Source organism: Protopterus annectens, chromosome 9.part0 (assembly GCF_019279795.1).
Source record: "Protopterus annectens isolate FY-2018-M chromosome 9.part0, PAN1.0, whole genome shotgun sequence".
Classification (NCBI taxonomy): Eukaryota; Metazoa; Chordata; order Ceratodontiformes; family Protopteridae; genus Protopterus; species Protopterus annectens.
The window spans coordinates 1,973,652,719-1,973,724,807 of NC_056743.1; positions in this window are offsets into that span (position 1 = coordinate 1,973,652,719).

Sequence of the window (72,089 nt, forward strand, 5' to 3'; positions counted from 1 at the left end):
AGAGCATTAAACAGTAGCCCTCATACAATACTAAAAGAAAGAGACAAAGCATATCATTTTCTTGAATCTGTCCTTATTTAAATTAGACCAGACAACACTTCATCTGTAATAATCTAGATAAAATATTAGAATACAAAGCCCTTATCACTTTCAGCAAAAGTTATGAAAATCTAAGTGTCTTCCAGGCTTCAAACATAAAAGATATGCTGACTGTATTGATATATTAACATTATTTAGTACAATAACAACAGCCTGACTCTTCTTTTTGGGAAATTGTTTGGTTACTTACTCTGGTCTCAGTGTCTTAGCTTGAACTTTCCTTGACAGGATAACACATGACTGAAAGCACAGAATAAGATCCAAAGTTTTATTCGGACATAAAATCACCCTCATCTGACCATGATCAAAAACTAATTGCTAAACTTCCCTCATTCCTCCAACCATATTTAAATTGCAATTGTTTACTTACTGCTACCATATTCTTTCCCAAAATGTATTTTATTTGTATTTTTATTTGTTTTCTATGGTAGAGCACTGATCTCCATGGACTTTTTTCACACTCAGACCAGGAGCGATGTCTGATTAACTGACTTGCTCAGTGTCACACAGTTAGGCAACGGAAGCCGAGAGAATCAAACCTTGCACCACTGGAGCATGTGAAACGGCACATTAACAGCTCACCTTAATCTTCTAAGTCATCTGCCAGGCAATCTTCAGTGTCTAATACTAAATATACCAGCTCACATCCCACACAGTCAAATTCTCATCACAGGTGATGTGAACTTAAACCTATTTGGACCGTCCACCCATATCACTGATTTCCTTGCTAACCTTAAATTAACTCCATGTGGTCAAGGAACCTACCAGTCCCAATACAGTCTATAAACAACACCTTTCACTAAACCTTATAATTTCCACCCACCCATCAAACATTTGACATATAACTATTCATCCACCATCTTACAGTGAACGCTGCCCGGTAACCTTTTACCTTCAAGCTATTAATTGTAAACTTCCCCTAGGTGAGTCTCCCTCAGGCCTAAATCAGCAAATAACATCTCCAGACTCCAGTCCCATTTCTGAAAATAAACTGGTCATCCATCATATCCTTTAACTCAGCTGCTAATCTCATCAGCAGGTCTTCTCCATCCAAAATACTTTCTTGTCTATTAAAGCTAAAGTCTTCAAACAAAACAAACCAGTCTGGCCCAGTAAAGAACTTAAAGCCTTAATGCAACAAAATGTTGAGGCAGGGAAAGCCTGCAAAACTTAATTCAACTCCTGACAAAAGGAATTAATACAACTTACTATATATAACATCACTAAACAAGCAATTCATAGACACAAAATCAAGTACCTTACTTCCAAACAGACCACCTTTTTGAACTCGTCAAAAGAATTTTGGCATGAAATTAAGTGTCTATTAGACAGAGATTCAACTACTTCAACTCAAAATCAAGGCTCCACCCACAGCTTATTTGGGAACCTCTCACCAGCTGATTTCTTCAATGAATTGACCAATCTCCCTTCCCCAACAGCAACCACACATTTTAACGTCCAGAATGATAGTAATCCTCCAGGTGGTAACCCCTTGCTAGACAAAGTCCATAAATATGGAGAGTGAATGTCTGAAAGAACAGACTTACATATACTAAATCCAAGATGCTGTTTCTTGAAATATTCCCTTTTCTCTGAGTTATACCAATCTCAGAGTTGGTATATATAAGTTCCGGAGGTGTGTTGGGATTCCATCTACCCCCAATTACAACCTCAGGAGCTAGTCTACCTCTGTTGCAACTCTTCTGACCCCACCACAACACAAAGCTGTATTACCCTGACAAAACCGTCTCTGTTTTGACCCCAGAACTTTGGCAATACCCCCTTACAAGTATCACAGAACTTCCCACCTACAGTGTAGGACTGTGACCTACGTGAGCTTCTATTCACTCTTACCCTCTACCCTTCATTTTTCAATTTTTAGATCACACTCCTCTCTGAGATACGTCACTAAAGATTTATACAATCCCACCAATAAAACTCAGCACAGCATGCACTCCTATCTGTTTTCTCCCATTTAACGTTATACCACTTCTTTGACTTTGTTGCATAACAATTCAGTCTCTTTTTCAATGATGTATACTGATTTGTAATGCCAAATGTTATTTCATATTATTATTTTTTCTCATGCAATGTTATCTACTATCCTGCATACTTTGTTTTGCTTTTGTTGTATTATGCAGGCTGGAAGAGCCTGCTTTTTACTTTCCTCATCAGTGCCCTACCCCAGTAAACAAAATTAAATAAATAAATTAATGAAATGAAATAAATAGGTTCATAGGATGATACTAGGCTATTGGCCCAGAGGCCCTTATAATCCTAGTCAAGAATTTCGCCCATGTTCCCTCAAAGTCAGCACATGTTTCCCCTATCCAGCAGGGACATAGGTGGGATCCCAGGGGTATATTTTCTGTTTCCCATACAGTCATCCAGGTTCCTTTTAAAGAGGGCTAGAGTGGTACTCTGCTTGATATGCAGAGAGAGTCTATTCCACAGCCAGGGGAGCCTTTGGGACACAAATCTATCCCGTCAACAAATTCTATTATAACATAAAAAAAGTCCAAAAAATACACTGTAAAGCACAGCAGGAAACACTTTCAGTCAGCCAAACTCTTCAGTCCAAGCTGTTTTTATTCTTCCAACATACAAAGACACAGATTGAGCACTTTCATCCCCTAAACTGGGGACTTCATCAGAATCTAACTGCACTCCTAGTACAGCCTTTAAATACTGTTAACAAAACTACCTTAGTGCTCAAATGAAATGCACTGCAAACACCTTTTAACACAAGAACATTTTAACAAACGTCATTTATAAAAAAGAACTTTTTCAAATTCCAAGACAGTTGAACCCCCCCCCGCCACACACACACACAGACTAAGATACACAGTACTTATGAGATAGCTTTCCTCACTAATATTGGTTTTAAGGATGCCATTTCATAAAGACCTGGTGCATGGGTTGCAGCTAGTTTTATTTGTCAATTTCCTTTTCCTCTATATAATTCCTGTAATCTCCCCCTCTAGGATTTGGTCTTACTCGTTCCACAATACCAAATAAAAACTGAACAGAATTTGCACATATTGAATGTTTATATAGAGCATTATGTATCTTTCTTATAGCAATATGGTACTGGTGCTTGTATATTCTGTCCCTAAGACACCTTTCTGTCTTGTCTATGTAGTAAGCTGGACAGGTTTTACAAGCTGCCAGATATATCACCTCTGATGTTTGACAATTTCCTTTTTCAAAGAAAACCTTAGACTTCAAAATGTTTTGCAGGGTTACCATGTTCTTAGCTTGTATGAACTTGCATTGTGCACAAGCACCACATCTTGTTGCACCTCTATTACCCACTACCTGACTTTTGTTGGAATGAATTTATATAAGTCCACTATATCCACCATAAGAAAGAAAATGTTTTCTTCCCAGAGATTATTTTTTAGCCTACCCAGGAATGCCCAAGAATCTTTCAAAAGGTGGCTGACCTTGTTGTAAACATGTTTAAGCCACTTGTCTATTACCACCCGAAGGGGGTAGGTTTTAGAACCTTGTCCTGCCACTATGAGCCTAAACTTAAGATGTTCCAAACATTTATGAGTTTTGGGAATCCCAAAAATAGTGGCTGTCACTGGATGTCTAACTTTCAAAAAATTATAAATCTCTGGTGAAATTCTTTCATCTATCAAATATTCTTCCAAATAATAGTCAATGCGGTGGTGTGCTATATTTATTATAATGTCATATATATAATTTCACAGACCAGGTTAAGGCCTTGTGTGCAGGTTGCTTGAATGGAGTTTGTCTTATGGATATGCAGCAACTCCATCAAGGCTGGGTCTGAAATGGTCAGACACAGGTCACCTCTGAACAGTCTGTATGAGACTGCATAGAGGAACAGGGCTTCTAGTCTATCTGTATAGGATAGGTGTTTGAGACCCTGGATTTTCCTGGTCAGGAACCTCTGTGGTCTCTCCAGCTGATGCATGTGCTTGACAAGGTACATGCCGAAGGGGGAATTGTACTCAGTAATGGGTCTGATAAGGGAGGAGTACAAAGATATTATGACCTCCTTGTTCCTGAATGAAATACTCTTATTTATGAGATGGGCCATGTAGAAAGCCTTCTGTACAACGGAAGCAATGTGGTGGTCAAAAGTCAGGTTACTATCAACTAGGGTACCCAAGTCCCTCACAACTGATTGCATGCTTAGTACATTGTTATTAATGTGATAATTAGTGGGGATGACATTTTCCCCAAAGGGGATAATGATGCATTTCTTAGCATTCAGTTTGAGGCCATGCTTCTGGCATCAGTCATTAGTTTGGGTAAGGCCCTCTTGGAGGATGTTCACATCACTAGGACAATTTAAGACAGCATCCAGCTTCCAGTCATCTGCAAACTTGGTCAGCCACAGACCACTGGTTTTTGGCTTGCACTTCAGAAAAGTATATCCCAAACAGCAGAGGCCCCAAGACCAATCCTTGGGGTGCACTGCTTGTTACAGGTCTACTACTAGAGTTGGCTTCCCCTACTTTTAATGGGTTCTATCAGCAAACCAGTTAGCTACCCATTTGGTAACATACGGGTTGATGCCTAGCTAGGAGAGTCTGTCTATTATGCCTGAGTGGGGAATAGTGTCAAAGGCTTTAGCTAGGTCAAAGTAGGCAGTGTGCACTGTCTTCCCATTGTCCATGGCTTTGATGACTGTTTCAAAGAAGTCAACCAAGTTAAACAGGCACGCACTCCCTTTCACAAAACTAAACTGTGTGGGCTCAAGCATTTGGAGGTTGCCAATGTCCTTGCTTATAAGGTCCATGATAATGCATTCCATGGCCTTGCAGATCAGGCTAGTTAGGCTGATGGGCCTATTATTGCATGAGTCAGTTGACACTCCAGAGGGATGACAGTGGCTGTCTTCCATTCAGCTGGGATGAAGCCGGTGCTCAGGCTTTCGTTGAATAGGGTGTCTAGTAGAGCTGACAGCTCATGCCTGAGTTCATGTAGGACACAGCCAGGGATTTTATCAGGTCCCATGGAGACTGTATTTTTTGCTTTTGAGAGGGCATTAAGGACCTGCTCCCTGGTGATGAAGGGAGGGGGGCAGGTGCTGGGGATGTCCCGGTTTACTGATGGGGGCGATGAGGGGGTGAAGTTTTCACTGAACCTGTCTGCCAGCAGGTTGGCTGTATCTGTGGCATTTGTGTATGTGATGCTATTCACCACCAGTTCAGAGAGGATTTGGGTGTTGCCTTTGAGATTGAGGACATATGTGAAAGAAGGCCTTGTGATTGTCCTGGGTGAATGTGACCAATTTGGACTCAAAGTTAGCCTTAGAGGATTTCACCAGTGACCTTATTTGCTAGTTCAGACAAAGGAGAGATTGTTTCCAACTTGGCACCTGCTCCTTCTTGATCCTGGATATCAATTTTTTCCTTTTATTATAGAGTTTGTTTATTGCTGCTGTCCACCAGACAGGTTTACTCTTCCTTGTGGAAGATGATTTGGTCCTGTCAGGTATGGCTGAGTTCATACAGCTATGTACTCATATGTGCTCATATAGTTCTTTTATGTAGTCCTGGACATTAGTGCTTGTTCCAACTGAAGGGACAGTGGCTGTGAAGCTGCTTATACCTGCTCTGAGGAGATTGTAGTCAGCTTTGGAAAAGTTTTTTCATTTAACCCTGATGCGGGGGTCAGGGGAGACTGTGACTTCAAAAGTGATCGCTTTATGGTCAGATCCTACCAAGGAGGATGACACTGTAGGGGTGCTACAGTGGCTACTCATGTTGGTTAGGACCAGGTCCAGGATATTTTCACCTCTTTTAGGGGTGTTGACCAGCTGATCCAAAACATTGGCATTGACCAAGTTGAGGAATCTCTGGGCATTCATGTTTGGGCTAGAATAGATCTTCCATTCTATGGTTGGGTAGTTAAAGTCACCCAGGATCAGGGTAGAGGGTTGAATCTTGATGGATTCAAGTAAGTCCAGATAGGTGGAGTGGGTGTCCTGAGTCATGGTTGGGGGTCTGTAGTTAGCTATGATTTGAATAGGTGTTTTTGCAACACTTGGAGTGTCTCCTGTGCGTCATACTGTTTGACCAGCCTGGAAGTGTGTACATCTTTGATAAATATTGAAACTCCACCTCTTTTGGCTTTGTAGCCCTCCATTTAGGGTCTGAAAGTATAGTAGGGTGAGTAACCTGGTAAGGCTGGGGTGCTGTCCACAGCTTTGACAAGGTTTCAGTGACTGCACAAATATCAGCATCCTCCAGGGCAAGGAATGCTTGCAATGAGTGCAGTTTCATGCTAAGACTCCTAGCGTTTAGCAGAATGACCTTTAAATTTCGCTTATGAGAATTTTTCATGTTGGTAATTTTGTGGTCATGACTTTGTCTAAAAAAAGGGGGAGGGGGCAAGAGCCTTTGCCAGAAACCTAAAGCCCAGGGGAGACAGTTGAAGGCCATCTCTGGCAAAGCATTGCGGTCTGTCAATCATGTTCTCCCAGGCTGTCAGGTACCGGAACCCCTTGGAATGACACCAGAAACTAAGCCAATTTTTAAAGTCAATCATTTTCTGTTTGTTTTCAGGTATCATTCTGAGTGATGGTAGGATGCTGCTCAAGGCTGGGGACATACCTGCCTGGGACACATATTCAGCAAGCTCAATCATGTCCGTCTTCATATAGACCAGAGAGGTACGTCTCAAGTTTTTCACACCAGCATGGACTATGACAGAGTCATAACAGTACCTGTTGTTAAGAGACTTGAGTGTGTGAGTGATATGGCAGATTCTAACACCTGACTAGCAATTTACTGTAACTTCATTCTTGTCTAGTCTGGTGAGGTGCACATCTGTGTGTCTCACGATAGAGTCTCCTATGACTAGTATGTTGGATTTGTGGTTGGGCTTTAGAGGCTGTGAGACACAAACATGTGTGCTATGTGTGATGCTTGGTGCTGTGGGTTGTGATGCGCATGTTTGTTTGTGCTTAAGAGGTCTCTTTTGTTGAGGTATGTTTTTGTTGAGAAACCCCGCATATGTAGAAGTGTGTTGTACTGCTATGGGTGGTGTTAGAGGTGTGGTGTTCCTAGTGTTTGTGCAGACAACCTTCTCAGTGCCAGCTGTACTGGCTTGTGACTGAGACAGCAAGTATTCTAGGTTCTTAATGAGATTGTATCTCTCACATATTGTGTTCCTAGGTGGTAGTAGCAGATGGCTGTCTGTGTACATAAGGCAGTTGATACACTGTCTCGGGATGCCCATATCAACCAGACTAGCAGGAGGAAACCAAAGGAAATTGCATGTCCATGGTTGTCAGAATCTGTGGAAGAGAGGTCAGGGATAGTAGAGTAGGTACTATCTGAGGAGAGTACCTATGGGTGTGAGTAGGGCTGGATAAAATCAGTACAGTTCATACTTTTAGCCATCCTTTCATCCAATTGATCTAAGCTAGTATAGTTGTACATATAGTCCTTAATAGGCTGTTCACTTCATTTGGAACATGAGAAATAGTATTTTTCTTTGAGGCTCTAAAATGGATACAATAAGCAAAACACGACAATAAATATTTTAGTATTTATATATATTAGAAGGATTATGTTTCATCTTTAATGTATTGCTAAGAAATCTAGAAGGCCACTGACCTACCCTGAGCATATAGCTAACATTTTACTGTCAAAAGTATCACATTTTCTACCTAAGTAGAATATAGGAGACCTTGGATCTTTCCTAATTGCAGAAGATTTTCATTTTGGTTTGGCACCAGGTCTATTGCTAAGAAATTGCAATCATTTCCCAAGGCAGATATTTTTTTTCTACTGTTTTAATATATAAAGCTTGACTAATGAGGACAACATTTATTGGCTTATCTTTGTCCAGCTTACATCATAGTGAAATCCTGAATAATTTTAATAAACGACCATACCTCATGAAAAGTAAATTACTGTGCTATACAGTAACTTAAGATTTAAGTAAGAAGATTTCCATCTGCTGTCCATTATTTTGCAGTCTATATGCATGGTCTGAGAAGCATCTAGGATAGGAACAGATATTAGCAATCTACGGTAAAAGATAAGCTAAAGTGATAAAACTCCATGTCAGTACATGGCTGACATATTTTAGAAGACAACTGAGAATTTGATGTTATTATGATATAAAAGTACAAGCTGGTTTTCTGAAAAAAAAACATTAATAAAGCCTGCCCATCCTATACGACAAGGAACACAGTGTTTTTCCTGTCTGGTTTTGTGTCTTAAACCTGGTTCCAGTCCACTGGTAACTATAATAGTAAGTGAGGCAGAACTTTGATAGAGTAAAGAAAATATTACCTTACTGGTTAATTTTATTTATCCATGTACAGCAATCACTAATTTTAAATTTTTAATCATTTAGGTTCTTAAATCTAAGCAGTGCATATAATAAAAATGATGAGTACAAATCTGGCTGGAAGTGTTCCTCTCAATCTCTTAGATCAAGAAATCTGGACAAAGCCATAAATAATGGACAGCAAAGGAAAGCCCCAAATATGGATAATTATTAAATATTGCTCTTACAAACTTGGAAAGTTGATAAAATTACAGGTTTTGCTTCTGCATGAACTTTCTGACTAGTATGGGGTCTTGATCGCAAATGTCTGTCATTATTTTTTTCTTCAGTCCTCAATGAAGGAAGAACCAATACCCAGTACAATTCACAGTGAATTGTCCAAATGATATCAGCAAACATATCAAGTGCTGCAGATGCATGGTTATAGTAGACTGGCCGATGGCAGAACAAAATTCCTTAATCAGCTGCATCATATGCAGCTAACAGATTGCAAAAGCCTAGATTAAATGTAACTTGTGATCTGTCACCATCACAACATTTTTAAATACTCTTAAGAGTTCATCCTTACCACTGAGGGGGATATCTAAATACATAATAATGACTGGTATTGAGGTCATGAAAGCTAAGATGCAATATAACTGCACATAAACCACTTAATAACCATACCCAGTAAGGAAGTCCCTGCCTTTATAGGTTCACAAGTAAGTACTAAGCTAGCTGTCCTTGTGGGCCATTTAAGCCTAACCAATTTCCCTATCCCATTTGGTTAGAGGATGGCCTTACCTGACCCATCCCATGATTGATAATGTTATATTACCCCTAATGAGAATAACTGGGATCATACCAGAGATAATTTGAGGGGACCCGTGCATGGAATAAACGAGTTAGGAGCTGTCTCTGTCCATTAGTCATACAGGGGCAGTTCTGGGGTACATTTTCTGTTTCCCATCCATCTGAATGAGGAGTCTATTCCAAAGCAGTGGTATTTGTTGATGCTGGAGAAGAGGTTTAGACTGAGTTCTTCTAATGCCATTTGACTTGCTGATGTGCAGTATATCTATCAGTAATGGTCCGAGGATGACTTGTTTGCCAGACAGAGGTCATCTCTTAGTACTCTGACAGGGCTTTGAGTTGGTCCATGAAGGACATGTTGTTTAGGCCTTGTATCTTTTTAGTACAATATCTCTATGGACATTACAGTTGCTGCATGTGTCTATACAGATACATGTCAAAGGAAGCATTTTATTCAATGACTGGCTTAATGAGGGCTACGTAAAGGGGACAAAGAGCATCCCTACATCTAAATACAATCCCTTTGTTTATAAGTTGTGCAATATAGAAGGACTTTCTTACAACAATAGTTATAAAAAGTACTAAAAATCCACTGTTCAACTGTTCTTATGAAAACACAGATAATGAAGTTTGCGGTATTGACATTGTCTTGTTGAAGAACAAGTTGCATACTAGTAAAAATTAACTTTTTAAACTGAAAAGGAACCTCTATGAAAAATTCCATATGGAACTTTGTATTAAAGAAGGCATAGTTCCAAGAGGACTCCGTGTATTGAAAATGCCTTCTCATATAAACTGTGATCCTGATTTACTGACAGAATGGCAGAAAGTCAATCTTAACACCAGTATTTGTTACATGAATTTGTAAGTTGCAGCAGCTGAAAAAGAAATAAGTCCCTCACTGCTTCTATAAAAGTTAAATATGATGATTTACTTAAATCTTTTGGGACTGCTATTTTAGATAATTACTTTGTAGAGACACTAGATTTTGTCTCTGCTTATGAACGCAAATCAAGTAAGATAAAAATGAAAAAAGTTGAGAGAGACTGTGATTATTTTTTACATGACAATGTGTTCTCTTGGCCTAGGTTTACTGGTACTGACACTGCTGCAGTTAGTATGCCTGTACATACTGAATTAACCACAGAAAGACAAGCACTCCCAGTAAATGAGAGACTGTCACAACAGAACACAGTTGAAGGAGAATGTGAAGTGGATTCGACTTTATTGCAGAATTCTGCAAGTGATTCCATGTCTACTGAGGTATCAAATATTGGTTCGAGGGAGAACAATGAAGGATTTAATGGAACTGGGGCCAGAAGCAAAACATTTCTGGTTTCAGCACAGGTGCATTGTCCAGCAGCAGCAAAAGCAATAGCAAATGAAGAATGTACTGCTTCCAGCATTCGCCCTTTAGTCCAACAGAAACTTTGTTTTCCTCTACCTGTAAGAGAGATGGACTTCAAAACCAGGGGCAGAAACAGAAGTTGTCAGAAAAGGAAACACAAGGGACAGACTGCGGGCCCAGGCAGAAAGACTTTTTTCACAAGAAGGCATAGTTTTGAACTTATCTCACATTACTCTTTCATCAGAAGAAATGAGTATCTTGCAAAAAGGACTTTCGTTCATACCAAGTAGGTACTCTGACATTACTGAAGTTATTTTTGATATAAAAACATTTTGTAGAGATTTAACATTGAAAATGTTGTTTGCTGAAAATAAAGGTGGAGAAATGCACTTGTTTAGAAAACCTGTTCATTTATACCACCAGTTTTGTTTGTTTGAACTCCGGTCCGCTAATGATTGGCAGTAGATTTTTACGTGCTGGCTTGCCAGGCCTAACGCACAACCTTTAACGAAGGAACACCCATTCATGGAAGGTCACCACACAGAAGATGCTCTAACTGAGAGTCGAATGGGCAATGTCTAACTGTGAGGTGACAATGCTACCGCAGCACCACCACCGCAGTCTCTAAAGGTTTGTTTGTTTGTGTCTTTCGGCTTTTCCTGGTTAGGGGTCACCACAGCAGAACTCCGGTCCGCTAACTATTGGTAGTGGATTTTTACATACCGGGTTACCAGCCCTGACGCACAACCTTCAACGAAGGCATGCCCCATTCACGTATGCCTCCACACAGAAGACACTCTAGCTGAGAATCGAATGGGACAACATCTTGCTATGAGGCGACAACGCTACCGCAGCACCACCACCACAGTTCATTTATACCACCAGTTAATCCATTAATACATGCATTTGAGACAATGTGTATACAAGAAGTGTATAAAATACAGAGTGTTGAAGGCAAAAGAAGTTATATAAAAAATAACTTAAATAAGAATGAAAGGAAGGCCCTAAAAAACTTGCAGGAAAATGTTAGCATTGTAATCAGGCCTGCTGATAAGGGGGGCCCTGTTGTTGTCATGGACTCTCATATGTATACACAAGCTATGCAGACTATGTTAGCAGACACCAGTTTTTATATGCAAATCGCAAATGTTAAAGTAAACAGAATGGTTAATCAGATAAAAGAGAAGTTAAAAGCATTGTTGACTGAAGGTCTTATAATTAATGAGCTATATAACTTTTTTTTTATAGAACATCCTGTTATTCCCTGCATACAGAGATTACCTAAAGTTCATAAAAGTAAAACTAATCCACCAATGAGACCTATAGTCTCAGGGAAAGGATGGTCTACTGAGCCTATTTCTATATACATAGAAAAGAATTTAAGGCCATTTTTGAATGAAATACCACAGGTCCTAAGGGACACTGAACATTTTCTGAAAGATCTGTTTGACCATATACAAACATTGGATGCTAATGCTGATTACTTGTTACCATGGATGTGGTATCACTTTTCACGGTGATTCCGAATGAAATTGGAATTGAGAGTATAGAAAAGTTTCTTATGACTTATTCTAACTTTGAAGTTAGGCAGGTTTTACTTCTAAATGCTTTACTTGAAATTGTCCTATGCTGTAATGTTTTTGTATTTGGAAAAACCTTTTACTGGCAGAGCAATCGCGTAGCTATGGGCACCTTGTGTGCCAATAGCTACACCAATGCCGTTATGGTGGTTTGGGAAGATGAATATTTGTTAAAAGGTCCTTATAGTAAATGTATTTCATTTTTTAGAAGATTTGTGGATGAACTTTTTATTTTATGAAATGGAACCAAGCAACCGATATCTGAATTTGTGTGTTATGTTAATAGTAGTACCACATTTTTAAAATTCACTTCCATAAATTCTGTAGATGAAATCAACTTCCTTGATGTAGCGATATTGAGGGATGACACCAACAGGTTGTACACAAAACAAGACAAGAAACCATGCCATGTGAATATTTTGTTGTCACATGACAGCATGCACCCTCAGCACATCAAGCTTTTAGAGCCTCTAGGCTCAATGGAAGGGAAGCAGACTTTATAGATTGCACTGACAATGTTATTAAAAAATTAATAGAGAGAGGTTATGATGAGAAAATGGTAAAGAATAATGTACAGGAAGTGGCCAAATTTAGAGATTCAGTTGCAAAACCTTATTTCTCAGACAGAAGTTCTTCTAGTAACATTAAAAAAACTAATACTACAAGGAAACTTAAGATGCCCCTATACTACTCATCTGATGTATATAAATATATGGACATAGCAAAGAAAAACTGGGATATTTTAACCTCAGACAAAGACATTAGTAATGTTATTGACCATGAGCCTAGGTTTTTGTTTAAGAATGAGCTGTCCCTTAAAAGGAAGCTATGTTTTCCAAGGAATGAATTTAAAGCTTTAGAGTATGAAGGTTTAACTGTGTGTGGACAGTGTAATTATTGTAGTTACTTGAACACCTGTACTAAATTCATACACCCAGATGAAAAAAGGGGATACACTTTTAAAATTTCTGCTACATGTAATACTAAACGTGGTATATCTTGCACATTGCTTGAAATGTTTTAAATTCTATGCTGGGAAAACTGATAGGGCACTTAAAGATCGTATCAGAGAACTTATTTATCATTTTAATAAAAGGGATAAAGTTAGTGCACTTTATAAGCATGTCAGTGACGATGATGGACATATTTTTAAGTTTATTGTGATAGGAAGGGTTAATGAAAATATCAGAGGTGGTGATGTCCGCAATAAAACTGAGGCCTTAGAAGCCAAATGGATTGTTAGACTGAAAGCAACTGTGGGCATTGTTTAAATGAACATATACCTCTGAAGCCTATTTTAAAGAAGAGACCACTTTTTCGATGAAAAAGTTTTTCATATGTGTTTATACTTTAAGTATTAGTTTTTAATATATGCATTTTTTAATATATATATATTTTTAATACTTTTAATAAAGTTTCATGTGTATTTTCAACACATTATTATGTATGCTTTTATATTTGTACCACTTTCTTTAAGGAAATGTGTATGTGGCTTTAAGTAAAAATATCATGTGACCAGTCAATGGCTGTTTTTGCAGCACTTCTAGACTATAAAATGATTATTAAATGAAACATTGTTACACCTGATGAAGTGGGGTACACACCAATGAAAGTGCTAGTGTTGTTTTGTGTTTGGATGTTGTCTGTTCTGGAATAAACTACTTTGAAACTGGAACCTGCAGCCTGTTCCTGGTCCTTCTTTGGTTTGTTTACAAATAGACACATGTTGTTTAAACGTTAGGTCACTGTCCACATAAATTTCCTGGGTCAACTCTTAGGGGCATATTGTCATTGTGATAGTTCCCTGGAGTAGATGACTATTCAAAGGGTACAATAATGTATTTTTTGGCATTTAGTTTCAGTCCATGATTTTGGTAGCAATTATTTATTTGAAACAAATATACCAGTAGGATGGCTAAGTCATTTGGGTATTCAATGACTGCACCTAGCTTGTAGTCATCTGCAAACTTAGTCAACCAGAGCCCTTTGGTATTAGCTTTTATTTCAGAAAAGTAGATGCCAAACAGGAGAGGTAACAGCACAAAACCCTCTGGAACTCCACCGGTGACTGGTCTCTTTGTGAACGGAATTTCCCCTATTTTGGTTATCTGCATTCTATCTGTGAGCCAATTGACAATCCTCTGGGCAACATAGGGGTTTATTCCAGTTTATTTAGTTTATCTACTATGCTTGACATATTTAAGCAATTCATCTGAATAATTTGTGGTTCTTATAAACATGCTGCAAAGTGAGTAGAATCATAAAGGAGGAGAAAAGTTAACTCACTTTTTCCTGCCTGTTGTATTCCATTAATAGTTTTATTCTTTTTAGTGCTGCATAGGTCCTGAAACTACTGAAAGTGAGGGTTCATGAGTACCAAAAATGAAATTTTTGTAACCCATGTAAGTGTCCAAATGTATTTTAAATGTATCCATAATGTTAGATGTCATGAATTTTAATTGTAACCCATCATACCTCTCAATCTCTTAGCACAAGAAATCTGGACAAAACCTAAAATAATCAGGGGGATAAAGGCCTAAAAAATAGGGGCAGATTTTAAATATTGCTCTTATAAACTTAGAAAGTATACATTTTCCGAAGGATATGCGGTCTGTAATTCAAAAGTATGTCATTATTTAGTGACTTCACTCATCAGTAATTTACCAGCAAACTACAAATTTTATGAGGAACAGACAAAAATAGGGTTCCTATTAAATGATCGAAGATGTATTAAATGATCGAAGATGCATTCTTTCGAATGCGTCTTGATCGAACTTGAAAGCATGAAAAGGCAAAATAGCGAAATGGCATATAAGCAAATTCTTTCCCTGGGAAAGAAATTGCTTGGCCATTTCCATTACTGTAGTGAGATCTCGGCGATGGTATATTTAAGTAGGGGGTGGGAGGAATAGCCCCCCCCACTTTCTGTAATAATGTTTTATAATTTTTTTTCCCTTGGAAAAAAATTGCTGTTCTAATCATTTGAGGTTGTAAGCTTTCGCTTACATGGGTTCAATAAATAATCATTCACTTTTTTAAGTGTTCAATGATTTAATATTGCCCCCAAAAATATGAGTCAAAATTCAGGACATTCTGTGAAAATCTGGACAGTTATGTAACCCATTCCATCATCTGATGTTATTGGAGTAATATAATCATCCCTTCTGCAGATGTAATTGCACAGAGTTTTGAACAAATTGTGCTTAACCCTTGTTTGATGGAGTAGTGACTCAACTACAAGACCAATTTCATCTCTAAAATGATCCTATAAATTATCTTTCATTGGAAGGTTTTACTTACCCATTAATATCCTGTACAGAATGCTGTACAAATTGATATGCTTTAATCTATCATTGTAAGATATGTTTTAACACTATATATCCTTTTTTGATATATTGCCTCTGTAGTGCTTCCACTACCCTTATAGCTGTAGACATTAGAAGAAAGAGACTTAGACTATATTCCAAGATGCAAATAAGGCCTTTACTGTGTCAGATTCTCTTGACTCTTTAGTTGCAAATATAAGCTCTATTTGTCTCATACCTCTGTTTCTTATATTGACAATGTGCTGTCTGTTATTCCAAAGCCTTGGAGTGCTTTCACATATTTAATATATGATACCGCTTCAAGAGTTGAGTTGCCTACTTTGATGTGTACGCTCCCTCTGGCACCATGCAACAGAATCTTGCTTTTACTGACAGTAAACCTCATGCTTATTTTAGGGGTCCATGCTTCCAGCATGCTCAAATACGTTTTAAGCGATGCAATGTCATTAATGAGCTCCCCGCTGAAATGTCAGCACTCAAAATGCTGAGTGTCGACACAGTAAAATTGACTGGGAATGCAGGAGAAGAGAAAATTTTAACATTGCTCTTCTGGTTTAAACTTGTTTTTTGCAGGAGGGTAAGCTTCTCATACCCCCCCCCCAAAAAAAAACATATATAGTAACACTGAGATCACTTACTTTGTAAAAATTGGAAATGTTCATTTCAGTCTTAATATATGTATGTCCATTTTTTCAGCAATTCAGTCTCGGTGTCTCGGGACTCATTCCAGTAGGCCCCAGCATTTCAAATGGTTATTAACTGTTGTTTATGACAGCTCCAGTTTTACAATCATGCACATTTTGTGGCCCAAAAATCACATAAAATTGGTAAAGTAGAAAATGCAATATTGAATAATATCAGTTCTAAAAATTATCCCTATGGCACCCCATTGTAATTTTGCACCTTGTACAAATACAACGGTTCCTATTTATTTCAGTTTGATGACCGGGGAAGTCCACTGGGCCAATAAGAGCCCGTTTTCAGTTGAGGCCTGGGGAGAAAAGCTCCATTTCTTAACATGTTCTTTATCCATGTTTAATATATTAACTTATACTTAAGTTATTCATGGTGTCTAGTATCTGATCATGTAGGTATGCAGTCAAATGCCTTTGATATATCAAAATATACAACTGGAGGGGGTGGCAAGGCTTTTTTATCCTTGCTTGTTTGTGTCTTGCTGCCTGTTGATGTTTGTGTGCTCTTCTGTTATAAGGTACAAGACATTTGATATTTTTTTTTTCTAGTGGGCCAGGAGAAGGCTGGCTGAGCCACTTTCAGTGAGGAACCATGAGGCATAAAGCCACCCTCTGAATATTGGTTTAGCACAGTTGCAGGGTGTATGCTGATTGGAAGATACAGCTACATCAAAAAAGGAAATATAATCACTTAGAATGAATAGTACTTTGAGATGCCTACTGTATTACTAGATATTAATGGTAATGAATGGAAAGGAACCTAAATTAAAGGACTGATGGGAAGGGGTGGTTCACCTCCTCCTAACTGTCAAAAGTTACAATAAGGGATTTCAGCATCATCATCAAGGATCACAGAGCGAAGTAAATAAGTATCACTGATAACAAGTGATCCAAACAAGTATCACCGATAACAAGTGATCCAAATAAGTGTCATTGATAACAACTGATCCAGATAAGTGTCAGTGATAACAAGTGATCCAAATAAGTGTCATCGATAACAACTGATCCAAATAAGTGTCACCGATAACAACTGATCCAAATAAGTGTCATTGATAACAACTGATCCAAATACGTATCAGCAATAACAACTGATCCAAATAAGTGTCACCAATAACAACTGATCCAAATAAGTGTCATCGATAACAACTGATCCAAATAAGTGTCACCGATAACAACTGATCCAAATAACTGATCACGTAGCCCAGGCCGGTATGACCCTGACCCTGAGTAGCATCCTGCCCTCACCAAGAATGATATCATGGTATAAAGAAAAAATTCTTAATTTCAACAATTGGCTAAGTTTCTGGTGTCATTCAAAGGGGATCCAGTGTCTGTCCACCTGGGATGACATGCTTGACAAGCCACGCTGCTTCACTAGAGATGGCTTGCACCTGTCATCCTTAGGCTTTCGAATACTGGCCAAGGCTCTTTCCACCCCCATAGTGCCTTTTTTAGGCAAGTCTCAAAAGACAAACCTACTGCCATAAATAGCACAGGTAACAAAAAACTGAGGGTAATGCTACTCAATGCCAGAAGTTTAAACCTCAAAATGCACGCACTCAAGGCACTCCTCAGTATGGAGAAAATCAATATATGTGCAGTAAAAGAAACCTTGTTTAAGGCTCCAGAGAGCACCCCAGCACTACCAGGCTACAGCTCATACCATACATTTTGGCCACAGAACCCAAACCGAAATACAAAAGGTGAGGGCGTATCCATATTCATCAAGGATACCCACACCTCCAGGTTAGTGGCACAGCACGATGCTTCAGAGATCATCCACGTGCAACTAACAATGGGCAAAACTGCAATTCAAATTGTAGCTTGCTACAGATCACCCATCATGTCCCATGACCCCCATTCCATGTTCCTGGAAACACTAGGAAACATAAAGGTTCTACCAAACACCCTAATATTGGGTGATTTCAATTATCCAAACATTAACTAGGAGAACTACTCAAGTACTAACTCACTTGCCCAACATTTCCTAGAATTTATAAACTCAAATGCCCTGATTCAACTGATCAACACTCCCACCAGAGGTGACAACATATTGGACCTGGTCATCACCAACATGGGTGACTGGTGTTCCACACTGGAGGTCAACCCCTCACTGGTTAGATCAGACCATAAATAAATCACTTTGGATATCCACATTCCGCCCCCACCCCCAGACAAGAAAACCACAGTGAAAAACTTTTCAAAAGCAAACTTCACGTTACTTAAGACCGAGGTGGAAAGTTTTAAAGCCCCCATGCTGAAGGATAAAGCTGTCCAAGCTGCAAAAATCTTTACTAATGCATTCTACGGGTACCTACAAGAATGCATGGATCATGCCATCCCAAGCAAAACCAAGACTCACTCCTCCAAGAAAAGGAAACCAGTCTGGTGGACTCCTGCCATAAACAAGCTATACAATAGAAGGAGGAAACTAGTACAGAAAAGAACAAAATCTCAAGAAGGGAAGACATCCCTGATCAGTATCAGCATGAAACTACGATCCCTCATAAAATCATCCAAGGCGAGCTCTGAAAGAAAAATTGCCAAGGACTGCAAAGATAACCACAAGGCATTCTTTAGCTATGTCAAGAATCTAAGTGGCAATGCTCAGATCTGCTCGGAGTTAGTGCAGAATGGCACAACATACACTGAACCGACCGATATCACCAACATCCTGGCAGACAGGTTCAGCACAAACTTCACCCCCCACTCACCCCCAAGAGGGCCCATAACCATACTAGAAGAATATAGAGTCCCTGAAATCACAGACACTCAGGTTAAAACAGCCCTCTCCAAAGCCAAAAACACAGCATCAATGGGACTGGACGGTGTCCCAGGCTGCGTCCTACATGAGCTCAAAGATGAACTAACCCCTCACCTAAACACACTGTTCAAACTCAGCCTTTCCACAGGCTACATACCCATAGAGTAGCACACAGCAGCAGTTATTCTGCTCCACAAAGGTGGAGCCACAACAGACCCTGGGAACTATCGTCCTATAAGCCTGACTAGCTTGGTCTGCAAGGCTATGGAGCGCATCATCATGGAATTCATTAACAGAGACATTGGGAACCTCCAAACACTGGACCCTACCCAGTTCGGCTTTGTTAAGTTCAGATCATGCCTCCTGAACCTGGTGGATTTCTTTGAGACAGTTACCAAGGCTATAGATGAGGGAAAAGTGATGCAGACAGCCTACCTAGAGCTCGCAAAGGCCTTCAACACCATTCCCCATTCTGGTATTATAGACAAGCTCACCAGCCTGAACATCAACCCCTACATCACAAGATGGGTTGCCAACTGGCTCATGGACAGAACCTACATGGTGAGAGTTGTGGGAGCTAGGTCCGACTCTAAATCGGTTACAAGTGGAGTTTCCCAGGGCTCAGTCCTAGGACCCCTCCTGTTTGGCATATACTTCTCAGAGATGCAGGCAAGCACAGGAGGACTATAGCTGACCAAGTTCGCAGACAACTGCAAACTAGGGGCTATAATTGACTCTCCGGCTGACACAGACATCCTCCAAAAAGGTCTCACTGAGACGGATACCTGGTGTCAAAATCATGGCCTCAAGCTAAATGCCAAAAAGTACATAGTCATCCCCTTTGGAAAAAACAAAGTACCCACAAACTACCACATAAGTGGTAGTCCCCTAAATATGGAAGACGTAATAAGGGATCAGGGGACCCAAGTAGATAGTAATCTCAACTTTGATAATCACATTGCCAAAGTGGTTAGAAAATCCTTCTATGTGGTCCACCTAATCACAAAAGGGTTCGCATCCAGATCAAAAGAGGTCATTGTACTCCTCTACTCATCACTCATCAGACCCATCATAGAATACAATGCCCCATTTGGGATGTACCTTACAAGACACCTGCAACAGCTGGAAAGACCACAGAAGTACCTCACCAAGAGGATCACTGGCCTCAAACAGATGCCCTATGCAGCTCAACTGAAGAAATTACAGCTGTACTCGGTTGCATACCACCTACTCATAGGTGATCTCTGCCTGACATACAAGGCCATGTCCAACCCAGAATTGATGGACATGCTCCACCTAAAGAAAACCTTATCCCCGCGAGCCACATGCTCTAGGGATATAAACCTCACCACAACAATAAATAGGACATTCTGGAGGGATAGATTCCTGTCCCAGAGACTTCCCATGCTTTGGAACAAGATCCCAATCTACATCAGGCAGAGCTCCTCGCTAACACTCTTCAAAAGAAATCTTGATGAGTGGATGGGAAACAGAAAGTTTACCTCGGGGATCACTTCAGTGGCTCTGCTGGGCAGAGGCACAGGGAACTAATCTAAGGGGGTGGCGAACGCCAACACATGCTGGCTAGGCTTATAAATGCCTTCAGGCAGATAGCCTAGTACCTATGAACCTATGATAATAACTGATCCAAATATGTGTCACCGATAACAAGTGATCCAAATAAGTGACGCCAATAACAAGTGATCCATATAAGTGTTACCAATAACAACTGAGCCAAATAAGTGTCATCGATAACAACTGATCCAAATAAGTGTCACCGATAACAACTGATCCAAATAAGTATTATCGATAACTACTGATCCAAATAAGTGTCACCGATAACAAGTGATCCAAATAAGTGTCACTAAGTGATCCAAATAGGTGTCACCGATAACAACTGATTCAAATAAGTGTCACCGATAACAACTGACCCAAATAAGTGTCACCGATAACTGACCCAAATAAGTGTCACCGATAACTGAGCCAAATAAGTGTCATTGGTAACAACTGATCCAAATAAGCATCACCGATAACAACTGAGCTAAATAAGTGTCAGCAATAACAACCGAGCCATATAAGTGTCACCGATAGCAACTGAGCCATATAAATGTCACCGATAACAAGTGATCCATTTGACACCTTACTGTGTCTTTCCCGTCCTCTGAAGATGATAACATGTATGGAACATTCCAAAAACTTTCAATGCTAGCATATTATGATGGGAAGTGAAAACAGGAATGACTTTTCGTTAATAATGCTCAGCCAAGTTGGGGAGGTTTGATTACTGCTGAGGCAATCAGAGTATAACACAAATACATAGGTTTCAAAAACTTTATGTAATTTAATAGTAAGAGACTGAGCAGAGCTAGCTGACTAACTAATAGATGGGGAGTTACTTGTAAGGGAAGTGGAATTTTATAAAGAGTTGAGTATTGAAACTAGAACACGATAGAGATACTTTGTAGAATATGTAATTATACTTGAAAACATTAGACATCATTGGAAAATTAGCCTGAAGGGAACAAACTTACTGGAAGTAAGAACACTCAACAAGATTAGGAGAGGTTACTAGACTGGCTGTAAGAAAGCAGCACTAGCTCAGACAAAAAGCAGCTGCTAGTTTAGTATCTAAATATATGTACACTTATCTGTTTGGTTTGGGTGAAGGTTTGCTTTTTTACACAGTTTACAGTACAGAAATGATATAGTGGACATATGTATTTATTTATTTATTTTACATTTGTTTACTGGGAAAGTCTGACTGGACGAGGTCCATTTACAGCGGAGGCCCGGGGAGAAAAGCTCCACATCAAATAATATGTACACTGGTAATTTTACAATTAAAAGAAATAAAATCTTACAATCAGTATAAAATTTACAATGTTTTTTTTTTCCAAGCAAATTTAATTTAAACATAGCAGACCCTGGATGGCAGAAATTGGGAGAGAAAAACTCCAGTTTTACCAATGCTATCAAAAGATATATCACAGAAGATATAACAATTTACACATAGTAGGCCATATATGGCAGTGTTTGGCAACAGTATTAGAGAGAAAGTGAGCAGTGAAGAGAGGAATGTAGGAAAAATTGGCGGAGAGCAGGAAAACATTATGTGATGCAAGGACAAAGCCAGGATTGCAAGAGGTGTGACTTAAGTAACTTTTTGAACATTAGGATAGATGATGCAGAAGAGATATTTTGGGGGAGGTTATTCCATTTCCTAGCAATTGTATGAGAGAGAAGAGCTTTCCCTGCAGTATTGTTGGCTTTGGATATGCAGAGCAGGGTTTTGTTAGATGAGCGTAGTGGACGGTTTACTGAATATTGGTTCAGTAGTTGGTTTAGGGCTGGAGTTTTGTGGGGATTGTTTAGTATGTTAAAGGTGAGCACTAGTTGGTGGTAACTAATTACTTGAGGGAGTTCTAACCACTATAACTTCTTTAGGGCAAGACAGTGGTGGCTTCTAAAAGTGGAGTTATTTGCGAATTTTGCAATCTTATTGTAACAAGATTCTAGTTTGTCTAGGTCAGTTTTCATGATGTGGGTTAGGACTGGTGATGTATACAATAGGGTAGACAAAAGGTGGGTTTGGGCTAGGGTGATTTGTGCTTGGTCTGATAGGAAGTTTTTGTGTTTGTATAAAGTTCCTAGTTTTTTATGTACTTTTTAATGGTTTGAGAGATACGGACATCAAAATTAAGGTCCTTGTTTATTTCAACACCAGGTAGCTTAGTATGGGGGAAGGGAGAGATTGTGGTTCCATTTTTGGAGGTGATAGTGAAGGAAGGAGGTGTTTTCCTGGATTTCTTGGGGGTGATAAGAAGTAATTTGGTCTTGTTGGGGTTTAGAATTAGTTGGATATCAGTAATCCATTTTTCCATGGAACAGAAGGACTCTTGGGTTAGCTTTTGTAGAGTAGTTATGGATGGGGCTGAGCAGATTAGGGTTGAGTCATCTGCGTATTGTATCAGAGATGCATGCAGGGTGGAGGTAAGTAGTTTGTTGGTGAAAATGGTGAATAGTAGAGGCCCCAGTATTGATCCTTGTGGAACACCTATGGTAGAGGGTAGTAGGGGTGATAGTACACCTTGCCATTTGACTCACTGTTTTCTGTCAGAGAGGTAGTTTTTGAACCAGGCAGTAGTGGAGGGGGCAAAGGACATGGTGGATAGAGTGTCTAAAAGTAGGTTATGTGGGACCATGTCAAATGCTTTAGATAGATCTAAGAATATGGCTGATATCAAGTTGTTGTTGTTTCTAAGTTGGTTAACCTGGTTGGTAAAGGAGAGAAGAGCAGTAGTTGTACTACGGTTTGGACGGAAGCCATGCTGTGTGAGTGAGAGGAGATTATGTGAGGTTAAGAAGTGCATCACTTGGGAGTCAATACATTTCTCCAGGAGCTTGGAAAGGGGGGATAATATAGCAATGGGGCAGTAGTTTGATAGCATATAGGAGTTGCCGCCTTTGTGCAGGGGAATAATATATGACACTTTCCATAGTTGGGGGATGTAGGCTTCTTGTATGGAGCGGTTTATAAGAATTGAGACAGGGTAGGCTAGGGACTCTGCAGCTAATTTTAGGAAATTAGTGGGTAGACCATCTGCTCCGAGAGTGGTAGGTTTCAGTTTTGAGAGTAGTTTTTTAACTGTGGAGGTTGAAACAGGTGAGAGTGAAAAGGAAGGTATATTATTGTTATCTATAATGGGGGTGATTGTAGAGTGATTGTTAGATAGCTGGGTGGATAATGACCAAATAGATTCTGTGAAGTGATAGTTAAATTGAGAAGCTATGCTGTCATTGTCAGTATTGGTGCTGGGAGTTGGGGTGGTAGTTTTTCCGGGTTTCAGAAGGGAATTGATAGCTTGCCAGAACTTTTCCGGGTTTTTGGGATGTTTGTTTTGGATATGTAGGAAGTAGTTTTGCTTATCCATTTTTGTTTGTTTTTTGGCCTGATTCTGAAGTTTTTGATACTTTTGTCTGTCTTGTATGGTGTTATTCATTTTCCAGATTTTCCAGGATTTGTCTCTAGCTTTTAGTAAGGCTTTTGTGGTTTTATTTAGCCAAGGGGAATAATTAACTTTAGTTCTAAGTTTCCTAATTGGAGCTACTGTATTTAGAACATTCATAAAAGTACTATTGAAGAACTCCACTGCCTGGTCTAATGCTAGAGTTTGTAGTGGGTGCCAGTTGCATTGTTGTAGTATGCTGTTAAGAATTTGTGGATTTATCTTGTGGTCATCTCTAGTTTCTTTATATAGTATGGGTTTGGGTATGTTTACCTGTTTACGAAGGAGGAATGTGGGGTAGTGGTCACTGAGTTCATCAGGTAGGCAGCCCACATGATAGTTTTCTTTGGGGACATTAACTAAAGTCCAATCGAGTATGGAATGTAAATGGGGTTGTCATGTAATAGCACATCTGAAGCAAAGCAAATGAAGTGGAGTGAGTTCAGGAGGACTAGAAGTGAAGCAAGCAGGACAAATGGTCAGTTTAGATGGATGCTGCAATAGATAATACACCAACAATGATTAGCAGTAGGAAAAATAACCACGAGTCATCATAAAATAGATGTTTTGATAGGGAAAGTGAATAGGTTCCTAGATAAAAGGAAGGCAGAGACCACATTAACCTACATAGGAAAATTTAATACTCAAGTAGTAATGACATAGGAAACACATATGAACAGAAATGAACACAAAATTCAGGATGGTAGGATTTTAAGGAGGACTGGGTAGGAAAAGGAGGAGAGGTTTAGTAACATTAATTTAGAAAAATATAGGGCTTAAGATTGCTGAGGAACTGAAATATGATGCTGAAAGATATGTGACAGTAAAGGGAAGATGGCTAGGGAAAATATTACATTGACAAATGTGTATCTCTCACTTATAGCCATAGTAAAAGACATTTTGCTTATTGTGGGAAATAAAATATATTTTCAGTCAGAGACAATGATGCCGGCTGGGGGCTGGAATATAGAACGCACACCAGAAGATGTTAAGGGGGAACAAGAGAGGAACAGATATCTAGAAAGAGTAGACCTTCGGAGAAATATCTAAAATGTTTTGGATATGGTTGAGGGTGCCGATGAGTTCATTTTTTAGTTTCCTGGTACAACAACTGGGCTGGAACTGATAGATGCTGTATCTTTAAGGAAGATATAAGAAGGATATCAGAACCCACCCCATAACCATATCAGATCTTGCACCCCTGAATGTGGTATTACAGGGTGAGGGTAAACACGTAGGTCAGACTCACTGGCATTTTCCCACATTCCTTTTTAAACAACTTAACATCCAAACTTGGTTTTAACAGATAATGCAGAATATCCTAGGAAAACTGACAGCTTGTAACAATATAACTATGGAGGGCTGAATGCGAAGTACGACAGCAATAAGGGAATTAGTTGATCAGAGGTCCAAAACATGGACTAGAACTCAGGTACTCTACTTGAATGCCTTATAGAACATTAAGATAATGCAGGAGAAAGTGTGAAAGAAATCGGACGGAGCAAATTGAAAAAGCAAAGAAGGAAATAATCGAGTGCTTAGGCCTTAGAAATGCATATTGAGCAAAAGCCTTAGCACAACTGTTCTTTAACTCCAGTCCTGGAGTAACTACATTTCTAGCCCAAAGACTGAAGAAACAGACAATAGAGAGGATGATGACAAAAATGCAAAACCCAAACTCAGATAAATGCGAGACAAAGTAAAAAAAAAAATAAGGGCGATAATGCCAATGTAGTACAATTGCTTATATGCCCATAATCACATGGTTGAAGGAGATAAGTGGATGATAAGAGATTACTTAAGAAATTTGAATTGAGACAAGCTTGATGGAGATGAAGGCTGAATCTTAACAACAAGTGAGGAATAAATAAGGCAGGCCATTGTAGTACAAAAAATTGCAAAGACGCCAGACATGGATGGAATTCCAATAGAGGTCTGAAAGTTAGGAAAAGAAGAAATAGTGACCATCTTGGAAAAACTGTATAATGGCACTCTGGTAGGCAGATAGTGATCCCTCTGAAGGAAGGTAGTAACAGTGGTGACTGAAAAGGAAGGGAAAGAACTGATGGACTCAGAGTCATATAGAGCAATATCTATATTACACCATGATTATAAGATCTCTATGGCAGTTTTAGCAAGAAGGCAAGTGACTATTTTGACTAGAATAATTGCACAGGACCATTGTGGAGTCATGGGAGGCAGGCAGACATCTAACAATATCAATAGGACACTAAGACTCAACAAAATGCTGTGGGTAAAAGAAAGATGTTAGTTTTAATAAGTTTGTAGACATAAAAAGCTTTCAATAGGGTAAGTTGGGTATCTTTAGAATGTGTGTTAAGAGAACTTGGATTCCAAGGAACATGGGTAGAAATGATACACAAACAATATATGGGTTGAGTGACCTATTCAAAGATTGGAGCAGAACTATGGAATTAGATCAAGTTTCTGGGAGGGAAAAGACAAACTGTTCCCAGTCTTGCCATTGATCGTTGCTCTACATTTGAAGCCCCTGGTGAGGGAAATTAAGATTTCAGACATTATAGGGTATCACCGGAGACAAGAGGAAGAAAATGTTGCCCTCTTTGAAGATGATATCTTACTTTTTATAACAAACTCTGAAGGGGATTTGGTTTTGATGTTTGGGAAATGAATATTATATCAAAGGTTAGCAGGCTATAAGATAAATGAGGTGAAGACTGAGGCAGTTGTCTTGAACTGTGCCCACATCTCTGCTTTGATTCAAGATTGTACATTTCTACAAGGTCACAAGAGTGATTAGCTTGGGGTGAGCCTGAGGAAATGTGTATAATATGCAGCTGGAGTAATGTGGGAAGAAACAATCTTAACAATAATTAACAAATTGGGGAAATGGAGAATAATTTTCATGGAAGAAAATAACAAAGTATGGGCAGTTAAAAACCTTTTGGTTCCTCTGGTTCTGTATGTTGGACAGGCCTAATTTTACTAACCAGAACAATGAATCTGGCAGAAGATTAAGAAAGAAATAAAGAATGTCTTCTGGTATGGTAATAAAGAGAGAGTGCAATGGCAGAAATGTGTATGACTGAAAGAGTTAGGAGGTCTGGGCCTCCCTGACTTAGAACTTTACTTTAAGGATATCCAAGTTAGATTATTATACTTGGCACAAAATCAAAACTATAATTCATGATCAAAGCAGATATTAAGCATTCAGTATGAAGGGTATCAGAAATAAGTGGAATGTTTGGGATGTAGTGAAGGCAGAAAAAAGGATGGTTATGCACAGCAATATGTTGGGAGATGTATTACACATGTTATGATGTATAAAATCAGTTAAAACAACTGATACTATGAAAAGGTTGCTATGTAAGGGTAAATATAAACAGAAACAATTTGGAGATAACCAATATTTAGATGTAGCAGGGCTGGAAATTGAGATATTGAGAGCAGCTAATAAGGGGCGGTAGGAGACATACTGATATGGGAAGAGGCAAGGTTGAAATGCAATCTCAATGTGGTGATTGAAGTTGAGAAGCAATCTTCACTGTAGTGATAGGCTAAACTACTAGCTGCTGATATAGAAATTTAAAGTGACGGTTGGGGAAAATGTGTTACAACAGGATACGCCACCAGTACTAGACTTTTTATTGAGGCAATATCTATGTAAGCTATAAAGAAAGAATGCCAAGTAGATGCTATAGGGTGTTTCTGAATTTGGACAGCATGCTGCCCAAGGTATGAGGAGAGGTAGGGAATCGAGGTTAGATAGGCCCATAGCTTAACTACAGTGCAGAGAGTTTTGTTTGGCCCTCAGGTACACAACAAAATCAAGAAGGTTTAGGATATTTGATTGGAATTGCATCCATCTGTATTTTTAAATACCAAAGAGGCTAGAGAAACTATGCCCACAAGCAAGGGACTTGTTTTTGAGATGTAATAGGGAGAAGAGAGGAACTTGGGAACATAGGTGTTGAAGATGTGAAAAGTTACAACAATTTAAGTTGGACCTTGATGATTTGATTATAAAAATAAGCAATAGGGAGGTCTTTCTTACCAGAGGCCTGTTTCTTCTGGGGGGAGGTGTGGAAAATAAGGAAACCATTAGAGGTCATAGCGCTAAAGGAGGAAGGGTCTCAATATTCACCAAAAACAGTCCCAACTCAAGACTATACAAACAGTATGACCCACCTGAACTACTCCATTTCCAACTCACCAGAGGCAAAGTCCCATACCATATCATTGTAAGCTATAAGTCCAGCTTTATGACCCAGGACACTGATACTGCCTACCTAAATGTGTTGAATTTGCTCTCCATTGAACGAACACTGTAGTCCTGGGTGATTTCAACTACTCCACAATAAACTAAGAAACTTACACAACTTCCAGTGTGCAGGCCCAGAGATTCCTGGACATTATCAACACAAATGATGTGGACCAGCTAGTCTGTACCTCCATAAGGGACACCAACATCCTTAACATGATCCTCACAAACATGGGGAAATGTTGCACTCATCCGAGTGTTACATCTTCACTTGTTAGGTCAGATCATAAAGCTGTCTCCTTTGAAATTACACTAAAACATGTCATCACATCTAGCCCTAGTATGTTTAGAAATTATTCAAAAGCAAACCCCTACTACTGAGTGACACCCTGACAAAATTTCAAGTCCCCCCCAAACTATATGAGCACTGTTTCCTATGTGGAATTGTTCATAGAAATCATGCACCATCATGTAAACATCTGCATTGAGGCAGCTGTACCCATCTTATATAAGCATAGGAGTAACTCAAAGAATAAATGACCCAGGTGGAATCTGCATATCAAGTTGCATAACAAAAGAAAGAAATCCATGTCCAAATCTAGGAAGCCCAATGTCCAGCAAGGCAAAAAAAACCCCATCAAACTAAGTGAGCAACTCAAAAGTCATATCATGGGATCCTAGGCTCATAGGAGGTTACTAGGCTAATGGCCCTGGGGCCCTTACAAGCCAAGAGTTTATCCCCAAAAAGAAACCTTAGTCAGCACCTGTCACCTTTGTCAGTGAGGGACATGGGTGAAACCCCTGGTCCAAATTTGTGGTTTCCCATCTACTCATCAATGTTGTGCTTGAAGAGGGTCAGCGAGGTACTCTGTTTGACATGTATGGGAAGTCTATTCCAGAGATGAGGCAGCCTCTGGGAGACAAACCTGTCTCTTCAGCAGGTTTTGTTGATGTCGTATATTAGAGTCAGGCCTTTTGAGTGGGTACTGTGTGAGGAGTTAGACTTACAGCTATGGAGCATCTCTAGTAGGCCAGGGACTGAGATTGCCTTGTAGGCAAGACACAAATCACCTCTGAGCAATCTATACAATACCAAATAGAGTGATAGTGATTTCAGACTGTCCACATAGGACTGGTGTTGGAGGCCATGGATTCACTTTGTGAGGTATTTCTGTGGCCTTTCCAGTTGGTACAGATGTTTGGAGAGGTACATACCAAACAGGGTGTTATACTTAATTATCGGACTAATGAGGGAGGAGTATAGAGAGGTTGTTGTTGTTGTTCTTTTGGCTTTTCCCGGTTAGGGGTCACCACAGTGGAACTCCAGTCCACTAATGATTGGCAGTTGGTTTTTATGGTGTCGAGTTGCCAGGCCAACGCCCAACCTTCAATGAAGGCACGCCCATTCAAGGCATGTCTTTCAAATGCCCACTTGACCGCAAGGAGGACATGCAAACTCTACACAAAAGGCACTCCCAACCCAAGCAGAGAATCGAACAGGAGAACCTCTTGCTGTGAGGCAACAATGCTACCACTGCACCACCGCATGACCTCCTTTTTTCTGGATGCAATCCCTTTACTTATGAGATGAACCAAGTAAAAGGCTTTTATGACCACTGCTGCTACATGATGGTTGAATGTGAAATTATCAACCTGAGTACCCAGGTCTCTCACCACAGGTTGTGTGTTTAGGATGTTGCCATTGATGTGGTAATCAGTAGTGGCCATGTTTTTGCTGAATGGTATGATGACACATTTTTTTGCTTTTAACTTGAGTCCATGACTTTGGCACCAGTCATTAGCTGCTGTGAGACCCTCTTGCAGTATGTTAATATCATTTGGGGCATTAATGACAGAACCCAACTTACAGTCATCCACAAACTTGGTCAGCCACAGGCATTTTGTCTTTGCCCAGACCTCTGAGAAGTAGATGCCAAACAGTAAGGGTCCCAGGACAGATTCCTGGGGAACTCCACTAGTGACAGGTCTGCTATCAGAGGTGGAGTGCCTATTTTGACCTTGAGCTTCCTGTCGGTTAGTTAGTTGGCCACACACCTGATGAGATAGGGACTTATGCCAAGTTGTGTTAGCTTTTGATGATGCCTGAGTGAGTAATTGTGTCAACAGCATTGGCCAAGTCAAGGTAAGCTGTATGTACTGACTTTCCCTCATCCAGGGCCTTGGTGATAGTCTCAAAGAAGTCAACCAGGTTCAACAGGCAAAATCTGCCCTTGACAAATCTGAATTGGGTGAAGTCAAGTGCTTGGCAATTGCCTATTTCCTTGTTTATGAGATACAGAATAATATGCTCCATGGTTTAACAGATTAGACTTGTCAAGCTAATGGGGTGATAGTTTTCAGGGCCAGTAGTGGCACCACCTTTGTGCAAGGGGATGACAATGGCAGTTATCCACTCTGCTGGAATGAAGCCTGTACTTTAGGCAGTGGTTGAATAGGGTGCTCAATGGCAAAGCCAGTTCTTGCTGGAGATGGTGCAGAATACAGCATGGGATACTAACACGTCCCATTGAAGCTGTGTTCTTTGCCTTGGCTAGGGCCTTTAACACTTGCTCTATGGAGATGTGAGATGTGGGACAAGTATTGGGAATGCCAAAAGGGCCTTTGGTGGGACAGGGGGTGACGTTTGTGCTGTTCCTATCAGCTAGCAGATTGGCTAAGTCAACAGAATCAGTGTAACTGATACTGTTAAGTACTAATTCAGAACAAACCTGGCCTTTGCCGTGGAGATTCCTGACATAATTGAAGAAGGCTTTGTGGTTTCCCTTTGTTTCAGAGGCTAGTTTTGATTCATAATTGGCTTTGGAGGTTTTCACTAGTGATCTAATTTGCTTGTTTAGGGAGCTTTCCAATTTGGAATTTGTTCCTTTTTACCCTTGAACAATAGTTTCTTCCTTTTTTTGTAAAGTCTGTTGATAGAGGCATTCCACCAAACAGGTTTGTGTTTTCGTGAGGAGCAGGTTTTAGTTCTGTTGGGTATGGCTGACTTCATGCAGTTGCACAGGTGCTTGTATACTGCATTGGCATACTGTTCAGCATAGTTGTCTGCATCATGTGAGGGGTCCGGTGGTGTGAAGCTACAGATACCCTCCCTTAGGAGGTTGTAGTCAGCTTTAGAGAAGTTTTTAGCTTGATTATGGCTGGAAGGGGGTTGGGTGGGATAGAAACTTCGAACAAGACAGTCCGATGATCTGATTTCGCCAATGAAGAGCATACTGTGGGATTGATGTAGTGGTTGCCCATGTTGGTGTAAACCAAGTGCAGAATGTTATCTCCCCTGGTTGGGGATTAAATGAGCTGGTCTAGTGCATTAGAAATGATGAAGTCAAGGAATCATTGAGAGTGCATTAGTGCAGGAATAGTTCACCCAGTCTATGCTGGGGTAGTTGAAGTCACCAAGGATCAGGGTGTTAGGGGGTACATTGATGGATTCAAGTAAATCCAGGAAAGAGGAGTGGGTGTCCTGAATCATGGAGGGGGAGTCTATAGCTGGTTATTACTTGGATGGGTGTCTTGCCAACTGTCAGTTGCACCTGGAGTAGTTCCAGTGCATAATTCTGGCAAACCAGTCTGGAGGTGTTCCTGTCCTTAATGAACATAGACTCCACCACCCTTAGTCTTCCTGACCTAATTTGAGGTCAGAATGTGTGGAATGAGGTAGAGCCTGGTAAGGCAGGGCTGCTCTCCACAGCCCTGAACCAATAACTGTGACTGCACAGGCATTGGCTTCTTCCAGTGCAGGGAGCCTCTGGTGAGTTCATTTTCAAGTTAAGGCTCCAAGTGTTAAGCAGCATGACCTCCAATTTGCTTTTTGACAGATCTTTTATGTTGGAAAATTTGTCTTTAGGATATTGCCTAAAAAAGGCACAATGGAGGAGGTGAGAGCCTTGGCCAGGATCCTGAATCCCAGTGGTGACAGGTGGAGGCCATCTCTAGCAAAGCATCGAGGTCTGTCAATCAAGTCTAGCAAAGCCAAATTTGAGGTAAAGATAGCCTTTTAGTCAAAGGAAACCATAAAGCCTTCTTTAGGTATGTATACAAGCTGAAATGTAACACACAACAGTATGCCGAACTAATCATAAATAGAGTCATTATATGGAGTGGGAGGCTATAGCAAACTTTCTGGTTGACAAATTGATCTCCAATTTCACCTGGTAGTCCACCAGACACCTCCCATAATATATCCTTGATCTTAACTGCCCTGGCTATTACTAGCAAACAGGTTCTAAATGTGGTCTCCAAAGCAAAAATTACTGCATCTATGGGGCCTAATAATATCCCATGTTGCCTCCCTTTTTTAATTTGTCCAAGCTTTTTGGTTTTCTAATGCCATGACAGGAATGGACCCCATTCTTAGTCAAAGTATGAAATTAGCATTGTTTCAATCTTTGATGTCAGCCAGAAGTGCTCTTTGGAGCACCAACAATGTGCTCAGTATTAACTTCTTCTACAATTCATATGGAGTTATAGGAATCAGTAACACATCTAAGTACAATTATAAATTTTTATAAGAACTGCTCCTACTACTATTGGAACTGTTTGGGTATCCTTCTTCCACATTGCCCTTGTTTCTGCCTGCAAATCCTGGTATTTTATGACTTTGTGTCTCTGTACGTAAGAGTTTATAGTTACTGGGTGCAGCAGTTTCATGCTTTTCATGGACTAATATAGTTAGTTTTCTCACATCTATTTTTTGAACTGCTGGTAATGGATGATCACAATTCATATAAACTTCATCATTTTCTATAATGATTGATTTCTCATGTTTCCAGTGTTTTTCATCTACTTCAATATTATAATGTTGCACAATCCCCAGTGTAACAGTCTTGCCACATTATTATGCCTTTCAGTATACAGTCCTTCTGCCATTAGTATGTCACAACCAGTAACAAGATGTGCGACTGTTTCCAATTCGGTTTTATAAAACCTACATTTGTCTGTTTCTCCCACATGTTCAATGGGCATTTTAAACCAATGTGTATGTAGTCCACTATCTTGGTCTGCCAATATTAACTTTTCATCTTTTGGTTTGAATTTGTCTCTCCTTAATCATTCATGCATTTGATCCTGATCAACATGAGGTTCTTCCAAGATTTTTCTATACTTGCAACTATATTTATGCATTTTTCATATTTTTTGCTTTCTCATCTGATCCTTCACCTTATAGTCTTTCTTTTGATTTTTTGTGTTTTTGGCACATTCAGTTGCTGCCTGATTTTTATCTACTTCCGTTTTGTTTTCCATCCCCGTTTGACTCTGACATGCTTCTTCTAAACTAAGCAGGGTAGTCATCTTAGACTTATTCTCCTAATGTTTCAAAACTTTCACTACCTTTGGATCTTGTGAGATCAGCAGATATGTGTGGAGTCCCACGATTGCAGATCTGTACATGTAATTAATATCGAGGAGGCCCATACCTCCTTCAGAATGGGGAATATATAGTCTTGCTATGCACTGATTTTTTAAAAATCATTTGGTGAGCATGAAGCATCCTCTTGTTTTCCTCTCCAACCTATCCTACAACTTTTAGGGCCAGTTAATCACTCTAAAGCTGTATGTTGGGACAGGGAGTGCAAATTGGTTTATAGCTTGGACTCTGTTCTTAGATGGCAATGCTGTTTTCACTATTAATTTTACTCTTCTAAAATATTCCTTACTATGTTTTATTCACATTTGTTCATGCTTTATTGCTGATCCTTCATCAATTCTCAGATATTTATACACTCCCTCTTGCTCAAGTTCTTTTATATCACATTCTTGCCCCAAACTGATGTTTTCTTGGTGCTGCAGCTTTCCTGCTTTAAAGGTTGCTTTTGCACATTTATCAAGACTAAATAACATTCTTATATTATCTGAAAAAGCTTTGACCACTTGCAGTTGTGCTTTCAGTTCCTCACCTGATGAAATATACAGTTTTAAATCATCCACAAAAAGATGAAAAGTCTTTACACTTTGTTGTTTTCTAGAATTCAAAATGTAGCCATAACCTAAAATGTTAAGTAGACATCTTAATGGCTTAAGGGCAAGACAAAAGAGCAGCAGTGACAGAGTGTCACCCTGGAATACCCCCCTTTGAATTTTTATCCCTGGGATAATAACTTGTCCTTTAGCATGGCTTAACTGCAAAGTGGTTTGCCACTGTTTCATGTCACTGTAATGTATTATCAATCACTGTAGAGTGTATCTTATACATTTATAAGCACTCATTTATCCATGAATGTGGGATACTGTCAAATGCTTTTTTGTAATCTATCCATGTCATACTTAGAGTCTACCTTTTTTCAGTCCTCCATTATAACTTTATTTAACAACAAATGGTCCATTGTTCCATATGACTTTCATTTATAATCCTTTTGTTCTATTGTCCTGGCTGAGTTTTCTTCTAAATGACTATAAACTCTGTCGGAATCAATTCCAGTGTATACTTTATATGTGTCGGAAGGCAAGTTATTGGTCTATAGTTTTTAGGATAGCTTACAAGTTCGCTGTTAAGTAAGAGTATTTTTTTCCTGTTGTTAACCAAGCTGGTGTCTGTTCAGGGTGCACATATAAATAGTTCTTACTCGTGGCTAAATCTTCATGTAAAGAATATAATAGTTTCTGCCAGAAGTTGGGTACTGCATCTAGGCCTGGGGCTTTCTTAACTTTGTTTCAATCTCTCTGGCTGTTACTTCATCACATTTCATATCCTGTACATTTGACCTTTGTACTCTTTCTTTTACTTTTTCTATCCATTTATCATATTTCTTATGTTCCACAGCATCTTCATAGATATTTCTCGAAAATGTATCTATTTCTTCTTTTTTGGGTTGTGTTTCAATTTCTTTTGTCTTATTTCCCAGTTCTCTATAAAACTTTTTTGGGTCATCAATAAATTGCTTATTTTGTACTATTCCTTTATGTTTATCTGCGTATCTTCCAGGTTTTTCTGCCTGTGATGATATTTTTAGTTTATTATTTGAGATATGCACCATAGATCCTGATCTGTTCTGATACTGTGCATTGCATTTATCAAGTCTATCTTTCTGAGTATTTTTTGATCTATTCTCTCTTCTATACTCTTCTAACAGTGACACTCCCTGTATTAATTGCTTTATAGTTTTCTCTGTCTGATATTTCTCCCCTTCCTTTCCTTCACTACCCTGTGTTCTTGCGGTAAATCTTTACTTGTTATTAATTTAGTTGGATAGTATTATATCCTATTTACTTCTTTATCAAATGAATTTCTGTTAACAGTCTTGATTACAGTGTTCATTTGTTTTATCAGATCTAACATTTTGGGTCTTACTGACTTTCTTTAATCTATTTCTTTCATTGATCTTAATATTTATTTATTTATTTCAGTTTGGTGACCGGGGAAGTCCACTGGGCCCATGAGTGCCTGTTTTCAGTGGAGGCCTGGGGAGAAAAGCTCCAACAATTACATAAACATTTAAGATACAAATGTATGTAAGTTACAAAAATACAGTTTACATGAATGAACATTCTGTATCAGGCTTAGTAGACAAAAGACAATTATGATGTATCAGGAAGGCTGTACTGTGGAGATTCACTTAGAAAAAAAAATCATCATAACATTTGAAGTGTAACAAACTTATACAAAACAATCGATTAAAGTAAGGAAACAGTTTACATGCATTAGTTTGACAAAAGTGGTTATTTACAATATTTACAAGGAAGATAGATATAGAATCTTCATAAGGAGTTGCAGAGAGCTAGAGACAGCTCAGGGAACTAGTTGTTGGGGAGTTAGGGAGAATAAGGAGGCAAGGAGTAAAAATTCCTTCGGGTAGCAGTTAGAAGGACTTAGACAGGGTGGAAGCAGAAGCATTTCCATTCGGAGTGCAAGTAAGTGAAAAGCTGGGTTTTAAAGTTTTCTGAGTTAGTTATTGTCCTGAGTGTGGAAGGGAGAGAATTCCATTTCTTACCTAGTGAGAAAGAGAGGAGAAGATGACCAGCAGGCCATTTTGGTTTGTGGATAGAGATTAGGTTTTGATTTTCAGATCTAAGAGGTCTATTGGGGGTGTAGGGGGGAAGTATGTTTATTAGAGCTGGACATTTGTTTGGGTGAAATATAAGTCTGTGTGCTGTGGTGAGTTAGAGGTAGTCTAGATCATTTGGGAGTTTCAGCCAGTTTAGAGAGTTAATAGTATGGGAGTGATGGGTAGAATTTTTGAATCTGGAGGCAAATTTAGAGATTTTGTTATAGCAGTTTTCCAGTATAGAGGTATTGGTGGCGGTCAGGTTAGTTAGAAGAAGGGCTCCATATAATAGGGATGGGAGGAGGTAGGTAGGTAGGTAGGTAGTAGCTAAAGTAAGTCTAGTAGAGTTTGAGAGAAAGTGATTGTTCCTATAAAGCATTCCTAGCTTTTGGTGGGTTTTCTTTATATTTTCTTGGATTTGGATATCCATCTCTGTTAAATAAAGCAACTCTTCCCTAAGATCATTTTCTTATAAAGAGAGGGCACAGTCTTTGTTCTCCCTTTCCTGTGGGCATTCTACAGAAAGTTCCATAACATCTTCTTGTGACGTATTTTCTTTAGTTTCATCCTGCATCATCCATCGGTCTTTAATATGGGAAACTCACTGTATTGCATCACGGTTCCCACTGTTTCCTGCTTCTTCCATTGCTGTGCAACTCCAACTGAGTTTTGTACTGGTTTTCTTCTGAAAACTCTAGAGTATCCTCATGTGGCAACTGGTCAGATGTTTCCTGTTCCACCTGTTTCTCTTAATTTAGGAACTCATTGTTCCATCATGTGACAGTACCAAAGTTAGATTTAATATACTAAATCCTCCACTTTGCAACCAATCCATAACTTCATTTTCTGTTTATTTAACTTCTCATTATTTGCCCTCTTTTCTCCTTTCCCACTTTGCTTTCTTATTTTTCTGTATTTTGAATTTTCCATACTCGGATGCCTTTGCATGTATTTCTCTTCAAATATCTTTGATGCTGTTTTTTGTATTGATTAGTTTTGCTTTCTCCTTTGCATAAATATTGCACCATATCAGATCTCTCTATTTACCATGTCTATGTTTCCTTTTTTTACCTTCAAAAATCTCTAGGTTTTGTTGTTTATATTTTTGCACTTCTTAAGTCACTTCTTTTTCCAAATAGCCCAAAGCTTCTTGGTCTATATTACGTTTTTCATGGATCGGTTGTATTAATGAACACAGATTTACCATTTTAAACTTTATACAGTTTTTCTTCTGCAAGTATTTTTCTTTCCTCTAATTTCTCTCTTGTTCTTTATGAGTATCTTCTATCTGGAAATTTTGGGTTTCTTGTATAATAGTAACAATGCATAATTTCTTTTCTATCCTCAATAGGCCACTCTATCATCTTTATGGCTTTTTTTTTTGGCCTGTTAGTTTTTGAGGTTTTTGTGGATTACTACTTCCTTCTATACCAGGGGCCATCCTCCCCTGAACCTGCCCTAATTCCACCATAGGAATGTTTCCATGTCTTGAGAACTCTGCACTGCCATTTTCCCAATCCTGGCACCAGTACGCATGCCAGGATTGAGCACTTTTTTAACTTGGGACTTGTGCACCTAGCAGTGTTTTATTATTTTTTAACCTTCTTCTGACCATGATATATGCCATATAAAACAGAGTCTATATATCAGTGTTGTCTTGGTGAGATTTTGTAAAAACAGGGTCCACCTCATGAAGGTACTCACCAAGACTTGAGGATGAATTAAATTCCAGCAATACTACTCTGTTTGGTTTGTTGATTTTATCAGCTCTCCATTTGTCTCAGTGTAGGTGGCTCCATTTACAATTAGTTCTGCACATTGTTGTGTACCACCTTTGAGGTTGTGAATAAAGCTAAAGAAAGTCTTATGGTTGATCCTGACCTAGAAGGCTGTTGTTACTACACATTTAGTTTTGGTAGAATTGATCTGCCCTCTGAGTTGCTTGTTTTGAATGATGAGTGAATTTTGTATATGCCACTGGGCTCTACATTTCCTGACTTTTGACATGACATTCTTTCTTTCTTTGGTTATACAACCTATTGATGCTGGGATTCCACCAAGGTGGCTTATTTTTTGAGTGTGTCCCGTGCTTATGCCTGATAGATACAGCTGTTCCTATGCAATTATTAATATGATTGTACAAGGACTCTGTGAATAATTCCTCATAGGCAGCAGTTTTCTCAGGATTGGGCAGGGCTTAAAATTTTTACAGATTATCACTTAATAGTAGATGACTTGGCTTTGCATGGTTCCTAAATGTCCCAGTTTTAGCAGGGGTCCTTGGTTTTATTTTAACTTCAAAGGAGACAGCTTTATGGTCCAACCTTACCAGAGAGGACATTACACTGGGGGGGGGGGCATCATTCTCCTGTGTGAATAAGGACCACATCCAGTATGTTTGTGCCCCTAGTGGGTATATTGACTATCTGGCCCATGGTGTTTGTGATGACAAAGTTCTAGAATCTCTTGGTCTGCAAGTTTGGGTTTGTGTGTGTTTCCCAGTTTATAGTGGGGCAGTTAAAGTTGGCCATAAATATGGTATAGGGTTGAATAGTGAGGGTTTTCCAGGAAGTTTCAAAATATTAAATGGCATTAAAAAATATGCAGCTGGAATATTTCATAGTTATAACAGAAGGAAGCATTCTCCTTCTTAAACAGTTTATAACTCCCTAAACATACAGAGTCAAATAAGCTACCAAATCCTAAAGCTTCTGTCTTAATTGCTCAGCTATTAAGTTGAATAAACAAGAAGAAAAATGCAAATAAAAGTCTTGGTCCATTGCAATAAACTGTTATACACAGTATGTTGACACAGCCCTTATCCTCATTGCGCAAGAGAAAAAAAAAGAACAAACGTAACAAAGCAGAAAAAATTTACTGCAGGACTAACTTCAGAGAACAAGAAAAAACATAGCATTTAATGTATAATTATCTTTGTCAGTAACAGAGGCTGTATCCAAAAAGTTACCCCAAATAAAAAACAAGCTTCCCTCTACCAGAATTTCATCAATACAAATTTCCATCATGTAATATAGGTGACTTAACTGCATGCTCAGTCTATCTATGAATCTAGGTCTCAAAATTACATATTCAGTCTGTTTAATATGCTACAGATGTGTTTAGCAGTTTAGCATTACCTATATCCTCTTAACGTGATTATTTGCTATGGCCTAGAGCAAGTCTTGAACTTTGGCTCATCCATATACCAGCATGTACACCCATTAGAGGAATTAACTGGCAACTAATAGTAGTCACAGTTACTAATCAGTGAGATAATGACACTGACACATTACAAAGGTCTAGATATTTAAATTAGATGTTTGCAGGATGAGAGTGAGCAGCATAAATGCATACAACTGTATTAAAAGTTAACAGAAGTATAAATTAAAATAAAAGCTGTAAAACCAAAATCCCAACTGCTGAGTAAGAGCACAAAGTAAAACAAACACAGGATACAAAGCAAACTCCAGACTGCCACAGCATCTGAGTGACTACTTCTAATAAAGAACTGGTAAGTGCTTTCACAGTGTACAATACTGCTTCATGAGACCATAATAAAAGAAACAAAGCAGACAAACTTTTAAATACAAGGCAACCAATCAAATACAGACATTAAAATCACATGACAATTAAAAAGCATCTAAGCCGTGATTATGTCACCTCAATATGCACCAATAAAAATGCCTTACACTGCCAAACCTCCCAACTCAATGTTGTAATGGGCATGACTTTAAAAGAGGTTTTAAAGATACCCTGTCATTTAAACCTGGTTCAAATGCTTTTAATAGTAAAATCCACCTTTGTTCAGCACATTCAGTTTTGTTCTTTATGTCACCTTCTCTATCACTTTCATAAATAATTTCCAGTACAAAAAAACTTAAACATATGATGTGAATCATGTTTTTTAACGTGTATTGCTAAAGCATTACTCTCTCTTCCTTTAGATATATCATTCAGATTTTCCAAGACCTATCTTTAAATGCTGAGCAGGGATGAGAACACTTATGTAAACATTAAGAACTATGCCCTAAGGTAGTTCTTTGCTCCAACAAATACTAACAAAATTGAAAAAAAAGACAGTGATGCACCACTGAAGACTGTATCTTTCTGTTAGAAAAAATACTTCCTTTCTGTAGTGCCACTGTGTAGTGATATTTAATCTGTATAGAAGAAAAAAATAATACACCAGTTACAATTGAGTACACAATGTAAAATGGCAAGTGGGAAAGAAAACAGTTAACTTCTTTAATGGTAAATTTATTTGGTCTAAATAAGTACCCCTTATTTTGCACAGTGCTGGAGTTATCATATATATATATATATATATATATATATATATATATATATATATATATATATATATATATATATATATCCACAAACACAGTGAAAAATATAAGTTTTATTGTGTAACATAATTTTCCCTACATTTTGCAAAGACACATGCACATCCACATGGAAACATTGTGTCTATATTAGTTTATTGAAAGCTTTCTTCATCAAACGCCTTTTCATCAAACTCTCCTCGTCGAACCACTTTTCAGGGAACCATTAAATCAGCTAAATGTTTTCCCAGGGAAAGGAGATAGGTGGCCATTGTTACACATTTGCCCTTTTTCCCAATGTAGTGTGATCTCGGAGTTGGTAAATAAATAATTAGGGGGTGGAGGTGCAGCCCCCCCCCCCACGTTGGGGTGTGTGGAGGGCTAGATGATGTAGTTTTTGTTATGATTGCTTGGATGGCTAAGTAACTTTTTTCCCTGGGTAAAAAGTTCACTGATTTGACGGTTCGATGAATAGGGTTTGATGAAAAGGAGTTTGATGAAGAAAGTTTTCAGTAAACTGATATAGACCCACAAACACTCACACATTTACACAAATCCCACCACTACCTCTCTACTTAACTCCCACAGACTTACCTGCAGTTTAGTCTCTCCCATTAGAAGTAATGGGGGATGTGACATTTTGGCTTTGTGCTAATTTGTAAATCCATTCCAGGACGCACTTTGGGGGAGGCCACATGGCGCATAAGCCAAGGCCACATCCCCTGGAATGTCTCATTAGCATTAAGCATGGCCTTGGAGAAAGTCAACTGGGGTTAGTCGACAGACTGTCTAGAATCTCAGGGTAGGCCTGCCTATGAGTCAGGAAGGGGTACCAGCAATGGTTTTCTACCCATGTTAGGGCTTACCACTGGGGGTGCACCTTCCTGAATCCCGGTCTGTTTTATGTTATGTTACTGTATTGATTGGTCAGTCCTTTGCTGTAAAGTAGCATAAAGTAAAATAAGATTCTGTATCACCTTTAAAAGTTAAAAACTTGAGCACTGACATAAATCCATGGGACTACACTATTGCTGTTATGATTGAGTTCATCCATTTTACAAGTATCATGTGATTTTCAGTCTAACTGTGACATATAGGCACTTGTATTACAACAGAAGGTGGGACTGGGACATGTTTTCCATTCAATATGTGACATAATTTTTTAGCTGCCGCAGCAATCTGAAGCAGAGATAGTCCTGAATGGCTGTTGAAGCTGAAAGTATGTGAGCACCTTATCATTTACATTTTTTCTTTTTGCACAGGCATTGTCATAAAATAGCTGAAAAAATAATTGCAGTTTTATTTTAATTATTGAATACACAGTGTCAGGGCTGATGTCACACTAAGGAAAGCTAGTTTAAAGATGTCATGTATTTTTTATTTCTCTCTTTCTTATAGTCCTTTAAGTATTACATTTTGTCTGCCTGGTGTATTTAACCTTGTGACCTTTATCACAAAGTGCTATACCTGAATCTATCATTGGAATTATAGATGTGACCTTTTGCATCTCCTGTGTTAGAAGGTCATAAAAGTAATTACAATCTTCTTCAAAGAAGTAACTGATTAGAACTGTGATAAGAAGAGCAGACTAAAATGCAGACAGTTCAGAGATCCTGTGTATTAAAGGAAAACAGCACCCACAGACTCAAAAAACATGTTTATTTCATCATGGTTTGGTGTTTCCTACATTTTAACATCACTCTGAGACTATTTACAGGTTTTTAAATATTTTTATATGTCATTTTTGAGTCTTACCAAATGGGGTCTGGCCTGTTGAAGTATTTCTGATTGTTTAGTCAACCTCTAGGTATCCCACAATGCAGTGATTGTCTGTAAAAAATTACATCATGCCGGCCTCTTTTCTTCCTAAAGCTCCTGTCACTGCATTGATTTTACATGCATACACTGCTGTCTTTCAGTCCATTAGTTTTAAGTAACATTTCATGCCCTTCGATGACCACTTAAAACAGAAACAGAGCAAATGCCACAAAACAGACTTTCAAACTACTTTTTACTGCTGCTTCATTTTAGAATGGCTAAATTGCAGTCTTTGCTGAAGCCTGATGTACTACTTTGAATATTCTCCCATCCTACTTCACACTTAATTTCCCTAGCTGTCAAATTACTAAGGGTAATTTGAGCTGTTACCATACCTCTCAACCTAGAATCGTCAAATATGTGGACAAAGGCCCAGGGCAAATAGGTACAATTGACCAAACATCTGTATGCTGATTAACATAAAATGTGCATGCATAATTATGTAGCCCACCCACTCCAGTTGAATTATGGGATACCAAATTTTAACTGCAAATTGAACAGACAAGATATAAAACAGAAAAAAACAAAATATAAACAAAATAGTGCTTTATTTATATTAATATTTGAATGTGTATCAAACTTTGAACTTGTTCAAAATTAAAATGCAGTTTTCTTTTATAAAAATAAAATTAACTGCTTGCTAACACTTCAACTCAGCATGTTACAAGTACAGTTTTGGCATGTTTTGTATAATTAGGAATTTCTAAATATCATTTAATGCACTGTTATCCAGTATCAGGTATGTTTCTGATTGCCAAATGTTGTCTCTTTTACTACTTGTAAACACACTGCTTATTTCCAGTTCCTTATAAATCCTTTGGATTCCCTGCTGCTCATTTCCAGTTCCTTATAAATCCTTTGGATTCCCTGCTGCTCATTTCCAGTTCCTTATAAATCCTTTGGATTCCCTGACATCAAAGAAGAAAAGTTTGTTTTGCACCTTGACTTGCCTTTGTGGCACACCAGGAACTGAGGCAGATGCGGCCGATTAATAGGTCCCATGCACAGTGCCTGAGGGGCAGCATGGGCAAAGAGAGTGCTTTATAGCACGCAGCTTGCTTTGGCATGCAAATGAGAATCTGAGAGGGGAACCATGAGAGTTTGGCTGTGCAGAGCCTTGCAGATACACTGGAGTCAGAACACCACTCCCAGACCTTTTTTAATTAATTCAACACAAGAAACAGCTCATTTTTAGTACATCTCTGGGTATTCTACTTTTAATTTAATTCAATAAAGCCAACAACCTCGTTTCCAAACAGCTGACATAGGCAAGGGAAGGCCTTTCAAATTTCTGTGCATGTTCCCAAAGATATTGCTGATATTGCTGCTGAAATGTTACAGAAGGCACAAAGCACAAGGCTGAAGAAGGCTCAGTCTCGTAATGCAGGTGAAATGGAGAGATGCAAAGTTCATTTTAAAATCTTTGCTTATCTTTAGTTGCCGTAATACTGGATACATTGGATATGATGAGTCATGATCACATTCATGATTGTATTAAATTATATTCCTTGTATAATACAGCACACTTGTTAGAGCGTGTTTTAAATTTATTGTTTTGAACATTTTTCTAGTAAGCAATGAAACAAAATGTATGAATCAATAATGACAAAACTGCACAATTCAGAACATTTCCATCATAAAAGTCTAATCAAACTTCTGTCATTATAATTCACAAATATCAGTAAATATGCACAATCTCTGCAGAAGTAAAAGTCATCTGAATAACTCCACATTAAGGAGATCTGTAACTAATGAGAGGTTGCTGCTAGCAAACAACTTTATATTTCATTGTTTCATCTACAAATAAAGTGCATGTTGCCCTTGAAGAATAAATTGCCTATGTTACATTAAAAATTGATAAGCTAGTAATATTGCAATAGAGTATGGCTGGCAAACTGATAACAGGTTCATAGCTATTAGGCATCTACTGAAGGAAGACATTCTCAGGAATACAGCATCCACCCCTTTCAAAGGACAACACAGTACTGTATCAGCAATCAGTCTACCTACAGTGGGAGTAGAACCCACAGCCATCTGCACGAAAAGCAAGGGTATTACTTGTTGTGCTACTAACAGTACAAGCAGAGTTTGTATAAGCAGCACTAAACTTCTCTTCCCCTGAAGCTTTCAGTTCCTTGTAAAATCCACTTGACATTCAACTATATTTCTCAACTTTGCAGCACAAGAAATCTGAAAAAAGCCAAAATGTATTGGTGGGGGGAAAAAAGCCTCAAACCAGGGACACATTTTAAACATTGCTCATTTAATCTTAGAAAGTTGCTAGAATAAAATATTTTATGTTACCAAACCATGCATTTACTGAAAGATAGGAATACTGAAACATAAATGACAATCATTATTTAGTGAAATCAGTTCTCACTGATTTGCCAGAAAACCACACATTTTAAGAGAAACAGACAAAAAGTATGAGGCAAACATTCCAGAGAGCTATGGATTCAACTCCTTGAATCAGAAGTGGTGGCATGGGTAGAGAATTTAGGCTCTTGCACCTTTGTACCTAAGGTACAGAGTTTGAGCCTGAGTAACACTAACCACCAGGTATCCCTACCTGAGGCATTTTATACATACACACACACACACACCTTACAATAATAATGGCAGCACACGCACACCTTACAATAATAATGGCAGCACACACACACCTTACAATAATAATGGCAGCACACACCTTACAATAATAATGGCAGCACACACACACACACACACACACACACACACACACACACACACACACACACACATCTTACAATAATAATGGCAGCACACATACACCTTACAATAATAATGGCAGCACACACACACCTTACAATAATAATGGCAGCACACACGCACACCTTACAATAATAATGGCAGCACACACACCTTACAATAATAATGGCAGCACACGCACACCTTACAATAATAATGGCAGCACACACACACCTTACAATAATAATGGCAGCACACGCACACCTTACAATAATAATGGCAGCACACGCACACCTTACAATAATAATGGCAGCACACACACACCTTACAATAATAATGGCAGCACACGCATACCTTACAATAATAATGGCAGTGCACACACACACCTTACAATAATAATGGCAGCACACACACACCTTACAATAATGTCAGCACATGCACACCTTACTATAATAATGGCAGCACACACACACACCTTACAATAATAATGGCAGCACACGCACCTTACAATAAAAATGGCAGCACACACACCTTACAATAATAATGGCAGCACACACACACCTTACAATAATAATGGCAGCACACGCACACCTTACAATAATAATGGCAGCACACACACACCTTACAATAATAATGGCAGCACACACACACCTTACAATAATAATGGCAGCACACACACACCTTACAATAATAATGGCAGCACACACACCTTACAATAATAATGGCAGCACACACACACCTTACAATAATGTCAGCACATGCACACCTTACTATAATAATGGCAGCACACACACACCTTACAATAATAATGGCAGCACACACACACCTTACAATAATAATGGCAGCACACGCACACCTTACAATAATAATGGCAGCACACACACACCTTACAATAATAATGGCAGCACACGCACACCTTACAATAATAATGGAAGCACACATGCACACCTTACAATAATAATGGCAGCACACACACACCTTACAAAAATAATGGCAGCACACGCACACCTTACAAAAATAATGGCAGCACACACCTTACAATAATAATGGCAACACACACCTTACAATAATAATGGCAGCACACGCACACCTTACAATAATAATGACAGCACACACCTTACAATAATAATGGCAGCACACACACACCTTACAATAATAATGACAGCGCACACACACCTTACAATTGTAATGGCAGCACACACCTTACAATAATAATGGCAGCACACACACACCTTACAATAATAATGGCAGCACACACACACCTTACAATAATAATGGCAGTGCACACACACCTTACAATTGTAATGGCAGCACACACCTTACAATAATAATGGCAGCACACACACCTACCTTTACACTAATAGCAGCAATCTGTGAGTTGTGCACTTGCAATATAGAAAGATCAAACACTCAAACTCCCCTTACTTAAGCATTGCATGGGTAGGAAGAACAGAACAGGACTGGACCATGCCTGGGGCTGACCCCCCCTCCATGACATCTCAGAAAAAAAGCTGTAAGACAGGTCCCATAAAAACTATATGACCATTGATCAAAATGAGTACAGTGATACTTGTAATGCATGGAGGAGTTCGAGTAAGGAATGGATATAGATTTCATCATGTTGTGAGGCCATGGGTGGATTGACTAATTGTGCACAGTGGACACACAGTACAGTTCCAGTCCTGCGTCTGATCTGCTCCCATTCTGAGAGACTCTGAATGAGTCTAACAATAGGCAGTCCTCTGCTTCATTAAGCTGATGTCACCATGCATGCCTCTACACATTGCTGTGATGCATGGTGACATCATCCATTATTCAAACTGGTAAATAAAAATTGAAAAGAAAATGAAGGGGGGGGGTCACTCTGGAATTTGTGACACCCTGTTATTTTTACCACCAAACCAGTAAATACAGAGGAATTCAGCATGGCTGAGAGGTATGGTTGTTACCTGTTATGACTGACAGCTCACAGCAGGAGACTTGACTCATGTACTATTTCCTTGTTCTAGCCATTATTTTCTGTATGGCTAGGGGAAGGACCAGGGAGCTGTAACATCACAGCACGGCTGAGTTTTTAGGGTGGTCATGGTGATGTCAGTTTGGGAGGGAGGGTTGGCCAGAAAACTACAGTATTTATTGGCCTTGATGACACCAATGAATTGGACACTACAGCAAGCTTTTCCAGGGTGGGATAAATGTTTTTTGAAAGTGAAACCACCACAGTACTGTTCTAGTGGAGAGAAACAATCAATTTATTTCAGTTAACATTTGTTACCAGGAAAGTCCAACTTGGAACAAAGCAAATTTTCAGTGGAGGCCTGGGGAGAAATGCTGCATGTATGTGTTCAAAGATTAGTACTAGGCTAACTGCCCTTGTAGGCCAATTCAAGCCTAGCCAATTACCCCATGTGAGAATTAAGCCATGCACCTTCTGTCTATAAGGTAAACACCTTAACCATTATGCCAACCTCCCAGTAAAAATAATCACCCCTGCCAAGTGTCAAACCTAGGACCCTCTAAACTACAGCATAGTGCATTAGCCCACTAGGCCAACACAGCTCTTATGGGAGGAAACTGGAGTACATTGAGGAAACCCACACAAACACAGGGAGGACATGCAGACTCTGCACAGAAGGCACCCCAGCTGAGAATCTAACTGTAGCTGCACCACTGCACCACCCACATTCAAAACATTTTAAATGCTGTATTGTTGTTTATTCATGGCAGGGACAGTAAATACAAGAAAAAGAACAGCAAAGTTGAGCATTTAATAATAGAACCCCGTTGTCGTCCTTTATTGTTATCTATTGTTTCTGGGCTGATGTAATTAAGCCCTTGCTCTTCAGAGGGGGGAGAACTAGTTTAGTAATTCTTGCTGTGGGGAAGTTAACAGTTAAATTATCTGCTGGGGAACACGACTGAGGAATTAGAATGTATAAATACTCGAGACTGGCCTTTGTTCTGACTTCAAAAGAAATTGGTGACAAATCTCTCAAAAGTTTTGCTCTACCTTGTGTATATTTGTGATACTTTTCTAACTGGGAGTAGTTAGGACCAGTAAACATTTAGTAAGAGATATCTAGGCTATTTATTTGATTGTTCAGATTCTTCTTTTTATACTTTGCCTGTGAACTGTCATTTTAATATTCCTTGACTTCCTTATTCCTCTGCATATTTAATCTTTAATTGCACTCTTTGTCCCATAGTCTGTTTATTCAGCACTTGTACCTGGTCTTTTTGTTATATATGTACTACTGTTATTTTTTCTCTGAATCCAGGGTTATTGTTTGTTACTACTGCAGGTTTAAAGGCGGGTCTATATTAGAACACCGAACTTTCAAAATTTCGAGTGTTCTAATATCGAACCCTATTAATCAAAAATTTAAAACACTGAACATACAGAACAGCAAATTTTTTCCTAGGGAAAAAAATTGCTGTTCCAAAACACATACACAAAACACAAACACACCAAACAAACAGCAATCCACACACATACACCTAAACTCTTACACCTAACCCTACACTAAACTATACATACACCACTAACTATCCACTTACCTTAACCCAAACCCTAACCCTAAGGTCCATCACTATCGCACAGTCACCTCACCCCACACCCTAACCCTAACTCACCTACCCCACCCTAACCCTCACATCCACAGAATCTCACACTTACCTGACCCTAACTCACCTAACCCACCCAAACCCTCATGTCCACACAATCGCACACTTACCTGAACCCGACCCATAACTTTCCACCACAGCGCTGAAAATACAGAAGCAATAGAAAAGAAACAACTGAATTCTTTCCCTAGGAAAAAATTTGGTTTTCTGTTTCTTCGATATTTTCAAGGTCAATATTAGAACACTCAAAATTTTGAAAGTTCGGTGTTCTAATATAGACCCTTTAAAGGCTAGTGCTTCCATCTGCACTTAGCTAGATCATTTGAGCGTATTACTAGTGAAAATATTCATGTGTGGGATTTCATTTTTGGCTTAATTAAGAGCAACAGGTAAATGGAGGAACTTGGCTGTTCCAGAATGATGGCAGTATAATCATGACAACAAAAAAACTGTGGAGAATTGCAGAATTCTGTCAGCCTTCACTGTGAATTTTTTATGTGCATCTAGGAAAACAACTACTTGTGTGAAATCAGTTACCATGAGAAATATCTTTCTTATGTGTGACTTAACTATCCACACATAAAGTCACAAATATTTACTACCAAGTGTGATGATAGCAGGTACTACCAGCATAGCTAACTGGAATTTTGTATATAATTAATTGTCATTTCTGAATATAAAACTGATTTATACAAGATGCTTGTATTACAAATGTATTAGAACTTTATGTCATATGTATATAAAACTGATTTGTACAGATGTTTGTGTTGAAAAGGTATCTGTAAAGTGCAGTAAAGTGCTCATGTTTGAAATGTATCCACAGTGTGCCCTATTGGAGAGAACAGAAATGTACATGTACTATTGTAACTGTTTTAATGCATATGTTTTAACAGAGGAAACTGGAGGGTTAACCTCAGTCCAGCAAACTTTAAAAAATATCTGAAATTAAATCCCTTTATGGGCAGGCCATAAGGATGCTATCTCACAGGTTTCAATGAAGCCAGTTTCACAAAGTCTGTAGTAGGAAGCTTTCTGTACTGTATGTACTGTCTTTGGGGTGAACTAATTACCACTCTGGAAGCATGGAGGTATGAAATTGTTTTATGACTTCTAGCACCTGCCACAGATATGAGCAAAAGCCCTTGTGGGTGTATTTTTACAGGTAGGTGATAAATCATGCCAGCTTCCAGCAATGAGGTTTTGCATGGAAACTAGAAGTCAGATGACCAGAAGTGATGTCATTCTGCTAGCTATCCCAGAAGTAATATTTTAGATATTATTTTGAGAAGTCTCTTAGTGAGACAGAGCATTCTGTATTCTGTCTTGGGCCTGACAACAAGGACCATTCATCACATCATCTGCCTTGCTCTATTAAGTAAGTAGGGAATAGTGATTGTCTTAGATTTAGTCAGGAATATAGTGAAACTTAGTTTAGATATTGTTTTCTTTATTTGTCTGAGCCTGTCCTTCAAAGTTATTTAAATATTTTCTGTGATTTTAAACTTTGATGTCACTATGAATATATACTGAGTATTTTCTTGTTCTTCTATTATTTATTATTTAAACCTTTCATTGTGGCTGATCTTTGTAGAGATATTTAAGTTTTGAGAGTATTTGCATATTTATTTGGTGACACTGTGTGGATCACTCCCAATAGCCTTGCTCTTGGTCACACTACTATTTGTATTAGTATTAATATTACACAGTATATTGGACACCCATAATTAAGGGCCTCAAAGTAGCTGGTGAGGGGTTCTGGTGGCAGTGATAACTACTTCATAGTCTGGGCAAAAGGGGACATACCTAGTAAACCTTTGCCAGCCTTTCCTAGGTGTGTGTGTGTGTGTGTGTGTGTGTGTGTGTGTGTGTGTGTGTGTGTGTGTGTGTGTGTGTGTGTGTGTGTGTGTGTGTGTGTGTGTGTGTGTGTGTGTGTGTATGTGTACCTGTTATCCTTCCAGTGAACACTCCCTACTGGTGCCAGTGGTAAGGATTGATTGAGGCTCCTAGATTACTGGCTCAGATGTGGGTGTTACACCAACAACCAATGTAACCAGAGTTTTATGGACTTATACACTTGGCCAAATTGTCCTCTGTCCACCTGAGATGTTAATCTTCTTGATCTTGTCTTCACAAACATTCCTACCAATTGCACTACCCCACTTATGCCCCATCTCTAGTCAAAGCTGTCCATCTCATCATAATCTACTCTATGAAAACCTGCTTTGTGGTCCCCTAATAATTCTACTACATTCAGGTATTACTCAAAAAATAATTGTTTACAGTTTGATGATCTTATTGATAATCATGAATGGTTTAGCTACATAGAAAACACTGGAAATGAGGCATTTGCCAAAACCTCTGTATTGTATTGGATATATGAATTGAGGGGTCCATACCAAACCCACTTAAGTGTAATAGCAAGTTTAGAACTAAACCTATGTGGTGGATCTACCACATCAACAAATTCTATAAAAATCTCCTGGCCTTCACTAGGATATATCCACTTTATTATTATAAACAGGATTTAAAAACAAAAATGTAAACATTGTCTGTATCTATATTCCCCCAGTGAGGAACACAGAAACCTTAGAAGACTTCTTATATTGGTTATACAATAACTACTCCCAAGAAACAATTGTTCTTGGGGATTTCAACATTGACTGGAACACTTGCTTTTGTAAAATCCCCACAACCCACATAGACCTCTGTAGATTTACTCAAATCATAACCTCCCCCACCAGGACAGGAAAACCCAATAACAAGGAAAGTACCCTAGACTGGATACTCATCAATACCCATCTTCAATCTTATAAATCAGGCACTTTGCCTGATGACCTAAGTGACCACTGTCACCTATGTAATCAAGCTCAAAGTAGACTGCTCCTACCAACCCACCTATAGAACATTAAGAAACAACAAGAATTGTATTCTCATCAAGTTTCAAAATGAACTTAAGGCATGCAACTGGTCAGTACTAAAAAGTCTCTCCCTAGATGAAGCAGTAGCATACTTTAACACCAAATTTCTTGCTATTCATAACTTCCATGCTCCCAGCCACTCTATTAGAACCAAAGTTAATATTGCACCATGGCTTTCTAAATATATCAAAACCAAAATTTCACTCAGAACCAAAGCATGGGCCACCTACTGAAAAACAAAAGCCCCATTTGATCAACTAAGATTCAGACAGCTAAGGAATGACACCAAAAAATCCATAACCTTAGACAAAAAGAACTACTACTACCATCTGCTGCAAGAACACCATAACAAACCTCAAAAGTTCTGGGCAGGAATAAACAAACTACTCCACCCCCCTCAGCTTCCCAGCAAAAATTCCCAGTAGACATTGCTAATAACTTCAACAGATTCTTCACAGAGACTATCCAGTCTCTAGTCAGCCAACTCTCTCCCAATGGCTCTAATTCTAATGCAGCCACACCCAGTACCCAAACACACTTTACCTTCCAAACTGTTTCTACTCAACTTATTCATGCCCTTCTTAAGAAACTAAGACCCACCACCCTGGCTGTTGACCTCCTCCCAGCAGAGTATCTGCAAAAGGCTGCTGATACCATAGCATACCCTATCTCAATCTTGATCAACAGAGCTATACCTGAAGGTACTGTACACACTATATGGAAAATCTCCCATGTCATATCTCTCCATAAAAAAGGCAGTTCCACTGAACTGTCAAACTTTAGACCCATAGTTATTCTGTCACTTCTAGCTAAAATTAGGAGAAATGTGTACACATACAGATCATGCACTACCTCACACAGAACAAGCTGTTGTCCAACTTTCAGCATGGCTTTAAGCCACACCACAGTACTACTTCTGGCCTCCTCTCTTTCTCTAATGTCATTAACCACAACTGCAATAATAACAAAGTATCCTCAGCACCCTTTCTAGAGCTATCCAAGGCTTTTGACATGGTTGACCACAAAATGCTTATAAATACCTTGAGGGCCTTCTCCTTAAACAACCATGCACTCAAATGGTTTCAATCCTACCAACAGGCAGTCCTATGGCAGGACAAGCTATCATCTTACCTACCCATCACATTAGGAGTCCCTCAGGGCTTGATACTAGGACCCCTTATTTTCTCCATCTTTATCAATGACCTCAATTCAGTCATCCCAGATGCTACCTGCATTCAATATGCGGATGACTCCACCTTGATTTGTTCTGACACCTCACCACCTACTTTATTCACATTAACCCAAAATACCTTCAATACAGTGGAAAAATGACTCGCCAATCAACATCTAATCCTAAATCCCAACAAAACTAAGCTGTTCCTCTTCTCCTCCACACACAGGACCCCCTGTCATCCTTCAACATAACTGCTAACAATGGCACTATCATCTCCCCAGATGATAACATTAATAACAACCTGAAGTTTGATGCACATATCAATCAAACTATCAAAACCATTAATAAAAAAGCTTGTCTCTCTTTATAGAATCAAATCTTTCCTTACCCCACTTACTAGAACTCAAATTGCCCGTTCCCATCTACTATCAACTCTTCTCTACGCCTCACCTCTATTCTCCAACTTAAACAAAACAGATCTTAATAAACTATCATCCTGCTATAACCACATTGCCAGATTTGCTACTGGCACAGCCTACCGGACACACCACTGTCACAACCTAAATCACCTATGATGGCTTGAACTGCCTAGCCTACTGCAGTTCAACCAGCTAATAGTGGCACATAAAGTCCTTTACCAACCAGAAAATACACCTGCACTAAAAAATATTATCAGCCCCTATACCAGCACCTGGCCACTGCTATCATCCACTAGACTCCTAGTTCAAACATACAAATCCAACTACTCAGCTGGGGACTCTCTGTTTGCCAGCTCTGTTGGAAAAACATGGAACAGACTCCCAGCTGACTTGACCCTAGAACCCTCACTAACTCTATTCAAAAACAAACTCAAGAAATACATTAAAACTCATTGGCTATATCCTTGCACTAACCTCGACTAGTGACCTCTCTATTTCTTAGGTGCCTTACCTTCAACTACTTCTAACTTTTTTCTACCACTCCATTTCAGGAAGGGTCAATTGTATAACTGCTGCTCAGTGTATCTTAAACCTGAATGTAATGTTATGTATGTTTAACTTTGAAAATAATGTTATGCATTGTAAAGTGTTTTATAATAAGTTAGTACTATATGTGCTAAATGCTGGTATTGCTTATAATTGTAATCTGCTTGAAACTAGGATTTAATAAATGTTCAATGTGTATTATTATCTTGGAGCTTTTCTCCCCGGGCCTCCATTGAAAATGGACATATATCCAATCGGACTATCCCAGTCAACAAATGTAAAATAAATAAATAATAAAATAAATAAATTTACAACTGGTAAGTACATCCCTGAAACTGATCATTAGGACATGTAAGCCCAACTATGAACTTATTGTTGCAACTAATTGAAAAGACAACTGTAAAGCCTTCTTCAGCTATATTAGGAAGCTTTGAAGAAACCAACAATTCTATATTGAATTTTTCTCTAATGATACCACCTTCTTGCACCCCAAAACATTGTTAATTCATTCTAGCTTATAGCACCTTTTCTGTATATTTCCACTTCACACTTATAGCTCCTTATGGCATTCAGATATATTTTTTGGTCTGACTTTATGAATGCCAAAGAAGCTGAAAAGTAAGGTGTACAAGACAGTGGTGCGACTAATATTACTGCATGGTACAGAAACCTGGGCAGTAAAAGCAGAACAGTTGAAGAAGCTAGAGGTGATGGAAATGAAGTGCCTGAGAAAGGTGGTAGGATGCACACTGTGGAACAGACGAAAAAATGAGGACATAAGAGCAGAAGCCATAGTAGCTCCAATTGCAGAAAAGATCAAAGAGAACAGATTATGGTGGTTTGGGCACATGTATAGAAAAGCAGAAGACAATCTTGTGAGGAAGATTTGGGACAGACAGGAAGAAGGTAAGAGGAAGTGTGGACATGCAGCAAAGAGGTGGATGGATGGTGTGAAACAAGATTTGTGACAGTCAGGCATGAGTGTTGAAGAAGGCAGGAGAGTGGCAGGGAATTGAGAGACCTGGCAACAGTTAACACGATACCCCGACCCCATGTAGAAAAATGGGAAAAAGGGGGCTGATGATGATGATGATGATGATTTAACTAAGTGACTTGCCAGCTCATGACTGCAGTAGTAGAAAGGACAAGCAGTGCTTAACAAAATGACACTAAGACTGTTGACCTATGATGTCCTGCAGTATAGAAATGAATCACCTTTTGGCATGTATTAATTAACCAGTAACCAATGACGTGGTGTGGTATATTGAAGATTTACCCATGGTTGGTGTGATTTAGTCATGAGCGGGAAGCCCGAGTGATTAAACAAAAGCAACCATGGGTAAATCTTCAATATACCACAACCATGGAGTTGGTTATTGCTATTATACAATGACATTATTTAAGAAAAAAATACTTAGTTTTCTTAAATAATGTCTTTGTATAACAGCAGATTGCTGTTCTTCTACAGGTTGTGGTATACTGCTTCTGCGTTTTGATGTACTGCACATGGGTATGGGACTAGCGTTCCCATGCATATCCAGTACATCAATACTTTGAAATGGAAGCAATGGAGAAAAGAAAGTCTCTGTTGCTCTGGTTTCTCTCTCTTTTTTTTTTATTGTAAAAAAATGGTTTTGGGGCAGTTTATACCATCAGAAAAAAAGTCCGGGCGACCGGATCTTTTTCCATTGGTATATTGTGGGATTTACAATGGGCACGCTGGTTGGGCTAGCCAATCAGTGTGCACGTTTTCCAATATTAACAGGGAGACATTGTATAATTATATTTTCATAACTGTGTTCATATTTTCATAACTGAGAGATATAACTGAGAGATGTACATGCTATTGAGGGACAATGTGTGAAATGCCATGGTTGGAAGACATGAAAAGTCATCATCAATGTCCTTTTACATCACAATATACGGGAGATATTGCTAGCTGTCTGTTAAATGATGATAATAAGCAATACGTCCAAATGTTCTTAATACTTAAAAACTATTGCATGGCATCAAGTGGAAACTTAGATACTGCACATCTTGAAAGATATTCAGTGTTGTTTAGACTGCTAATTAAACAATTAAGCATATGTTTTTATATTTTTGTAAATATTTCAATAAGCATGAAGCCAGAGAGTTTTTTTTAATTGTCGTATCAAAGCTTAAACATAGCTTTTGATTAACAAAGGTGCTCTAATGATATATGTCTAAGTTGTATACTTTCCAAGATATAACACTTTGTTTGTGAAAGTTTAGCAAAAAATATAATTCTGTGTTTTCTGTGTATTATAATTTATTATAGTATTTATAGGTCCATAGGTAAGTACTAGACTAGCTGCCCTTGTAGGCCATTTTAAGTCTAACAAATTCCCTTTTGTGCTCAAAATAACCTATCCCATTTGGTTATAGACTGCTCTTAACCATTACAAGGTTAACAATTTTATATTGCCCCTAATAAGAATAACTGTGGTCATACCATAGATAAGTTTAAGGGGAGACATGCATAGGATGAAGCAGTTAGGAGCTGCCTCTGTCCATTAGGAGTATGGGGGCAGTCCTGAGGTAAATTTTTTGTTTCCCATCTATAGATCCAAATTCTGCTTAAAAATGAACTGTATCGATCTTTGTTTTATGTGGATGGGGAGTCTGTTCCAGAGCTGCAATATCCTCTGAGATATACCTGTCCCTCCAAGCCATTCTGTTGATGCTGCAGATGAGGTTTGGATCTCTAGACTGAGCATTTCTGATGCCATTTGACTTGCTGATGTGCAGTAAATCCACCAGTAACTGGTCAGTGGCTGCTTTATAGGCAAGACACAAATGACCTTGAGTATAGTGACAGGGCTTTGAGTCGGTCCATGTAGGACATGTTGTTTAGGCCTTGAATCCTTTTTGTGAGGTATATCTGTGGGCATTCCAGTTGTTGCATATATCTGTACACACACACACACACATATATATATATATATATATATATATATATATATATATATATATATATTTATATATATATGCCAAAAGGGGCATTATATTCAATGACTGGTCTAATGAGGGCTGAGAAAAAGGGGGCAATGGTATCCCTAATAGCTAGACAGAATCCTTTTGTTTATAAGCTTATGTTTATTTATGGAAAGAATATGAATGCAGTGACTAGTACCACAAGAAAAAATACTTTTTACTGATAACAATGCTATCTGTACAGTTTCATATAATTACATTTGTTCATCTTGTGCTTTTTAAGCTGATTTTTCAGAAAATACTTTGGAATGCAAGGATGTGCGTAGGCTGCTAGAGGTGTGACACTCCACCCCACATAGGTGTTAATGATATTCTTTCAGACCAGTTATCTTCGAACTTCACTCTACCCAGCCTTCACTCTTCCTCTTCCATTCTCCCCTCAGACTCCCCTTTTGACATCATTTTGGCACTTTCCAAAATTAAAAACACTACTTCCATGGGAGCATATGGTATCATTGGGCGTATTCTGAGATGTGTAAAGTCCTACCTAGCAAACTCATCCATCAGCTTTTCAGCCTGAGTCTTTCCACTGGTTATTATTTAAAAGTGTGGAGAATGGCAGTTGTGGTACCCTTGCCTACAAGTGATCCCTCTACTGACCCTGAGAATTGAAGGCCTGTTAATTTCACTATTATTTGTATGTGAATTTAATACGTTATAGATAAAGTAATAAGCAGAGACAGAAGCAATCTTGATCCTTGAATGCACGCCAGCTTTATAAAAGGCACATAATGCCTGCTCAACCTGTTTGAAAGGGTCACTGAGGCCATGAATGGGGGTCATGGAGTCCACATCGCTTACAAGAACCTTTACCAAGGACTTTGACACTATCCAGAGTGGGATTATTGACAACGTCCCAACTCAGCACATAGTTCACTGAACTGATGATTGGTTGCCACACAGAAGCCATATCGTTATCGTTGTCTGCATTTGTTCTGGCCAGAAAAATGTCATTGGTTGTTTCCCACAGGACTCGATCACAGTCCTCCTCCTCCTCCTCTTTGATATCTATTTTTGTGACATAAACATCAATATCAAGGGGCTATTTCCAACCATGTTGGATGATGACGCTTTACTACAGACGGTTATCAAAACCGATTCTGATACTCAAATTCTCCAGCAAGGGCTGGGAAGACAAATGCTTAGTGCATTAATCGTGGTCTTACCATCAACATCGAATGGTGCAGGATAGTTTCTTTCTCATAAATTTAGTGCCGATGCTGGTTACCATATAGATAACATTTCATTTGAATTTGACGCAATCATCAGAGACTTCAGTAAATTTTTCAACAATCAAGTTTATGTGGTCAGAAAATCCTTTAAACTAGCACAATTTATTCTTTGTGTTATATCCTCAAGATCCAAATAAGTTATAGTCCCACTTCATTGATTCTTTAAGAGGTATGTCATTGAATATGATCTACCCTTAGGCATATAACTCACTAAGCACCTTAACTAACTTGAGGGACCTCAACATTTCTTTACCATAAAGATCTCAATTCTCAGTACCCTAAGCTATTCTGGTAGACTAAAAGCCCCATCCTTTTAGTGTCACACAGACTGCTGAGGTATGGTTTCTACCTGGTCTTCTCAGCTGTGAAAGACTCTGCCCTCTTTGATCAACTTCACCTAAATAGAACCAGTGATAGAGGAAATACCTATTCTAGAGACCTAAACCTGTATTACCATATCAACAACACCAAATAGTATGAGACACCTAACCCAGTGCCTCTCCCATTTCTGGAATAGGCTGCCCTTACCTATCAAATGTTGAACTCAGCTAGTTAAATCTGAATATAACTCCTTAGTCTATGTGGTGGACAGCTAATTGGCTGTCTGACAAAATCAATGTGGTTAGAGTCACAAGTGCCACGTCTGAAAGCAAAAAAAGTTGCTGCGGGTGCTCGATAGGGCTCAGTTTTGGACCTGTCCTACTTGGCATTTATTTCTCAGACATTCAGGCCAGCATTCCTGGACTATGCTTAACTAAGATTGCAGATAATTATAAAGTGGATGTTGTTCTAGGTTCATAGGATCATAGGTGTGCACTAAGCTAACAACCAATAGGGCCTTTTTCAGCCCAGCCATGCATACCAAATCTCAGACAAGTTCGACCTTTGATAAGTGTAATCAGGGGCTTTGGAGATGAAACATTTACAAGCAGAGGCCTGAGAGATGAAACATTTACAGGCTACCTTTGTCCATTAGAGACATCTGTGTCCACTAGAGACACAGGTGCCAAATCAGGGAAGAATTTCCAGTTCCACATCCAATTGGATCCTACCCAGTTTAGCTTTGTTAAGGGCAGATCCTGCCTCTTAAACCTGGTTGACTTCTTTGAAACAGTCACCAAGGCGATTGAAGAAGGGAAGGTGGTCCACACAGCCTCCCTGGACCTCGCAAAAGCCTTCGATACAATACCCCACTCTGGCATTATAGATAAGCTCACCAGCTTAAATATAAACCCCTATGTCACTAGATGGGTTGCAAACTGGCTCAAGGACAGAACCCACATGGTTAGAATTGCTGGAGCCATGTCAGACTCCAAACCAGTTACAAGTGGCGTCCGACAAGGCTCAGTCCTGGGACCTCTCTTGTTCGGTATATGTTTCTCAGAGGTACAGGCCAACACAGAAGGACTGTGGCTGACCAAATTCGCAGATGACTGCAAACTGGGCACCATAATCGACTCTCCAGCCGACACAAGCATCCTCCAAAAGGGCCTCATAGAAACAGACAACTGGTGCCAGAGCCATGGCCTCAAGCTAAATACCAAAAAGTGTATAGTCATCCCCTTTGGCAAAAACAAAGTGCCCACAAATTACCACATAGGTGGTAATCCATTAAGTACAGAAGAAGTAATTAGGGACCTGGGGACCCAAGTTGATAGCAATCTCTCATTTGACAACCACGTGGCCAAAGTGGTTATAAAAACATTTTATATAGCCCACCTAATCATGAAGGGAATCACATCTAGATTAGGGGAGGTCATCATGCCTCTTTACTCATCCCTCATCAGGCCCATAATCGAGTACAATGCCCCTTTTGGGATGTACCTTAACAAACACCTGCAGCAACTGGAAAGACCCCAAAAGTACCTCACCAAGAGGATCAAAGGGCTCAAACAGATGCCATATGCTGCCCAGTTAAAGAAACTCCAGCTCTACTCAGTGGCATACCGCCTGCTCAGAGGCGACCTGTGCCTGACGTCTAAAGCCATGTCCAACCTGGCATTAAGGGACATGCTGCACCTCAAAAAATCCAAATCCCATCGAGCTACATACTCGAGAGACTTGAACCTCAGCACTGAAATAAATAGGACATGCTAGAGGGACAGATTCATAACCCAGATGCTCCCTTCCCTCTGGAATAAAATCCCAGTCCAGGTTAGGCAGAGTCCCTCATTGACTCTCTTCAAGAGGAATCTTGATGAGTGGATGGGAGATCGTAGGTTTACCCCGGGTATCACTTCTGTGTCACTGTTAGACAGAGGCACAGTATACTAACCTCGAAAAAGGGCATAGCAAAATTAATTTAAAATGGGTGGCGAAAGCCAAACATACTCTGGCTAGGCTTATAAATGCCCTAGGGCAGATAGCCTAGTATGAACCTATGAACCTAATTATCCAATTTACACTTGAAATGGGTTAGGGAGGCACTCATCTTCATATGGTTTGGGAGCCTAATTGGGTAATTCTAACGCTGTTTATTTTGTGGATATGTAGGAGGTCCAGCAGGATAGTATCTGACAGTGCCTTGTATGCTAGGCATCAATATCTCCTCAACAGCCTGAAGGAGACAGAATACAGGGATAGGGCCTTGAGGCAGTCTGCATAGGACATGTTACTTACATTCTTGTATTCTATTAGTCAGGAACCTCTGTGGACATTCCACTTGATGGATGTGCCTGGTTAGGTTCATACCAAAGGGAGAACTGTATTCAATAATAGATTTGATGAATGATAAATATAGTGGAACAATGACTTCCTTGAATCTAGATGCCATATCTTTGTTTATAAGTTGCAGAACATAGAATGATTCTTTTAATACTATAGATACGTGAGGGTCAAAGGGTAGATTACTGTCTATGTGTGTCTCCAAGTCCCTGACTACTGGTTCGACTCTTAGGGGTGTGTTAGATGACTTCCCAAAGGATACTATTATGCATTTCCTGGCATTTAATTGTAGTCCATGGCTCTGACACCAGTTATTTGTCCATGACAGCCCCTCCTGGAGAACATTAGTGTCAGTGGGGGATTCTATGACTGCTCTTATTTTGCAATCATCTGCAAATTTGAGCAGCCAGAAGCCCTTGACATTAGCCTTGACTTCACAGAAGTAATTGCCAAAAAAGAGTGGTCCCAGAACCAATCCCTGAGGGACTCTGCTTGTGACTTGCCTCTTTGTAAAGATGAACTCCTCAGTTTTGACTTTCTGGGTCCTGTCTATGAGTCATCTGGGGATCTACTGGGTATTTGATCTTCAAGTGATGAACAATTGCACCAACATGGGTTAGATCATATCAACAATTGGTGCAAGGACAATTGTCTCAAATTAAATGTAAAAAATGTAGTATAGTTCATTTTAGTGAACAAAATAGATTCACTTACCATATTGCTAATGCACTCCTCATATCAGCCACTGTTGTAAAGTATTTAAGCACTCTTGTCGATAATGCATTATCATTTGACACAGCATGTTTCCACAGTAGTTCAGAAAGCCTTTTATCTGGCTTATTTAATTTCCAAAGGCACCTCCACTAAATCCACGGAAGTCTTAACCCATCTATTATTGAATATAATGCACCTTTTGTCATGCATTTGTCTAAATAGATACACACAACTTGAGAGACGTCAGTGATTCATAACTGAAAAAAATCAGTGGATTCAGAAATCTAAGTTATCAGGAGAGACTGCCAGTCCTTTCTTTGCACCCCTCCATGGAGATCCATGTCAAGCCTTTTAAATCATGAAAGAATCAACCCTGTTTGACTTCCTAATCCTCTGCAGTACTAAGGGTACTTCAGATACTCAGTTAACGGAACTAAACATTCCTTAGCAGATAAATAAGGCAAATTGGTGGGATAGATTTATATCCCATCATATTTGTCAGTTCTGGAACTAAATTCCACTGCATGCCAATCAGAGTAGCATTCTTGTCACCTTCAAGGTCAACCTAGAATATTGGATAGACAGTCTCAAATTCTCCCCAAGTCTATCTTGTCTTGCCCTCCTTGAAGCTAGAGGTAACCTTTGAACAGAGTTTTTTAGCCAGGCTTGTAATGGTTTGCAGACTGACTAGGACTTACCTAAGAACCTATGAATCTAATCAAGCCGAGTGCTTCTCTGGCGCCTATTAAAACCAGTTTGGATGACTGAATGGGTGATCACAAATTTTCACTGGGGGATATATGGAGAAAATCTTCTTCATGAGGGACATTGCTGGTCTTCCACCATTACTGGGTGATATGGATAAGCTTCTCAATGGTTTTCTTGACCATAAGCTTAGTAAGAACCCATGAACCTATAAAAGGGCACTGGAAGACACTATGGTTCAGAGAGAGTGTAGAGAAAGGGTCCTGTGGGTGCTAGGCCAAAGACTCAGCTCTGGAAGTCATGTGTGTGTGTGTGTGTGTTTGTGTGTGTGTGTGTGTGTGTGTGTGTGTGTGTGTGTGTGTGTGTGTGTGTGTGTGTGTGTGTGTGTGTGTGTGTGTGTGTGTGTGTGCTTGTGCGTGTGTGTTAAACACTTATACCCAGGACAGCAGTGCATATTCCCTTAATGCTCTTGTGTCCAGGTTTGTGGATTGATTATTGGGTTAGAACTTTCTGCACTTTCTTCCTTACTTGTGTTTTAACCTGGTTTGAAATTATAGCTAGCATTGGAGGGATTCAATCCATACCCCTGTCTCCTGTTATCACATTGTAAATCAAGTAGCCAACTGCTTTCTGTATGTAGTCAATTTGTTACTGTTCTAGCAAGGTAGCTTAGCTACAATGCAATGAAATTCCATGGTTGTGACATCATGTAGTTTATCCAAGTTTGTAATACAAGAAGTCTTGTTTTCTAGAAAAAAGCAATGAAGAGGAATTATACAGAGATGGTTCTGGAACAGCTGGAGTTATTCAGTCCTGGTTGTGTAACATAGCTTAGAGTTCAACATAAAATGCATCCAGTTATTTCCTGGTGTAGTTCCTTCTTCTCCTATATGATGTTTCTGGTGTCCTTGAGTGAAACAAAACTTAAACGCTAAGTGGATAAAGTCAAACACAGAACTAACAACTGGAATGATGTTAAAGAGAAAATCCACACTACTATTTTCAGTGTTTGATGCAACATATATAATGTAAGCTTTCAGAAGCATCCCAAAGTGAAGGTAGGAACAAATAAATGCTAGGCAAACTGCAATTATGTTCTAAAAAAAGATAAATTTAACGTTAACATTATTTTGGAAAGTTCTAACCTACACATTTTGTGTGTGTGTGTGTGTGTGTGTGTGTGTGTGTGTGTGTGTGTGTGTGTGTGTGTGTGTGTGTGTGTGTGTATGTGTGAGGAGGAGTGAGGCAACTATAGATAGATTCAAATGTGGAGAGACAATTCAACATCATTCTGAGGAGGGAGGCCAGGACGTCAGAGAAAAGGAGTAGAAGACCACAGTTAAAGGCAATGTATGCTTTGTTTTTTTACTTAGAATGAGATGGGCATGCAGAAATGTCAATAAAATGAGAAAGTCTTTGTGATGCCCGTGCCCTGGCCCAGCAATCAAGGAGCCTCAATCCTCACCACTAACACCAAAGAGGGCATCTCATATAAGAGGAAAGGATAACAAATACACACAGTAAAGTACAATTTCCCTTAAGTGCACACATATATCACAGTCAGTCTGGAGCTGGTTGCTCCCTTGCTCCCCAGGTCCCCAATAAGACTCCCCACTGGCACAGCTATAGGGTCCAGATCTCAGCCTAGCTGGCAAGCTAACCTCCAGTACCCTCTCTGTCCAACCAGTGCTTTGTGTCCCTGCCCAAGTAGATCACACACACACACACACACACACACACACACACACACACACACACACACACACACACACACACACACACACACACACTCACTTTGAGATAAGTATTTATACAACTTCACAGACACTCCTGGGAAAGGCTGACACAGATTCTCCTGCTGTGCCCCTTTACCCAGACTATACGGTAGTAATTACTGCCACCACCAGCTAATAATTATCAGCTACCCAAAGGCCCTTAAAAGGGTGTCCAATTATTACTGTGCAATATCATTATCCAATAGTAGTGTAACTTAAGCAATCAAAGCTTATTGGAAGGGCTTATTACAGGATCACTTATAAGCATGCAATGTACTCTAGACCTTAATTTATCTCTATATAAACCAGCCACAGTTGAAAAGGGTTTATAAATATGTAATAATCAATACTTAAAATGCAATACAATACTACTACACCACAGTGCTATTCAAGAGTTCAGAGATCACACAGAAACTTAAAATAAATCAGTAGTAAAGTTCTGACATAACAGAAAAACACTTAGTCTAATCTTTATAATTCCTGGCTTCTTCTAGGAGAATACCCAGTTCTAACATACAACTTACATAAAGAGAGCATAAGGCAGTGCTGAGTTAGATAACCAAGATCAAAATGCTTAATAATCTCTGGTTCTCACTGTTTAAATTGAAACTGCAGTTCTGCTAAACATTGCATCATCTTTTACACCTTCCTGGTTCCCAGGCCACACAGAAACTGCATTTACATTCTTTTACACTTAGAGCAATAAAGGACATCCACATGTAAATTCTGATCATTAACTTTAGCCTTAAAACAATAGGCAGGAAGTCTTCATCTACCAGACCAGAGCCAAATTGTAAAACATCAAAGGCAGTGATTAAATATTTTAATTTCAAAGGACCAATAAGAAATGCTTGACTTAACTTTCTTTACAGCAGATGGCAATGTTGCCACATTGTTTTAAGTTCAACATTCATATTTACAAATTATATAATTATCTGTACAATTCTATCTAGCTAGGCTGGCAACCTTCACCCTTCTCTACCAGTCTTCACATTTCTTCACCCTTCTCTACCCAATCTTCACACTCTTTTACAAGGTTGTACTGCTGTGAAGGCTGCCAGCCTAGCTAGATAGAATTTTGTAAATAAGTCTAAGTCATTGTAAATATTAATATGATCTACAGGCTGGTGTAATAAATGTAAGAAGATTGTGTTATGCTCTGAGCTTCAAAAATGTAACCACAGTGCACCTTGCTGGAAGAAAGTTAAGTGAAGCATTTTATAACTGTTCAACTTCAAGCTTGGAGACACGATGTCTGGGATGGAAATTCTTTCTATTGTTTTAAGACAAGAGATAATTACTAGGTGTTACATGTAAAATGCATTTTATTGCTGTGGCTTCCTGTAGGTACAGATTACAAAAAGAAATGTTAAAATTCTAAGTTCTGTGAGCCTGGGAAAGTAAATCAGAGAAGTGTCAAGAATGATGGAATCTGAAATAACTCAGCAGTACTGTGTATTATCAATTTGAGGACAGAAAGAATGAATAGCATTTTATATCTTGTCTTGGATCTGAAAACATTCCACTCACCACCACCACGTGCTTTGCTCTGTAAGTAAAGTTATTTAGAACTTAGTATTTCTGTTAGATTTAGATGGAATATAACCAGATTAATCTAGCTGTTTTCTATATTTATGTCAGACTATCCTACAATATTGTTTTAAAGCATTTTCCTGTGATTTCTGAACTCTTTGTCATGTTGATGAATTGATGAGTATTGCCTTGTGTTTTTATTATTTATTATTAAATATTTTTAAACCTTTCAACTGTGGCTGTTTTGTATAGAGATAATTTAAGCTGCAGAGTACATTGCATGTATTTGGTGATACTGTATAAGCCACTCCAATAGCCTTAGCCTTGGGTTACACTTACTATTTGGATAAGAGTAATAGCACACAGTGGATTTGGTCACCCTTTGGGAAGGGCCATATAGTAGCTGATAAGTAGTGGTTGGTGGCAGTGATTTCTACCTTATAGTCTGGAGAGAAGGGGGCATAGCTAGTAAACCTCTGCCAGCCTTCCCCAGGAGTGTCTATGTGTTTGAATATAACTCTTATCTTAAAGTGTGCGTGTGTCAGCTACTTGGGCAGGGACATTGGGCAGGGACACAAAGCACTGGTTGGACAGAGAGGGTGCTGGAGGATTTGGCTTGACCACTAGGGTGAGGTATGTACCCTATAGCTATGCCAGTGGGGAGTCTTATTAGGGATCTGGAGAGAATGGGAGAAACCAGACCCAGACTGACTGTGATCTCTTTGTGCTCTTAAGGGAAATCGTACTTTAATGTGTGTGTGTGTGTACTTGTTATCCTCCCAATGTAGATGTCCCTCACTGGTGCTAGTGGTGAAGACTTGAAGCTCCTTGATTACTGGGTCAGTGCACGAGCATCACAACTGCTATCACAGAGTGCAGATGATGCCTCAAAAAGTGAAATCTGCAGATGAGAGTTGTGTTGGATGAGAATAGAAAATATGTTTAGGAAATGAAGAATAAAGTAAAATGCATTCAGTAGAAAAACAAATAGAGGCAAGTACAAAACATATTCTTAGCAAACTCCATAGGTACTGTTTTATGTCAAAGAAAATTAAATATCTAGTAGAAATGAATACTACTGAATATATCTATTACCAAACCAGTGTGAGACAGAGAAAAGAGAACAACATTTTATCACTGTAGCAAATTAGGGGGCTTACATAATTGCTGATATGTTCATGTGGATTTATAATAAAGAGATTTACTTGGCATGTAATTCTTGTACTATAAAATGTAGGTAACTAGATTTCAGTTACCACAGCATTTAGTGTTAGTTCTATTACACAGGCAGGTATTTAGTTTGCTGTTTGTAGCAGTTCTGTACCTTGAGCTTTACATTTATCTGCTGTAATGTGTAACACGTGCGATGTAATAATCACAATGAATTATTACTGAAATGGCATGATGCATCCTAGCTGGTAGTTTATGCATTTACTGATATACTGTAAAATTTGCTTAGTGTACAATACATGCTGCGTTGCAAAAGCATGTCCTGCTTCCTTATACCAGGATACAATCCAAACGCAAGATATAACTCCTTATAACCATGTTGGACAGCCAATCCATGCCCCACTTCCATGGGTCCATGATACATTGCAAAATCATACTCTGCTTCCTATGTCCTGGAGGACTTCAGACTCCACCTTTCTATACATTTCTGGTTCTGCTGCTGAGATATCCACCTCAGGTAGTCTGTAAACAGGTGCAAAAGAGAATGTGCTCACCTCTGAGAAAGAAGTGGAGGCTCAGGTTATCCAAAGATAAATTTCCATAGGCATAAGGTTATAATGCATGCTGTGTGATTATGTGCATTTGTCATCTTTTAGTGTAGACCGATTTCCTAAATGTTTGTTCACTGCTGTTGCTGTGCAACCAAAGTCGTGTCTGAAAAAAATATAATGAGCAACACACTTACTCAAATAACAAAGCAAATAAAAAGGGACTAGTGAAGTAAAAATGAAAATGTGCATGGAGAGAAGATAGCATAATGTAATGTTATACAAAAGGTACAGATATGAAATGAACATCTAATGCACTGACAAGTGGTGAGCCTGCAGAAGTCTGTGTTTAGAAAAGCATTATGCTAATGCGCAGCTGTACCATTTAGAAGTGACTGAGCCAGTTGGTGGAATATATTGCAGCAAACAGCTGTGGGGTGCATTTCTTGCTGACTCAGTAAACAAGCTTTATATGTTCATTTATTCTTTGGTCCTGTTGGCTTATGTTTTCATGCTCTGAAATGAAATATGTTAAGACTCAACAACATTGCTACATTATGGACAAACTTCCATTTCAGAAAACTTGAAGGAACACACTGATCTGTGAATCTTGTCTTCAAACCAAAGTAGTGTGCCACATTAATTAAGCAACACAGAAAACATTGTTAAAGGACCACTACCTGCTTCTCTACATGATTCCTCATTTCCTTCATCTCTTTTTCCCCTATCTTTTGACATTGGCATCATGTAAAACTAGTACTGCCAAAAAAAAAAAAAGATTTTTCTATTTCCCTCAGTCCCCTTGCCTGCAGCTTCGCTACTGGCTTCCATTTTCCTGCCTGCAAACTGTTTTGCGGCTCTGTTTACAATGTGTGGGTGCTGTAATGCATTAGTAATAATGCCCAGGGTTGACTTTTTTTTTTTTAAGGGAACGCTCAAGGACAGCCCTTTTCAGTCCTCACGCCAAAAAAAAAAAACACCCATTGTAACTAAATATTCAAGAGTTCCTTTGAACTCCTCCTGCACCTGTAATAAAAATGCCGTGCAACAGCAGGAACTATTAGTTTCTCTCAAGTTGCTGGCACCATCTGTTTTGTTGACGGACTATGGCCTCCAACTGTGGATTTAGGTTTGCTGCTGGAAATTGATTGCTTTTCTTCATTTCAGGTATGTTGAAACAACAGCCTTCACAGCTGTTGCTGCTTACATGTGTTCGATCATTTTTCTTTACATTTGAAATGCGACAAGTTGTTAGCATTAGTTGCTGCTTATTTATTTTTAAAACTAATGCAGAGAAAGAAGGAAATCTCCAAGAAAAGTTCCTCGCACTCTGTTCTGCGTGGAGTGGACGTAACCACTGTTTTCTTTGCTCTTTTGATGTCTTGTTAATTTGGAATAGGATGATAAATTATTTTATCATCTTAAGACATAAGCAAAGTTGCTTTTTGACTAGTTCTGACAAAGAAGGTATCCTAAAATTATGAAAAATAAAAGTGGTTGAATCAATGTACTGACTTCATTTACGTTTATTTTTTATTTATGTTGTGTGCGCTCGTAATTAGTTAAGTTTCACAGATGTTGCTGGTAATGCAGATAATACAGGATGTCATACCTCTCAACCTCATAGAGCAAGAGATCGAGAAAAAGCTATAATGAATGGGGGGGGGTCAAAAGCCCCAAAATAGGAACAATTTTTATAGCTTGCTCTTACAAACAGAGAAAGTTGATATAACAGGTTATGCATTAGCATAAATTTGATTAAGGACACGACGTTTAAAACTCATGTTTCTGTCATTATCTTCTGACTTCAGTCCTCCTCGTTTTTCCACAAAAAACACAATTTTTGGAGATAAACATATCAAAAATATGGGGTGAAAATCTCGACTGTTGAGAGGTATGGTGGAGTTCACTCCCTGTGTGGGGAAAAGCATATTGATACTGTCAAGTCACAAGGTCTGACAACGCAAGAGAAACGCACCCCTCAGCATACAAAACAGAAGTCGCATATTGGTATGCCTTGTTGCTCATCGCATTTTTTTCTGAAGCATATTATGGCAATGTGCTGTTGATATAATCGTTGACTTACTCGCATTGTAATGTCCAATCAGACTGGCCTCGTTTAGTGTGCATGTGCTAAAAAGAATGGTACCAAACGTGTGAGTTGATAATAAATACATTATAAATTACAGTCTCAAATTTTATAGAAGCTATTTTATACATTAAAAAACAAGTATACTAAAAGTACTATGATGATGAAGAATACTGGTATGCATGTCACTAGCTGAAGGAATTCATGCCTACAGTTTTTATGAGTATCTGCTGTGTTTGGATCTGTTGGTCGGTAATATATGAAGTAAGCAGAAGAAGAACAGCTATGTTGTACAACGCCAATTACAGTTTGCAAGTTTAGTAGCAAACGTGTGCAGTAGATGTGGTGTTTATCTTGGTATATGTGCAGAAAATGTCATTACACAAAACATGTGTAGTCACAGTGAAGTACGGATAAAGGATAAGTAGTGAGTACCAGTAGAGCAGTGTCAGTGGTTCCTTAGATAACTTTGATGTTAGAGGATCAAGAGTCTGCAGATGTTGCTCTGGTGGAAGGGTCAGTTGAGAGGTATGATTACAATGTCATTGCTGGCCCATGTCACACTGGGGTTGGTGCCTGTTACTGTGCATCCTAGTATAAGCAGTCACTATTGTTCCTACTTGTACTTGTATGTTACCATCTATTGTACCTTCCTGGTCTGCTAGTTTGATTTATCCAAAGAGCACTATTACATTTTCAGGTTCCAAAATATACAAGATGGCAAGGGCTTGTTATCAGTTATTTTTATGTATTTAATTCTATGGCTTTCAGTTATGACTCATGTCACCGTATAAAACACTCTGTTTCTTAAAAAAAAAGAAAAAAGCATACTTATGCATTCAAGCATAATGTGTATTAATACAATTTGCACCTTCCTTTATAAATAACAGAAAGGTGCATGATATTACAGCTGTATTAGTTTAATAAAAATATTAGTCAAGTTGTTTCACTAGTGAAGTGAGGTAAGGGTGGATAATTAAGCAACAGTTGATGTAAATAAATATACAGAGATGGTTAAATGAGTATATTTAAGATGAGAGTAGGAGAAAGAGATAAAATATAAGCAAGAGGTTCTCCAGTTCATTTCTGGGCTGCATGCCTTCCCTGTATTTGTCTGGGTTTTCTCAAGGTGCTCCATTTCCTCCCACATTCTACAGACATGGAGTATGTGGACTGGACACTCCAAATTGTCTGTAGGTATGAGTGTGTATGTCTGAGTGTGTTATGGAATAGCAACCATGGCAGGGTTAGCCAGCTGACGGTGTGAACATTGGCTCTATATGATTGTCACTGTTGAAGTGACACCCCAACCCCCATGTGCAGAGGTAGTAGGAAGGGGCAGTGGCTGGCTGGATTTTCTACAGAAGGTCTGATAGTAGCATGTAGAAGGTAGTTGAAGGCTCCGTTGCAGATTATATGATTCCACAGTGGCAAGTGTTGCTGCTTTTACCTTATTGTCTGGATTATAATTTAAAGACACTTAACAAGCTGCAGCCTTGGATGATGAGGAAGAGAGTTTCAAAGATTAGTAACACACACACAAAAAAAGAAACATTGCTGCGGTGGCGTTGTCACCTCACAGCGGGACGTTGTCCATTTGATACCCTTTAGAAATGAGAGCACAGTCCTGACAGATTAACCATTTACAGGCTACCTGTGTCCATTAAAGAAATGGGTGCCAAATGAGGGATGCATTTCCGGTTTCCCATCCAATTGTCCAAGTTGCACTTGAATTTCAGTTAGGGAGGAATTTTCCTTCACATGGATGCAAAGCCTGTTGCATAAACTGGGTACTCTCTGGGATACATACCTATCTCTCCAGTAGGTCTTATTTATATCATAGGCAAGATTTAATTCTTTAGAATGGGTAAGTCGTGTAGTGTTTGTTTTGTGGATATGCAGGAGGTCCATCAAAGTGTGGTTCACCAATGCCCTGTATGCCAGGCATAGATCTCCCCTCAAAAGCTAGTAGGACAGAGAATACAAGGGTAAGGGCTTGAGTTGGTCAGCATAGGACATATTAATTATGCCCTTTAATTCTTTTATTGAGCTACCTGTGTGGACTTTCCAGTTGTTGAATATGCCTGGTTAAGTATATACCAAAGGGGGCTTTGTACTCAATGAGTGGTGTGATCAATGCCAAATACAGTGGAACAATGACTGCATTAGACTTAGGTGCCATACCCTGTTTATAAGTTGCACAACATAGAATGATTCCCCTCGCCACTGCAGACATGTGATGATCAAAGACTACATTACTTTCTAATTGTGTCCCCAAGTCCCTGACTGCTGGGTCAACTCTAAGTGGTGTGTTGTCAATTTGATAGGTACCTGAGATGGACAACTTCACAGAAGGTACTAATTATGCATTTCTTTGCATTTAGTTTTAGTCCATGGCTCGGGCATCAGCTGTTTATCTCTCTCAGCCCCTTATGGAGAACATTTGGTCAGTGTGAGATTCAATAACAGCTCCTAATTTGCAATCATCTTGAAAATGTTTTCAGCCAGAGACCACTGACATTGGCCGTGACTTGTGAAAATTATATGCCAAAAAGGAGCGGTCCAACAAATGATACCTGTTGCACTCCACTTGTGACTGGGCTCTTTGTAGAGGTCGACTCTCACTTCTAACTTCCTGGCTCCTGTCTGTGAGCTACTTTGCTATCCACCAACTGACATCCGGGTTTGTACCTAACCTCTTGAGTTTGCCAACAGGGCTCTAGTGGGATATTGTCAAAAGCCTTGGCCAGGTCAAGGCAAGCAGTCTGCATGATATTTCCCTCATTGGTTACTTTGGTGACCTTGTCAAAGTAGTCCACAAGGTTGAGTAGGCATGATCTGGCCTTGACGAAACCAAACTGTGTTGGGTCCGGTGTCTGGACTTTTTATATATCTACTGATCATCTCCATGATAATTCTTTCCATGACTTTAGATATAAGACTAGTGAGACTTGGGGGTCTGTAGTTTCCAT